General features: G+C 38.6%; 1 protein-coding gene across 3 annotated transcripts; it reads left to right on the top strand.

The window, feature by feature from the left end:
- Window positions 1–2046: 2046 nt before the first annotated feature.
- IFT56 (intraflagellar transport 56) lies at window positions 2047–54089 on the top strand. 3 transcript variants are annotated; one of them, XM_074826836.1, is made up of 18 exons: window positions 2047–2123; window positions 2243–2380; window positions 2774–2866; window positions 9062–9176; window positions 16839–16888; window positions 18525–18670; window positions 19959–20130; window positions 20539–20613; window positions 21820–21922; window positions 27467–27522; window positions 29303–29356; window positions 30387–30450; window positions 36972–37060; window positions 42606–42689; window positions 44876–44945; window positions 47740–47846; window positions 51400–51533; window positions 52886–54089. In XM_074826836.1, the coding sequence occupies exons 1-18, from the start codon at window positions 2121–2123 to the stop codon at window positions 52995–52997; spliced, it is 1665 nt and encodes a 554-aa protein (XP_074682937.1). In that variant the 5' UTR covers window positions 2047–2120; the 3' UTR covers window positions 52998–54089. The 3 variants fall into 3 exon arrangements, with proteins under 3 accessions (XP_074682937.1, XP_074682938.1, XP_074682935.1); XM_074826837.1 differs by lacking the exon at window positions 2774–2866; XM_074826834.1 differs by lacking the exons at window positions 2047–2123; window positions 2243–2380 and having other exon boundaries at window positions 2565–2866.
- Window positions 54090–55208: the final 1119 nt, after the last annotated feature.

Raw genomic sequence — 55208 nt, 5'->3', positions numbered from 1 at the left:
ATAGACAACTGATAAGAGGACATATATCTGTATCGTATTAATTAGTCTATATATACAATCGACAACATAATCACTTAAAATCAAATCTCTGAAAAGGCAAATAATTTCAGAATTCTTTATGGAATATTAATTTTCTCCTGACAGAAATAATACTTAATAGAGAAGAGCTATAAAAGGAGACCAAATCACTGGCATACATTCTTTATCACTTTGACCTACTAACTCAAACTTAATTTCTTGCAGAGAAATCCTCTGTGGAAGAGTGGCTTATTTGCCTTCCTTCTTTATGGCCTGTGGTATGAAAGCACATTCATAAGCAAGGGACACCGTCATGGTGCTGTTGTGTTCCTGTGGTCCCTGGTTGCAGAGTAACCTCTTGGGGACAGTTGCAAGCTGAGTGTATCATTCCTGGGTCAGGCCATGTTGAAGTGATTGGGAGAAGGTGAAGGTGGAACCCATGCTCTGAAGAAGCAGCATGCAGTTCTTTACTGCTGGACTGTATTACAGATGATTGCAGTGTGACATGATGTATTTATTCATACAAAAAAAGCCTCTCTGGTTTTCTGACAGAGTGCAAAAAAATTTTCTTCTCAAAGAAGGAAAAATGGTAGAAATACAGATACCTTATTAGTACTGTCCATGGACATGTATATTTTGGCTAGCTGAGTTGTCAGCAGTAGTGTAATGTATTGATCCTCTGCACTGGAATTGCTAATGGTGCAATTCAAGCAATATAAAAATGAAAGTTTGTAGAATTCCACTGCATGGTGTTCCTCTGTAACCCAGAGAGGTCTGTTTTATTCACAGCAAACTGCAATGTCAGAGATGCTACTGGAAACAAGCTGTGCTTGAAAGTTATCCAGAGTTTGCCAGAAAGATCAGCTACTGTATGCAGTTAAAATGTAAGCAACCCACATACCTAACATTTCTTATGATGCTCTCCATCTTTATAATTATAGAAATACAGATGGAATGGCTATGTTTACCAGAAAAGTGTAAACATCTGTGGGATTCCCTTCCATTGGGCTGTCACAGGAGGGTGATCAAGCCATCAAGATCAATGTGAGAAGCTCTCTGGTCAATGGATGAAGGTCTCTGGATCACCTCACAGGCTGAGGGGGGTTGTTCACTCCGAGCATATGAGACTCATTATGGCATGCCAGGGAAGAGCATTTTGGGATTGCACAAGACTTATTATGGGCTGTTTTGGCAAAGGACCAAAGGTGGGGGAAGGAAGAGATCAAGGGGGTTGGGGAAGGAACCAGTATGGTGTTGTCCAAAAAGAAGATTCATCGCCTGGTGTGCAATAGGTCAATAATCACACCCTCAGGAGAGACATTGCTTATTTATTTTAGGGTTGTGCAAGCCTAGGTGCTCCATGGCTTCCCGCAAACGATAGCCGGCTGAACATGAGCCAGCAGTGTGCCCAGGTGGCCAAGAAGGCCAATGGTATCCTGGCTTGTATCAGAAATAGCGTGGCCAGCAGGGACAGGGAAGTGATCTTACCCCTGTACTCGGCACTGGTGAGGCTGCACCTCGATTGCTGTGTTCAGTTTTGGGTCCCTCACTACAAAAAGGACATTGAATTACTTTCTTGACTTAAGCATAATATTGCCACACTGTTCTAAAAGTTTCACCTTCAACAATGGGACACGGGGCAATGGGATAAAAGGGGCTGGTGACGTGCAAGCCGGTTGCTCGTCTGTACGTTCCTCTGGCCGTGTCCCGCACTTGCCCAGGGCCGCGCCTCCTGCCCTCCTCTTAAAGCCCATTTCTAACTGTTTTCCGGGGTGAGGGGACTCACCCACGTTCTGGATGTGGGTGCGTGCACGGAGGTGTCGGCGCCAGCAGCTGGCACAGACCACAACCCACAGGGCCCTGTGTGTCCGGGGTGCCACAACTGGACAGACGGACTGGGGCACCGCCCGCCCGTTCCGCAGTCGCCACGGAGACCGACGCCCGCCGCAGCGGCGGAGGCGGAACCCCGGGGGGCGGCGCCTGTCGCCAGCCGGCGCCTATTCGCCGCCGCGCCCGGGCCCGCGCCGCTGCCTTCCGCCGTCCCGCGGTTACCCTGGCAACGGCGCCGTCGGCGGAGCGCGGAGCCCAGGCCCGGCGGCAGGATGGTGAGAGGCGGCGGGGTGGGGGGCTGTAGGGCGGGCGCGGTGCTTCCCCCCCAACTTCGGGCGGGGGTGGCCGCGCCGAGGCTCCGCTCTGACCCGGCTTCGCTCTGCTCCCTGCCCAGATGCTCTCCCGGGCCAAGCCGGCCGTGGGGGGTACCCCGCCGCCGGGAGACCGGCGGAAGAAGAAAGGGAAGAAGGTGCCGCAGCTGGAAGAGCTCCTGGCCCTGAGGGACTTCACCGGCGCCATCGCCTTGCTGGAGGTAACGGGTCGCGGCGGGGGCGGAGGCCCCGGCCCGAGGGCGCCGGCGGCACTCTGGCTGTCCCGGTCCCCCCGGGAGAGTGGTGCCATCACCGCCAGGGCTGTGCCCGACCCGGCTGGGGCGGGGGGGTGGGCTCTTCCCCTGCCTCGTGTCCCCCTCGCCTCCTTCCGCACCCGTTAGGCCCAGTTGCGGCAGCTTCTCCCCTCGCGTCGCAGAGCTGGGGTTGGCATGGGAGGGTTGCCTGCCGCTTCCCTCAGAAACGCGAGAGCAGCCCCCATCCCCAGCTGCCAAACCACCCCTAATATAAGATGGCCCCAGTATCGCTTTCATTATCTGAGGGGCTTTACAAATTGTGTGGCAGCTGATAAAATACGTACATCCTTCTCTACAAAGTTTAAACGGCACGTGGGTGAGCAGGAGGAGAATGCAGACCTTTGGATTGGATACTCTGCCTTTCATTTGGGTGACTACAAGAGAGCACTGGAGGTAAGGTGGGAAAATCCTGCTCCCCGAGGTTGGAAATCGGGATGTTGCGGTAAAGCGATGACAACAGGAGGACGAGGTTCTGTAATAGGGAACAGTTCTGCCAGCCAGTTAAAGTACGAATATATAGTAGTAAAGCAGATGCTGTGGAAAGCAGTTTGAATTGGGAAAAAAAGGTATTTGCCTATGAAAATAGACCTTTTAAAATGTTATCTATTGTCTGATTTAATACTAGGCTCAGTAACCTCATTTGCCCTTTTAAATGTCATCATTCATGTCCTAAATTTTCCATTCCCTTTTTGCAGCTAGCTTTCCACAGGTTTGTTTTTCAGGTTTAGTTATGTTTTTGTCTTCATTGTGTAGCTTGTCTGTAATACACACGCTTTTTAAATTCTTTCCTTAGAGGTTGATGTCTCTAGCTATTTAATGTACTTTGTTGTTCTTTATGTTTTCTTGTATTAGGTAACTCAATGAAATGAGACATTCTCCATAAGATTTGAGTCACTAAAAACCATGTTGATTATTCAAATACACATACATTTTTAATATTTGCACCATACAGTGCTGTTGTATCTCCTTCAGTGTATGAGTCCATATGCAATTCTTGTGTTCATTTCTGTCTCCAGTGAAACTCAAGTTATTGCCAGTATCCCTGGGATTCCTTTATCTTCTCCGTTGTGCTAGCATATTTCTCTGTAGAAGTCTTAACTTCTACAGAGTGTGCAAACCAGAACAGGGAGCGTTGTGGAGTGGTGTGGTGATACCCACAAGGCTGCGTTTAAGCTAGTAAAGATTTGAAAACAACTCAGTCTGCCTGAATATTGTTTGTCTCCTTGCTGTATTCCTACAGATGTGAACTGCTGGGTCCATACAATGCTGTATTGTACTGTCTAAGGCTTATTGGTTTTGGTCAATGTCAGCTGAGGGAGATCTCCATCACAATGCACTGTGAAACATAACTGTGAAGTATATCTGGTTTTGCAGTCTTTTAACTTGCTTTCCCTGAAAGAAATATTAAAACCAGATGATAATTTAAAGTATTCACAAAATAAAATAACCGTGGAGAAATGGATTATAGAACAACAATGATCTTTTCTCAGATAAAATTAGGTGTTTCAACTTAGTAAAAACTAAAATTAGGTTTAACTACAGTAATACATTGTCATGTGCACAAGATTCACATGTGAGGTGGAAATAGAATTTCTAAAGCTTCCGAGTAAATTCACAAGCCACTTTCCCCCTTAAAAAATTGAAGAGGAAACATCCATTGGAGATTAGAAATGCTCAGTGATTCAAATTGACAAATTGACAGTATAGAATGTAGAATAGTAATATAAGACATATTGGTAACTTAATATTCACGTTGAGAGTTGTGGAATTTAAAGTTTGTGAATGTGACAATCAGTTGCTGTAGTTAATTTATACCTAGAGAGTGGAAGTTTAAAAGATGAAAAATGTTTGTATACAAATGAAAAATAGCTTGCAATCTCTTTGAAATAAATTTTGCTATTTGGAACACCCAGTAGGTGCTTTTATAGACAGAGTAGATTTAAAATGTTTCCTTCAACGAAAAACTAACAGCTTTTATTTTATTTTATTTTTAGATTAGGTTTTGTATGTGGTGATTGATTCACCACTAGGTGATGCTGTTGATTCAGGCTTTTAAAAACTGCAACGTAGTCGTCTTTTTCCTGTTTTTCTGCCCGAGTAGGGACAATAAAAGGTTTGTGTGCATGGTTTGTGGTTGGTTTGTTTGTTTGTGTGTGTGTGTGTGTTAAGTGAGAGATCACAGGGCCTATCTTTCCAGATCTGAGACTGATTTTTGGCACAGTGATGAGTCCTGATAACTTTTTCATTTTATGGTGGCATGTGGGAAATGAGCCTGTGCATCTCAACCTAGTTTCTTTTGGTCCAGAACACCATAGCTGTAATTCCCAAGCCTGTAGTAATCAAGGGAAAGAGTGCTGACTGTGGAGGCTGAATTGCCTTTCAGTTATCAGCTTCAAGATTGAAGTGTAATGCTGTACCTTCTCTGCTATGTTACAGAGGCATTGTTGCTGTATTTCTAAGGACAAATTCCATGATCATCTATACCCTCTAGATCTTGGAGCACTCTGTGGGGAGTGCCAAGAGCACTGTAAATAAAATACTGTGGGTAGAAGATTTTGCAGAATTCTCCAGCATGACATTACACACAATCTAAATGATTCATGTTCCTAAGTGCCTGCAAAAGTGACAACGCAGAGTCTGTGTCACTGTGTTCCCGGTTCATGGTTCCATATACCTGAGGAAGGTCTTCAGAAGTTATGCTGCTTGATAATCCTTTTATTTGTAATTACACTTTCGTAGCAAGCCAGGCATGCTGGGTGTATGGCAACTTTTGGAGAGGCTTGGGAATTGGGGTGAGGTGGCCATCATCCACTACTGGGAGAAGTAGGGGAAAAATTAAAAACACACAGACCTCCAGGTCCAAGAATATCTTCATAGAGAATGACAGCAAAATATCTGGCACATTCACATGAGAGAATTCACATTCTCTTATAGGCACACCAACAGTCATGTATTCTCCAGGTAGAGTTCTAACCTCAGCTTTACTAGGGTCACACTTTCCCCTTCTTAGTAGGTAGATGCCTTTCTCAAAGGGTATGCCACCAACACTGGTCTGGTGGGATCATCTCTACTACTGTACACCAGTTTTCAAATGGTACTGCACTGGACTCAACTCTTACAGCAGTCATGGTAGCAGTCCCTCCCTGGGGACTCTCTAGCTTCCTTCACTGACAAATTGATTTTTACTAACACTGAGTGGTCAGTGTCCTCCTGGCATCATATGGCAGCCAGAACTTCACTAGTGGATGGCAGCATCTAATAAGTTTTCTGGAGTCTTCCACATCTACTATCCCTAATGGGGAAGAATCCACCGGTCTTTCTGCCGTGAATTGTTCATAGCACTGATCTTAAACCTTTCCTGAAAATTTTCCCAGTGTCACCCAAGAACCAGATTCAGAGCATCAGTCATGATCAGAGCATGATTCAGTTTCTGAGCTGCCTGATCTTATAAATTGAAGCAGCCAGGGCCTAAGAAAGGGAGGGTTATAAGACATATTTGAGTTATTGACAGTTTAAGAGACAAATTGGCAATGGCAGGTGCGCTGCTAGGTTGGGTTCAAGAACAGGTTTCGCATTTGCACTGTGCACCTCTGACTGGGCTTAGGCACAAAGGATGCTGGTATGGTACAGCTGCCAGACGTGATAATGCCATTTTGGCCCATCAGCTGCACCCATGAGAGCAAAGCATGATCCCCAGGCCAGAGCCTTCAATGCATTGTTTCTGTCAAAATCTCACAAATTACAGCCAGCAATTTCGACAGCCTCTTCTATCTGCTGCCTCCCTCCTAGCAGAGTATCAGGAGCCATTCCACCTCTTCACTGGGTGGGACCTCCTGCCTGCCCTGACTTTGATCAGGATGATTTCAGTGAAATAGTAAGTCATGAAAGGAACAGGGCTATACTAGGGTAATGTTTCATCCGTGAGCAGTATCTGGTCTTGCTTGAGTACTTCTGCAGGAAGTGTGAGAATACAGACACACTCAAGTTCCCAACAGCTGAGCCTAGAAAGTAAAAGATGGATTTTTGGCTTGGGGAAGTTCTCTAGGCTTCTTGTGGGGCAGCCTTATAGGTTGACCTGTTTATTGGCTCTTTAGGATCCGTGTTTACAGGCTTGGAGAATCCAGACAAGTAATAAGGGCACTGAGCAATGAATCTGGCAGCCTGCTTTTGAGGAAAAGTGCATGTGTCTTGTGATAGGAACAAGAGGTGGAGGAGGGTAAAATGGCAAGAAGTTGTTACGCTCCTGGTTGGCAAAAATATGCCACGGGTCAACTGTTGGGAAAGCTTTTGGAGTATTTAGTTAGTTTGGTTTTTTGGAGAGGAGGGGGGGAAGCTCTTGTGAAGTAGTCTTTGAGAAACTGAGGTGAAATGCCTTTTATTGAGGAAAGGGGCAACAGCGCATGGTCTGGGCTCGTGGCCCAGAAGTACAGGGTAAGGAGCACTAATAGTCCTCATTTTTATTTACTGTGTTTCCATAGATTCACATTGGTACTGCTAGAGCACTCTTTATTTATTGCTTGCTTTGAATGGCCAAGCCAGAACATGACTTGTGTTTATGCACTTTGTCTTTTCTAATTAATCTGCCTGAAGCCATAGCTGAAAGAGACCTTTGGGTGCATTTAATCTGAATGGATTTTGAAAGATTCCAGATGGTCCCAATAAACAGCAGTGGCCTGACTCTCAGAGCTCCATGACAGGCCTATGTCAAGATTGAACTGGCCTCAGTAGGAAAGGTTGGCCTCTATGTAAATGTTTTTATTTATTTATTTATTTAAAATCTTCTTGAAGGACAGCTAGTCCCTAAAGTACTAGCAAGACTGAGCTGGCTTTTAAGGGCATGCCTTACCAATATCTTCTCTGTTTGGGAGTGCAGTTTATTTTCACTTGGCAACAGAAAAAAAAAAATTCATTATGCTTGCAAACTGTAAACTTTATTGCTGTCAGTATGTTTCTGTTCTTGGGATTCACTGTCCTTTGGGCATGGCTTATTTTATCTAGTGCTGTATATACATCTGTGCCTTTCCCTCAAAGGTAAGAAGTCTTCCATCCGTGGTGGCACAATCTGGTAAACCCTCCCTAGGCAGAGGGAAATTCCAATTCATATGTTTGGAGGAAGAGTAGAGAGTCAGCAAGGGGTTGTGTTGCTGGAAGGGATGAGAGGCTTACGGTGATTGGGAGTATGTGGATGGCACTCTTTCAGAAGGTCTTGTGGGAACCTTGCATGACCCTGCCTGCTTTGCCTTATGCTGCCTGTTGCGCATGGCTGGATGGAGAGCAGGAGCACGAGCAGGAGGCACTTTCACTGGGGTCCTTCTTAGTAATTTAACAGAAACCTGAAAGAGGAAAAAAAATGGCATTGAGAGGTCTACCTGCGTCTGGTTTTAGTACCTATTGTTACACAGAGCAAAGATGTTTATCTTCAGGAATATCACTGTTCAGTAGCTGCAAAGTTTTTTTTCATTAAAAAAAGTAGAATGAAAGACTGCTCTGTTAATTTTTTACTATTTCAGAATTAAGAAGACATTAAGTAGTTTATGTGGCAGTATTAATGGATATGTAATGAACGTGGATGTGTAAGAAATATCAGAATATGGTATCTGGTGATTTTCTGTAGCTGTTGGCTGTAAATCTTAAAATGGGAAGTGGTGAAGTTAGGCACAGTTTAGTAATATTTACTATAATTATATCTTTATCTATTAGGAAGTCTTGAATTTGCCCAATACCGACTTCTAGGCTTGTATTTTAATGTAGTGGTCTCCAGACAATTTTGATCATTCACCCATATCAGTAAAAAAACTTTGGAGCATGCACTCCCAATAGACATAGATATGTATATGTATTTATAAATTATATACATGTACTACTGTACTAATATGTAATTATAAATCATACACAAAAATAAAATTTAAAAAGGATTAAAGATGAAAAAATCACTATTTTAAAAATATTTATTTTAGTTATTAATGGTATAAAAAAATTTTTCTTCTTGCACCTGATGGTATTGTCTTGCACAACTGCTGGAGTGCACACACCCCACTTTGGAGACCACTGTTTTAATCTGTATTAAGACATTACCTACAGGTTTATAAAAGCGTGTTTAACACTTGCTTCAGTAAGCATTCACAGGGAGATTTCACTGGTGTCTGTGGCTCCCAGGCTTTGACTGGAGAAGTCAGGAAAGCATTAGAGAAGACTGAGGAAAAGTTGGTTGTGTTAATGCCTTTAACTTTATATTTATAAAAGATTAATATGTTAATCATATACTTTTATAATATGTATATATATAATATAAATATTTTTAATATATTTATAACTTCAGTATTGACAGAATTCATGCCGCTACAGTGAAAATTTGTAGTGCTGCTTGTCCCTGTTGTCTGTTATATTGCTGTAAACAAAAAAGAGCTAGGGACGTATCTTAGGTTAAAATGTATTAGTTTAGTAAGAACTGCAATGAACTCGAGAGTAAGTCGTGTGATCTCAGTAATTTAATGATGCATTGTAAAATGGTGGAAGAAAGAATGATATTTAATTCAAGTCTGTGCTATTATGCATTTTTTAAAAAATCCGCCCTCTCTTCTATTACAGGAATATGAGGCCTTAACCAAACAACCAGCTTGCAATCCAGATGTTTGGGTGAACCTTGCCTGTACGTACTTCTTTCTGGGGATGTATATGCAAGCTGAACAAGCAGCCTTGAAAGGTGAGATGTATGTCTCTGATGGAAAGGACTACTTGTTGATTTGAACACTTAAGGTGATTTCCAGAGAAAGTATTCAATATATTTTTTCATAGGAATAAAGGATACTTTTGAACTAAGATTTTGGAGTTTGGGTTTTTGTTTTGGATTTTTTTTCATTTAACAGATGACTTGTAATGCAGTTTGCTTCCTGAAAATACCTTGGGCTGGTGGAGCAGCTGGAACTGAAAGAAGCATCTGCAAAATAACTTCTCTTATTAATTTCTAAATATAAAACCCAGCATATGCTGACCAGCAATAAAAAGTTACTTTTCTTTTGACTGATTCCATGTCTCTGAGCCAGTGCAGATAAAGCTAATTAGGCCAGTGACATTTTTGAAAAAAAAGCATCTGAGAGTTCAGCATTGTCCCTCATGTGTACAAGAACTCTGTTTACATAGTTTGAGTGACTTAGTAAGTGGTCTTCTTGCCTTATAAGTCAGATATTAGGCATGTGATTCTTCAAGATGTGGAATTCACTGCAGTCACACTGTTACAGTTCTACTTTAATTTGAACATGCATGGAATCATTTAAAGAAGAGGAATGGAAATTAGATTCTAAGGCAGTTTTTACTGCCTAAAAATGTTTCTGCAATTTAATTTTGTTACCCATCACTTTCTATTTATCTTAGTGATTTATATTGTTTCCCATAACCATAGTATCTCAGCGCTTTCTAAGTAGAATAGTGGTGGTGTTCTCAGTCAACTTCTGACTCTTGCCTTTTTAGGATAAAACTCTTATTGAAGTATGGGTTTTCTCCTTTCTTTCTTTAGTCTTCTAGTCTTGGGCTGAAAATAGGGTAGGGAGAAAATAATGGTGTACTTTCTGCTACTGTGGAGCAGTGCCTTCAAAATGGACAGTTTTGTAGTATTTTTTAGAAATAATTAGATTCTTGTATCCCTTTAAAATCCTCTGAAAGATCATGATGAGCTTGAATCCCACAACTGGAAATCTTTTGTTTCTAACTGTAAAAAGTTTCATGCAGAACTTTGTGATCTGTATTGTTGAAGAGGTGCATAAATTTCTAATATTCACAGATAATAATTTAATCTTTAATGTATCACAAATTTGAGCTTTGGAGATTACAGTCTAGGACTTGAACTGGAATCTAAAAATGATTGGGCAGTAGAGCCTGAGGTGTCACTTTGACCTGAACCATGGAGGAAGCAAGCAGCTGCATCCTGTACCAGTTGGAGTCATTGTCATCAGCTTCACATCATGCGAATTGCAGTAATCCATTCTAGAGATGACAGATACACAGCTGGCCATGCACCTTTATTAATGAGCTGGAAGTGAGGGAAGGTTAATTTTTCATGCCCCGTCAGATTAGTTCATAGTAGCATGGTGAGTGGCAGGGTAGGGGGTGTGGTTAGTGGTACTCAGGTGCTGGAGGAAAGGGCAGGAATATTAACAAAGGAGTGCGAGACATAGGGAGTGTAGTTGAGGGAGGGAACAGAGAATAACTGAGTGCTCCTGCTTGCAGTATCAGTTCCTGATTTTATGTAATTGTTTAAGGACAGCATTCCAGTTTTTGTAGTGGGGTGCTAAACGTTTTTTGTGAGTACTGTAATACTGATGATTTCTGGCTACTTAAGCGTGGTGGGAAGGCAGTAACAGCTGAAGATTTGTAACACTTCTCTCCACTGAAGACTTTCAAGTGTTGTATATTCCCCTTTCCACTCCCATCACTTATGTCTTTCTTACATTGAGATTGAACCATTTTATGTTCGCTCAAGACAGATCCTCTTTTAGGTATTTTTAACATTTTAGGATTGCATCAGTGATGGCTGTTCACAATATATTATTGACAGCTGAGGCCATTACATCTTGTGATCTCTTCCATGGTTTTGTAAAGATCCTGAAGAAGCAAAATATTTCATTGGATATAGACACAACAGGTGAAGTCTCTAGAAGAATACCATTTATCCAGTACTGCCTTGAATACTGCTGAAAAAAATGATAGATGGTGTTAGTGTTGGGCTGCTTACCATTGCTACTTTGGGATTATTTTGCCTGAATTCTTGCATACTGCTTGCTGTTTATTGTTGCAGTTATGCTAAGCCCCTGAAAGCAGCATAGTACTAAAACAAATGAGGGAGAAATAATTTATTTTCATCTGTAATTCTAAATTTCTACAGTGATGGAATCTCTGTGTGAAAGGGAACATAAATGTCAGCTAGCTTCCTGGAATAGATTTTCCACACAGACATGTAAATATCTAGAAATCAAACAGAAGTTCCTTCTTGCTATGTGCTGTTGCTGTTGCTTAAGAAAATTATTGTTAACTGTCTGAGGAGAAATATGCAGGATACTTAAAAATTAGGAAATTAGCATTAAAAGCCATGAGGTAATTATTGCATTTCATACAAGATACATAGTCCACAATCTCTTGTGGAGCGAGGTTTTATGTTTATTTTTTAATAGATGTGAAGTGTTCTCTTAGCTTGTTGTTACTTAATTAAAACTTCATGGTACATTCTCTCAGGAGAGAATAAATCTGTATATCAAAAGTCATATAAACCAGAATTACTGCAAAAATAACCTAAGTAGAGCAAAAAGGCAATAAAGAAAAATCCTTCTTTGAAGGTTTTTCATTACAGTTGTACTTTATCTCCTGTAGGCTTTCTTCCAAATTCCTTTCAGATATTTCTGGCATCTCCTTTTTCCCTGCTGTCCCCTTACATTACAGTTACTAATATTCCTGGATCTGAGGTGAAGGTAGAGTTACTTCAGGTCAGCTACTGTTGTTTCATAGTCATCCCGTAGTGAAGCTGCCAAGTGATGCTGCTTTGTTTACTTGTTTTGCATCTGTGTTCTCATCCATTGGCTGAACATATTTTCCGTGCTGTGTGCTAGCCTATCCAGTCTTGGGAGAATAAGGCTGAACATCTTCATCTTGATTTAATAAATTATAATAATACATTACTATTTTTTAATTATAAAAACAAGTAATCTTATGTTGCATTCCCAATTCCTGTGCCGTGCAAAGGACAAGGACCAGAAACTCGGCTGGGCACACTTGTGTGGTGATCCTGGCAACTGATCCTAGTGTTTAGAAGCCTGCGTAGTGCTCTCAGAAGCCGTTGGCTAGCACTGTATTAAGAAAAGCACAAGAACTAACAGTGTTCTTTTAAACCACAAAACATGCACATAAGTGGGGCTGCAGTTAAATCTGTTACGAAATCTGTAATGCAAACTGCATTACAAGTCATCTGTTAAATGAAAAAAGACTGTGGGTCTTTTTAGGATAAACAGAATTTTGCAATTAAATTTAAGATTCATGCACAGACAGGGTTGTGTTGCTGAACCAGTCGTTAAAGTTCTTTCCCCCCCCCCCCCCCCCCTTCTAATTTTTGATGGGCAAAGCTTTGTAGTTACTTTATGTCTTCAGAACTCCACATGTGTCAGATATGAATGTGGTTTAACTGAACAGAGATACTTCTCATTTCATAGCCTATACTGGAAGGAGCAGTATTGTACAAAAGCAGAACAGAGATGGGTTAGTAAGAACAATGACATTTTCCCAAACAAGTTTTGCTTATGCATGTACTAATGTTTGCCAGGTGTCAGATAGTTGTCACCAGTGAAAATGTGCTGTTACAAGTGGTCATGGAAAGGTTGCTGGGTTTTCTTTTTCTTTACGCTGCATGTTCACCTACAGGCAAAATTATCTGCTTTCTGCTTGTACTGTATTTATTGAGAACAGTAGTTCATTAGTTCAGTTTCATATTAGCTGTGGTTTTGAACCAGCAGAGTTTGATATATGGAACTTTCAAAGTGCACAAGTGAAAACATCAATTTATACATATTTAAACTTTAAAAACTACTAACCTTATTTTCTTGTTTTACTTTTTAAAGTATGGTGAAAGCTACAGAACAGGAAGAATTTTTTGCTTCAATGATATTTAACTTATTCTGCTTAGGCATGACTGAAAAGAAATGTTTATATATTGCAAGTAACTGAACATAGTTGAACTGCCTTTTAAGTATTTCAGTAATGGGACAATTTCAGTGAGTGTCCTCTGTAAATTTCATTCAAGGAAATTATGAACAGTTGAACTATTCAACTGTCTGCAAGCATGGACCTCACTGTTGGACCATGGTTTTTTCCAAACATTTTTCCCATACCCTTGCGTTTTTCCTCCACCAGTGAGACTGTGGTTCTGAGGCACAGAGAGCTTCATTCAGCTACTGTACTCAGGTGAGCAGGGTGTTGTTTCTCAGGGACAGGAGAATAAAGTTTCCTGGGGTCATATTTTCTGTGCTGTCAGGCTGGAGCCTTCTCAACACTGTTCCATTCCTACCAGCTCCTGCTGTGTATGTTAAAGATGTGTTCTACATCTGTTAATGTGTGAAGTGCTGCTATAGCCTATGCATTGTATCTGCTAGGTGGGATTTGTTAATGCGGGATGCATGACTAGCGTTGCCTTGCACTCTTACGAGAGGACACAGATGCCAGATTGTCCATGACTCTACTTCATCATCATCTTACTGCCTGTGGCAGCAATTTCTAGTGCCATTTCTAGTGAGCTTAATATTTTGTTTAATAATTAGTGAAGATAACTGTCTTCACTCTTACTTTGGCTGTTTATTATATTTTAGCAAATACTTCGCTAAGTGCCTGTTCAGTGTCAGCACTTAAAAATACACAGAACACTTCTAAGGTCAATGTCAACTATGACTTTAGTGCCTGGAACATCAGCCCTGATCATGACAAAAATTCTAGCTTAGGAATATTGGTGCGTTTCCTGTCTGGAAAGAGATATAGCTTATCCAGCTACGTCAGTGATGTCTTCAGCACAAGGCCAATACTAGACCTGGAGCAGGGTCCAGTTTGTTGCCATGCAGCATTGTCATCATGTTTGTTATGATCCCTAGATTACTTAATACTAATTAAAATAACAAAATGTACAGTCATCTTCTTGAAAAAGTAGGACGGGAAGAGAAGGATTGTGCTTCCTTATGGCATTAATAGATCAGTGACGATGAATTTTGGTAGCAGCAAAGAGTAATAAAAGAACCAGACTAACGTCCTTTAAAAATCACTGTCTCTGAGGCAGTTGTATCACTTCCTGCTCCAGTGATTGACAACAGCTTTATCCAATATTCATAATGAAATTCTTTCTGGAAAATAATCTGACCTTCATATATTTCCTTGTCTTCCTCAAAAAATATATTTTGCACTGGGAGAAAAGAAACTGCTGATATTGAATGTTTCCATGGTTCTGCTTACGGTACCAACAGGACTACATTTTTTTGGTGTCTACCTCTCTCCTCCTCTGGCTGATGCTAAGTAAAAGTGTCTTATTTTAAAGAATATCAAATGGTTAGTATCATATAATATCTTACGAAGCAGGACATTTTTTCTCCCTCCATATATCCGTGCACAACACAAAACTCAGGTTTCATCTTTTGCCTGTTTTTAGGCATAAAATAACGTGGACTAACCCTCCAGCTTTTGCCAAGAAGTAAATAATGATTTTGATGTCAGATCAGATGCCAGGTTTGCGAGGGCAGCATTGCAGTCATTGGTTGACCAGGGAAACAAGAATTCCTTGGTTTAGATTTTTGAGGCAGTACTGCTTGCAAGTCACAATTTTCACAGTGAAATTAATGCTAAAACCCACTCAAAAAAAAAAAAAAAAAAAAAAAGCAAAACCTACTCAAAAAAGGAACTTCAGTGTCTTTACCCGTAGTGCTGTGATTATACAATATGTTATTTTCAGTGTAAATCCCACAATCTGTCCTGCTTGTATTTTTGGAGTCTTTGATGACTGAATGTTTTGAATTGTGAAGGGTGGTTGTGGTTGGCTTAAGTTTCACACAAAAGCACATGTGGGGTCCATGTGCAACCTTTCTAAACTTTGATATTAAAACGTATCAGTTAATGCTGGGGCACATGTGGAGTTACTGCAGTATCATTGCTGACAACATTTTGAAGAACTTGCATTTAAATTAAAGTACTCCTAACTTTCCTAAGTCAATGGATGATACAATTTCTAGAATATGTTATCGTGTCAGCTATACTACTACTGCTGCTTATACAATATTGATTGTAGATCAGAAAAACTTTCTGTTCTTCCATAATTAGGCTAATGAGAATTCCCACATATATCCTAAATTGAAGACCATTTAGCTTCTTAACAACTTGATGCTCTGTTAGTAATACCTTTCAAGATGTTGTGGTTTTGTGAGAATGCTCTCATACTGCCTTTGCCTTTTGGGACTCCTCTGTTCTAGCAGCTCTTTAAAGATATATTCACTGTCCTCTTTTTCTAGGAACATGCTTAAATAACACAGCTTGGGAAGGAGGAAAGGGGAGAAATAATTGCTGTACCTATCAGAAGTAGGTGGGCAGCCTTACACTGCCAACCTGATGAGAATGGCCTGGGTTTTGGCATCGTCCACTGTGTTACAAAGTTTTCTTACTATGTGGAGAAAGAGTAAGAAGTCTGGAAATCTCTCCCTAAATTGCTTTTAAAAAAAATAAAAATTTAACTTATTACTAGAAAATTCCATCTGGGGCGGGGGGGGAGAGGGAAGAGGTTTTGGTGGTTTGAGCCCTCTTTCATGACTTAGGATGTCAGAAGAATTATAGCCTTGTATTACAGGCCATTGCTTTGCTAACTCTGCACTTTTGTGGCCTCATAAACACGTAAGTAATTCTATTTTGTAAAGATTCCATGTACATCCTTTCTGTGGAACATAGGTTGCCAGCTGGTTGGTCTGAGCAAGAATGAGAGTGCTCATTAACTGAGTAGGCTAAAGAAAATACAGGAAACAAGGGAAGGCTTTTTGAAAGTTTGCTTGCAAAAGAAATTAATAGCTCTGTTGGACAAGGACCTCAGTGAAGCACAAGGCTCTCTCTAGTGACTTAAAGCTCTACAGTTAACAATTTGTGTCATATGGAGTGAGTTAAATGGAATTCCTTAATCCTGCTAGAGCAAGAAATTTAATGAACTTTAGCGGCTCTAGAAAGGAGATGTCTCCATTAAATCTCTCACCATATCTTAGTTTGAATTTTACCTGCTCCGACTGAAGGATTTTTTCATGTGCCTTTTGTTCCTAAGGACAGAAGAAATATTAGAACTAAGTATAATATAATGTGCATACATAACAAAATGGTAGCAGCAATGGGTTTTGCAATACACTGGAAGTTGACAAGATTCCTAGAATTATAAATCACAACTTACTTCAAATATGACACATCATAGACGGAACCTTGACTGTGAGTTTATCTGTTGCTGCTTTTTGTTTTGTAAAAGATACAGTGCTGTGTGTCACAAAAACAGAGGATTATCCAGAAGGCTCAGCAGAGAAATGATGGCACCATTCATAAAAGTTTTAAAGCTTGTGAAAGACAAGGGCCAATGAAAAGTTATTTTCAACAGGGATTTCAAAATAAATGATCAGGGAATGAAGATAGGAAGCAGGAAGGCCTTTAAACTGCTCTAAAATGGGTAGAACCTGCCCCAGGGCATGTCCTGCAAAGGCTATGTCAGTACTGGGGCTAGTTAATGAAAGAATATGGGTGCATCCATGTCTATTGAGAAGAAGAGGTAAAAATAAAAAAGAAGCACCCTGAGTTGTTCTTTGCAGCAATATTTACTGAATTTTCCTTTCAGCACCTGAGAGTCGTCTCCAGAACCGTTTACTCTTTCACCTGGCACATAAGGTATGATGTCTTCTTTTCACTCACACTTTGTTTTCTTTTCAGTTTGGTAATGTGTAATTTATGCTGGCAACCTGTCAGATAATTAAAATGTCTGTGGTGGCAGGAGAACAAACGTTTTCCATAACCACCCCACTGTATTAAAATGTGGAGGAGAAAGTAAGTGTGAAAACATGATCTCAGAATAGGTGCCCTCAGCATGTATCTAAGGAAAGTCTTACCAACGCATTTCACATAAGTCATACAACAGGAACCTGATGGTATTTTTGATCATGAGGAACCTGGAATTCGAATAGAATCAGAAATGTATAAGCCACTATTTCTCATTTTCTTTCAAGTGCAAGTTTTCCTAACTTGCAGCTGTCTTACACTTGGCAATTTGACCAAAATGGTCTATGTGCTATTACTGATCCTCCTAAGTCATTCAGTATCCAAGAAGTAATATTGTTTATAGCATGAAATTGACTTTAATTTCAACAACAATTAAATGCTTATTTCACTTACCACACACAACTATCTTCCCTTAAATTTGGTTTTGTACCATCTTGTGTTATACTTAACAAGTATTGTGCTACTGAGAAGACCGAGTTGAAAGTATAAATCCTGAATGTTAGCTTTGATATCAGATTCTCTTTACTTAAACCTCTGTTAAATTTAAGAAAGAAATCTTAAAACAGTTTTGTAGTAGCACGGGCACTTACAGATGTCTGTGATAGAGAAGTTGAATAATTCCTAGTTGATCTAGTTAGTCTTTGGAAATTAGGGGGGTTACAATACTGTAAAGCCCATTGCCTTTAGTTCTGTTAAGCAACTCCTCTTGCGTTTGTACTGGAGTATCATTTTGTCACTGGCTCAAAGAGAAAGGAAAATGATTTGAAGAAAACTGAGCAGATAGTTGAAAAACAAATACATAAGATAGAATTTTTGTGTAAAAGAAATTCAGAATTACTGTTAAATCAGCAGAACCAGCAAAGGGAACCACTGGAATAAGTGATTTGAGTAGACTGATTAGGTGAATAGCCTCAGCTTTACTGTTACAAATATAACAGGTATGTTTAACTCTGTTCCTTGTTTTTATCCTTGTGTGTGTGTTATGTGCTATGCAGCAATGCTTTTAAAAATAAACCATTTAGTTGAAGAAACTGGAATTTTAAGGGGATAATGAAAGAGAATTTGTTAGTGCTGTAAAGAAATCTTCTGAAAATTAGTGCTGGTGTGTTGGCAAGTCTTGCATTTTTGTGCTATCCATGAGAAATAAGATTTGGATCTACAAACAGCAAAATTTCTGCTGGCTCGAGTAGTAACAGTCAAATCATGTGTTGCAAAACTCAGTTTGTGGAATAATTAATTTATCTCTTCCCCTCTTATCCATCAAGGCATGTGACATGTAATTATGTCTAAATCACACCTTAAAGGAAAACGTGTTCTTAGTTTTAGCCTCACATTTATCCAGTTTCAACTGGTCTGCCTCTTTAATGTTTGGCTTTCTCCACTGGTCAAATTATCTTTAAAGTAACAGAGGTTTTCCAGATGTTTAATGTGAATCACCTGCTGTTTGCCAGCAAGGACAAAACTAATCCAGCTAATTAAAACATTTTTCTCACTGAACTCTTCTGAAAATGTGTCACACTCTTTTTAGTTCAGTGATGAGAAGAAATTGATGAGCTCTCACCAGAATCTGCAAGACATTACAGAAGATCAGCTTAGCTTGGCATCTATCCACTACATGCGGTCCCACTACCAAGAAGCTATTGATATCTACAAACGCATTCTTCTTGATAATCGGTGGGCATCTCTATTCTAAACCTTATTGCAGTGTCTCTGATACTGTTGGTATTTTAATTCCTTTTAGTTGCTTGGTTTCTGAAAGTAGGAATTTTCCCCAATTACTATGTCCCTTGCCCACCACAAAATGTGCACAAGTTGCAGCCCCCTCAATTTTGTCCGCTGCAAAACATTATTGAAAAATACATGTTTAAAAAGAAGTCTGCACTCTGTTGCTTTCTTTTAGTGATACTTTCATATAATTCATTCTGAGATCTTTTTTTATTTTGTTACTTCTGAAATGATACATGGTTATGCACCTGCTTAGTCTTTTTCTTTTTTCCCCCTCTGATGGCCAGTCTGGTGACCCTTGCTTGTGGTTACTGACTTCTCCTTCATTTCTTAGCCTTTCTAAGTAGGGTTCAGTTCTTAGTTTTTATGTAGAGACTTCCTTGTATTCCTTTAAGTCTGAAGTTCTTTCCATTTCTATTTATCCTGCTATGACACTTGTTGATGGTTTCTCCTGTCATATTCTGCAAGTCCTTAGTTCAGAATTTAACAAGGAATAAATTGAATTCTTAAGTGGCTGGAAGTATTGTTTAATGAAATAGAAACTGCTGTCCCAGAATACATAGCAATCTTTTGGCAGTATCTCCTTTTGAATGCTTCAGAGAAGTCCATCATAATGTATGTAAGTATGTCATGTAATGCTTGGGGAAAAGATTTTAACTTCCAAGTCCTGTAGAAGCAATCACTCAAAGCTATATGAGTAACCTTTGTAACAATTATCCTTTTACTTACTGTTTCCACAAATGCCTGTCTTATTTCTGTGTCTAGTTCTTCTGGCTTGATAGCTTGTAATAGCAAGGAATTTTTTTTTTAATAATTGTACTTGGTATAAGATAATAAGATCCATTAAAATATTTTCAAAGGTTTATGTGCATATTAAATGTCTTTATGTGTATTGCATACAAAATCCTATTCTGCCAGGCCAAATACAGTGCTCATGTTCTGTGCATTTCCTTAGTGTGAAGTTGCTACCATTTCCCAGATTTGCAAACAAAAAGTTTTGTAGGTAATTCTTTAAAGCTGCGGTACCTGCCATTGAAAAAACTAATGCAAATCTGCATCTCTGCAATCTTAGCTAACAGACTAGAGCTCTAAAAGCTCTAACTGTTTCTCAGAAACCCCAATTTTGATGTGCTTGTAAAACATGTATAGACATGTGAAAGCTTTATCACTGATTTTAATGTTCTGTAGTATGACTATCTGGTGGGATTTAAATGTTCTCTTTAACTCTTTCCTGCAGGGAATACCTGGCTTTGAATGTATATGTGGCCCTATGCTATTACAAACTGGATTACTATGATGTATCACAAGAAGTGCTAGCTGTTTATCTTCAGCAAGTTCCTGACAGCACCATTGCTCTTAACCTTAAGGCTTGTAACCATTTCCGACTTTACAATGGGAAGGCTGCTGAGGTATCTATTGGACAGCCCTTCGATTCACCTTTATTTTAGTTCAAGATTCTGTACGGGTTTCTTTTCCTTGTTACCTGTCTTAATTAGTAATGTTGATAATGGCCTTTATCTTGTCATTGTGTCTTTCTCTTAGCAATGTCACCTATTTCAGTTTCCCTGGTATTAAGCCATCTGGCTACAAGTGTGCACAGTGGTCCTACAGTTTTCCCACTCCACTTTTGAGCTTTTGTCTATATGTATTATCCAATTGCTAAAATTATCACATAGAAGTGGGAAGGCAAAAATCTTCCAGTGACCCAACACTGCTGGAGGTGTCTTTCTGTCAGCTTTGGGGCTCATATGAAGCTCCATTTAGGCTCGTGTGCTTTTTGGTTTCGTGTTAAAATTTTGGAATGTATTTAATTCCAGACAGAGCTCAAGAACTTGACGGACAGTGCCTCATCGTCTTTTGAGTTTGGCAAGGAGCTCATTAAGCACAATCTGGTGAGTAATGTATTTTTTTTGCATCTAATATGAACTGCACTCATTTGTAGCTCTTTTCTTGATGATTCATAAAATGAAATATTTTGGGAATTGCAGACCCGATTGAATCTTTGCTGCCATAGAAGTCCCATTTCAGAAATCCTACCTGTATAATCAATGTGCCGTTGACTGTATTTTTTTTCCCTGGAATTTTTCCCTGTCATTTTGAGACTGTGTCAAGAAAATAATAATGCTGTTGCTTTTACACCCAACCCAAAGGCGTATTAAAATAATTTATGTCCTGTAAGAATACCTTTGCAAGATATTTTGTGGAGCCCAGCCAATAAGGACTCTGTAGAAACAAGTTAGAATGCATGACCCTGAACTCTTATTTAGTGCAACAATATGAGCAGAATTAAGATAACTTGGGAAAATGGTCTTCATCCAAAATGTACTTAACAAGGAGCTTGTAGGGAAAAAGATGCTCATAAAGGCCAAAATACTTGTGTGTTCTGCAGTAAGAGAGTCACTAATCGCCTGTTAATTTTCCCTGCAGTATTACTACTTTGCTGCACAACTGGTAACAGTAGATTGCTCTTACTTAATGATGTGCAGTTACTTCCTTTGTTGTTTTTCAAGAGCAGTTACAACAAGCTAACACTTTGTTTCCCCAAGAGTTAAAACTGCTTTCAAACTGGACTTTTTTAGGTTAACATCTATTTTGAACTTGGTCTTTTTGCCAGTGGTTTGTTGAATTAGTATGTTAGGTTTTGTCGGAGTAACTGTCATGTGAAACTGAAGTATAAAGACTTGACTGCTCCTGATCATTTTCGGATCTTGTGGCATTCTAAATAAATGTAGAGTTGTTAGCCTAATTTTTGCATATGAGTACCTCATAAGCAAATTGTAATTCAGTATGTGTTCCCCTTACTCTTGTCTCAGACCATATTATTCTTTAAAATCTTTGATATATAATGTATCACTGCTTTGAGCTGCTAAAAGCTGAAATAAATTAATCTTTACTGATGGATTAAATACTTTATATTCTTCAGAATAAAGACTGTCACGTGTTGTAATTCTATAGTTATTAAAGCAGGGATTATGCTAATGCCAGTACCACTGACCTTTTCCTACTGTTAATTAGGAATTTAAGGATTAATTTCCTTGAATTAAGAGATCCTAGACAAGATTTTGATACAGTTATCAATATGCTGCTTTCCTCTCTAGGTGGTGTTCCGAGGAGGAGAAGGGGCTTTGCAGGTCCTGCCTCCTCTGGTTGATGTTATTCCTGAGGCAAGACTGAATCTTGTGATTTACTACCTCCGGCAAGGTAAATACACCTTCCTCTGGCTCTTTCATACTGTTACCCAAAAAGCGGATTCGTGCCCGGCGTGCAATAACCCAATCTTAACACGCTCAGGAGAGATACTGTATTTATTCAGGCCTGGCTGCTTTATGGACTTTTCTGCAAATCAAGCTCACCAACTGCAGGTTTTCATGCTCCTTTTGTACACAAAAATCAGAAGTTAGTACTTCTCTATAACACTCCTGTCACTAAACTTATTGACACCAATTTGATGTAGATAAGCAGACGCTTCTTTATTAACGGCCGGGTGCGCAGGGGAGTCGTCTCACCAACAACACACACCTAACTCGTGTAGCATGCTGATTATAGAGGATACAGTAACACATAATAAACAAGTTCTCATACATAAACATGATAATTCCTGTAACTCATTTTCTTAATCCCACCCCTTTCCGGTCCTGCGCACTTTGTCTTTAAATTGAGTTGAAGGGCTGCTTTTACGACCACCATGGACCACTGACTCAAAAGAAAGACCCTTCAGTGTCCTTGTCTCAAGGACTTTGGCTCACATTACAGTTTTAACATGCTTCAAGGTCCCTTCACAATGTATCCCTTAGAACATCCTGGTCGACAGGGCAATAAATCATCCTTACCAAACAGCCTAACAATAGTACCTGGTCAGGAATCTTATTCCTTGGATAGAAATCTGGTTAATGATTATTACCAGCCTAGGAGGCCTTAGCTTGGGGCTTTACGAAGGACTTTGTAGCAGCATGACTGGTTGTATGGTTATTGTAAACATGACACTTCACCCTTATTTAAACTAAATACAATATTTCTACGGCTACTTAAAATACAACTATCTTTTTCTAACTATCGTAAAGCGGATACTCCTGTAAAATTCCATTTAATTGATTAGGCCTAATTATTCCTTATTTAAACTAAATCACCAAAAATCATTATAATCAGCTCTGATTAATAACAAATCAGTAACACACCTATTAGATACTGATTAGTTAGTGATTATCATACAATTATAATACGGCTTACCTAATGCTTCTAATACTATGTATGCTCAGGGGAAGGGTCTTAACCTGGGCAGGGGTCTTTCTGACCTAGGGGTGTGGTTTTTAGTATTATAATGAAAGCAGTTCACTTTAAGGACACTCAAAAGTTAGTTTCATTGCCAAGCTAAGTAAGCAAATAGTCACTTTGCCAAGTTGTCAAATACTTCATCCTCAAAACAATCCCAGACATTGTCTTTATGATCCAGGATGTTCCACCTATTTTCTGAGATCTGGAGATCAAAGCTTGTACTTCTTGCTTGACCTAGCAATTGTTGCCATATGGTAACTATAGCTACTAGCATAATCATTAAGCATTGGCTACTAGCAAATGTGAAGTGTACTATATCAATACCTTCAGGGATGACATTCATTCACCTGATCTCAACTGACTATTCAATGAAATGGTTTCTTTTCTTTGCAGTAAAATGTAATTTATTTAATTTTGTGTTCCTCTGGAAAATAGTGATGTAAGAGTTTGCATGGCTTGCAGACAAGGGCTTTAATTGTGTACAGTCAAATGAATCTACTTCAGCAGAGTGTTAGAGGTTCTTGGGTTGTGGGAGATGACTTTGGGGATGGTGGTGTTTATATGTTTATAGTGAGAGGACCTCTCTCCTGCCTGAGTATGTGAGAATGGTAGTCATATGTCCTGTGAAGGCAAGGAGGACTATTTCTGTAAATACAGCACAGACAGAATGTGAGCCACAGTGACTGTGACAAGGCTACAGTTTGGGAACAAGACATTTCATTCCAAATCTACTTTACAGCTCTTAAAGAATGCAGGTAGGTAGCCAGAATCAGTTGGGAAGGATTTTCTACTTTTTTCTCTCCTTAGTTGACCAACTCCTTTGAATTTTATCTGAGTTTAGTTTCAAAGCCGTTCCTATTCTCCCATTGTGTTCCTTTATTCAACAGTGAGTTGACTGTCTGAGTGATGAGTAGGTGTTAACTGCAGTCATCTAATATAAGGTGATGCAATGATTGCTTTTCCATCCACTGCTTTCTTGTAAGCCTTATATTTTGTCACTTTTTAAAGGTGACAAAATACATTTAGATGACCAGAGAATCTGAAAGCAGAAAAATGTCTTTTCTTACTTTTTAAATAAAGTCCATGCCTGCGATTTTTTTCCAAAATGTTGAAAAAAGGAGATATATTCTGCTGACAGAAGGAAGTCACACGAACTTTATATTCTTTGCATCTCAGTGAGTTCATCAGAGAATCTGAGCACCCGTAAACATAGTACATTGAAAAAGCTCTGTGAGCTTTTTATAGTGTGATTGACTTGGAGTTCAGATACTGATTCTGAGTAACATCTTTATGATTTGTAATGAACAAGACTGGTGAGATTTAATCTTTGTAGTTCGAATAAGTTCTCTTTGGTGCTCGGTTGTATCCAGGACTGCTTCTTTTGTCTGCATGTACAATTGAAACACTGCCCCATCATTTCAGTTCAACTCAGACTGTGACAAATTTTGGAATATCTCACTACTGATGACCATTAGTGGTTATAGAAATTCTTATTGTGTCTGATACCATGCAATAAAATCTCATTAATCTGATTTTGCTAATCTGCAAACATCAGTCTTCACAAAATATGGCAATTCTATCCCTATTTTATATTATTTGATACTAGAGAATGACAGTAAGGTTATTTACATTTCATATGAGATTACTTACATTTCGTCATGGTTGTAAAATAGGTATACATTCTCAAGGGTCACAATTGTATATTATTAAATGTATATTATTGCCTGCCTTATATTGCATAAATTTTTAGAGTTTTAGGTAAATAACAGAATCACATTATTAGTGAGAAGGGACCTCTAGAGATCTCTTAACACAACATTTTATTCAATTTATTAACATTTATTAATTGATTTTACTATTTTTATTTATTAACATCTTATTTTATTCATTTGATTAACATTTATTAGTTTTATTAACATTTTATTCAAGGTAGGTCCAATTAGATCAGGTTGCTTAGAGCCCTCTCCTGGTGAGCATCTAGTCAGACCTTCCTCTGTTCCACCTTATGTCCACTGCCTTTTATCTCACCCTATGGAATCTGTCTCCATCTTCTCCGTACCCTCCCATTAGTTAGTTGTAGACAATGGTAAGATCTCCCTTGAGCCTTCTGCTCTGAAAGGTAAGCAAATACAGTTCTCTCAATCTCTTCTCAGCTCCCTACCTGCCTTGGGAGCCCTCAGGTGGGGCTCGCTTCAGTCTTTCAATGTCTGTTTTGATCGAAGGATCCCCACGCTGGACGCAAGACTCCAGGTGAAATCTCACAAGTGCCAAATAGAGAAGATGCCCTTGCCCTGATGGCTACATTCCTGCTAATATGATCCAGTGTGCAGTTGGCATCCTTTGCTGCAAGGGTGCACTGTCTGTCAGGACCCCCAGGTTGCCTTTTAGCCAGTCAGCCCCCCACCATCTTGTTGCTTAGGATTGTTTCAAACCAGGCAAGATGCAGGACTTGCATTTTGCCTCCACTGAATTTCATGAGATTTCTTTCAGCCCATTTTTTTTTAGCCTGTTGAGCTTCTTAATAGCTGGGAGCTTTCTCCCCAGTCTTTTATCATCTGCAAACTTGCAGACAGTACTCCCTATCCTATCATCTGGGTCGTTAATACAAGACCTTCAACAGTATCAGTCCTTGGAGGATTCAACTAGTAATGAACCACCAGTTGGATTTTGTACAACTGATCACTCTCCTTTGGTCATACCATCCCCTTATCATCTTACTTAGCCAATCCTATGTCTCAAGTTTGGCTATGGCAAAGGTGTAAGAGACCATGTCAAAGATCTTGCTAAAGTCAAGGTATACAGCATCCACTACTATCCCCTTATCCATATAACCAGTCGTACATTGGGTCACTCAGTACATTTTGACATTGGTAGATCTATGCCTGCTGTTCTCAGCCACCTTTCTGTCCAGTATTATTGTTGCCAATATCATTATAGGGAATACCGGTACTATTACCAATTGCCTTGACAACGAATATTGTTAATTTATGTTTCAAATTAAGTTCTGCTTACACAGAAGCAAAGTACATCTCCTGCATAATTTAAAAATCAGTCTTGTTTACTCATTTGATGTCAACTTTGCAGTAATTTTTATTAGTTAGGCTCTGTTCTTCATGGTGATATACAAATGAGTTGCATACTGATAAAGGAGGCTGAGGGGAATTAGGATTAAAACCTCTTTCCTGGTTAGGCTAAATTTCCATTTTAAAGTCTTGCTAGTGTAGCAGCACCAGTTAAGAATGTGAGAAATCATTACTTCTAATGATTACAGCTTTCTCCAAAATTTACAAGGTCTCCAGTAAACATAGGCTTGTGTTAAGACAGGCTCTGAACTGGAGTGGCTGAAGCACAAATATGCATCCCATTTTTTTCAACTCTAGGTTAGTAACTTTTAGCAGGGTTTGGGGCCAGGTATCCAGTCATAGTCTGCTCCAGTGAGATTTGCTAGAGGCTTGTGTTGGAGTCTGAAGAGCATAGTTCTGTGTTGATGGTCTACAGTGATGAAAAAAAGAGCTGCTGTCATTTTTGTGGTGGTGATCAGACCCAGTAAAAAATAACAAAAAAACTTTCTTTTTTTTTCTTTTTTTTTTTTTTTTAAATAAGTGATGACTTTTGGCTAGTCTAGTACCTTATGCTGACTTACTATGTGACTGGTCAAGGGAATGGGTGGGAAAGTGGAGGGGTTAGCAGGAGCCTGGCAGCTCCAATGCATATTGCCTTAAGTCACCGTGGAGTACTGTCCCCGCAGTATGGTATGTACTAGCAAAAAAAAAAGTTTTGTTTGATAAGGCTTGTTCTTGTGAGCAGCTGGTATAATGCTGTGTTAACAAACTTTTGCCAGTAAAAGGGGCATCTTCACTAGGCTGGTGTATGAAGCCAACCATAGTGCCAACGTCTTTTTTTGACTTAGGTAAAGTTTAGGATCTTTTCATATTACTTATTTCTTGGGTGGGAAGGAAGTTGTTTATTGAATTCAAACTTTACATTTAATCTTCTATACTAGTAGTGGTTTTTGCTTGTTAGAATTGGGATCAGGTAAGAGCTGCTGGACAGATCTTGAAATATTGATAAGGAAAAGATGAAGTTTCCCTTCAGAATCATGCTACCCTATCCTCTTTGAGGGGTAAATAAGTATAAGAAGAGAAAAAGACGGGAAGATGATGGATTTATTATGTTGACCTTGTACTGTTGAGAAGGCAGCCACTGGATTATGAACAAGGGGGCCAAGTCATCTCTACTAGGAAAATTGTAGTAATAAAGAAGCTATTACTCACTCCATGTTTGTTATTTGAGTTCTAGAAAACCATCACCATTGTGATATAAATTCACAATGATTTATAGTTACCTTTCTCCTCCTGTCTAAATGCTTTATCTCTTAGTCTATGGCTATTGGGAAATGTTGTAGAGGATGAGTGACTTGTTCTAATACAGTGTGCTATGGGTTGTTATGCATTCTAACGTCTGGTATTTCAGATGATGTGCAGGAGGCTTATAACCTGATTAAAGACCTGGAACCTACAGCTCCACAGGTAATTGGAAACTGATGTAATGGTACATAAAAGCAGAGGTTATAAACTAATGTGAAATATGCCACATACAAAACTGGTATCCTGAGGACAGCTTGTCCCATTCCCACTCTTAAAACTCTTGTGTTTTCTATCCTTTTATCAACAATAGACTCAATGTGCATGCATAAAGTATTAATATGTACATATATGTGTACTTAGCATGTTTATTACTGTACCACCTGGGGTCAACTCAGAATGCAGCTCTGTTGTATGCAGACTTGATTCTGGGGAGCTGACCATTAGTGTGTAGACAAAAGCCCTCTTCTAACAACTGCTTGTCACTTCTGCCCTGGTGATGGTTACCATCCATCAGATCTGCTAGTTCACATGCTCATGTGGTTTGTACTGAAGCCATTTGAATAAAAATGAGCTAGATTAGATTAATCAGTTTAAATAATAGGTCTTTTCTAATCCCATCTCATTTTGGCTGCAATGAGTGAAAACTGCAGTGTCCCTTGGCTGCTACTGTGATTTTCTTTTGTGGCTGTTCCAACATCTCTAGTCTCTGATTTATTCCTCTTTGCAGTTTATTTTCCAAAGGTCACATAGCTGGGCATGAAAGGGACCTTTCATGAGACTGTGTGAGGATTAGATGGAGAGAGGGAAAAAGAAAACCTCAAGAACATAGATCTTATGATTCTGTGCTGAGGAGTGTCTTCTGCTGTTGTTTTTCACTTCTTGTGTTTTTCAGTATAACAAGACTTAATTGAACAGTTTCCTGCAGCTATTGATACTTTAGCCTCCGTTTTCCCCATATACATGCCTAATATAAATAACAGTATAATTTTTTATCACATTTTGAAATTAGAATCTTTGTGCTTTTTTTCCATTCTTCTCACTCACTCTTGGAAGGAACTCCCCACTAAGACTCACAAAGCTGCTTGTATATCCTCCTTCAGTTATTCTCCAATTTCTTTGTCATGATGTCTATAGGATAATAATTTGGCATCTATAAGAGACTTCATGTGCTAAAATGATTACTTAGCATGCTGGCTAGTACACTCAGATTATTTCCTTACACTCCATTGTTGATCTGTGTAGATGTCTCTTTTTCTGTGTTAACATTTGTAACAGGACTGCCCAGGTTTATTAGGAGTACCTACTAAAACAGGTTTATAGTCACAACTCTTAATTATAAGATTTGAATAAGACAAATGAGTCTGCTACATGCTGAGAAAATCTTTCTCAGAGAAGAATTATAGTTGTGTCTCATAGGAGAGATTACAGGGTACTCTACTGCTGTTCCTAATTTCAGTAGAGTAAGATGACCACAGAGCGCAAACCTCTTGACATTTTTGCCTAGATGAGAAACGCTATGCATTTTGGAGCAAAGATGTTTGTGGTTATGGTTAACTGATGTGCATACTTAAAGTGGGATCTGTCCATTAATATAACAACATTGCACTTGATTATTGGTCTCATGGTGGTGAAGAGGGCAAGATAGTGGGTTACGGTGTTCCTTCTAGTGCATCGTCTTCGAGTGCAAGACTTATCAGAAAACACACTACCCCTTTGCAACACACATATTTATCAGAAGTGACTAGCTAGCAAGTAGAATGGATTTTTGGGGGTAACTTTGTACTACTTGCTGAAGCACTATCATAATATCATAGTAACCAGCTACCTATTAAACTGAGTTGGGATAGAGTTGAATTTAGGAAGAAAATAATGTACTCGTAGGCTCTTCGGTGTCTCCTGAAATCTTCACCTTGTCTTCTCTGATCCTTTTTGTTTTTTTCAGGAGTACATCCTCAAAGGAGTGGTAAATGCAGCGCTTGGACAAGAAATGGGCTCGGTGAGTGAAGCCTGTGAGGTTCTCCAGGTTCTCCAACAGTAGAATATGAACAGATCTGTAGGAATGGAGTGAAAGAAGCAGTCATTTCTCATTTAGATTGCATGATATCCGAGTCTCTTAATCTTCTTCTGTACAGTACTCAGTCCAGAATGAGTGAAATGCAAGTCTCTGTTGCTAGTCCTGACAATAAATCAAGCTGAATTGGGCTTCTCTGTCCTGTTTCCAAAAAACCTGTTTGCTTTTGTACTGGGTCTGGCTGAGCCAGAATTGGTTTTTCCCCTGTAGCAGCCCTCATGGTGCTGTGTTTTATGTTGGGAGCTGGCAGGGTGTTGATAGCACACTGGTGTTGTGGCTGCTGCTGAGTAGTGCTTACACAGCACCAAGGCTCTTTCCGACATTTTCCTCCGCAGTGGGACGGGGTGGGCAAGATCTTGGGAGGGGACACAACCAGGACAGCTGACCCGAACTGACCAAAGGGATATTCCATACCATATGACGTCTGCTCAGTATAAAGCTGGGAGAGAGGAGGAAGGGGGTGGGAGTCATCCTTGGTCCTCTGAGGCAACCACTACGGGTATTGGAGCCCTGCTTCCTGAGAAGGCCCGACATCGCCTGTTCATGGGAAGTAGAGAATAAATCTGTTTTCTTTTTTTGCTTCCACACGCGGACCTTTGCTTCGCTTTGCTTATATTAAAACTGCTTTTGTTTTACCCACAAGGGTTGGGTTTTTTTTTTCCTATCTTATTTTCTTTCCCCTCCTTGCTCTGTTGAGGAAAAAAAGGGGAAGCGGGGGGAAGTGATAGAGCGACTTCGTGGGTACCTAGCATTTAGCCAAGGTCAAACCACCACAGCTTTCTACAGTGTTCTTGTGTATCTAGGCACATAGTGGCACATTTACCTTTTCTGTTTTTAATTCAGCCCTGGTTTGTCTGTTAGTTGCTCCCCATCTGTTCCTCAGAGCGTATCTTCACTGTGTAGTGTAGCATCAACTCTGGAACTCATGTTGGATTTTTTTTTTTTCCTCTCCCAGAGAGATCATCTGAAAATTGCTCAGCAGTTCTTCCAGTTGGTGGGTGAATCAGCCAGCGAATGTGGTATGTTTGAAATGTTCTTTCTCCATTATGTAATGCTTCTTTACAATATCCAAATATATACCATCATATCTTTGTCTCGCTGCTGACTGTTAGCATGACTCTTGCTAGGCATTTCGTTGCTATAGTATGAGTAACAGAAAATGTAGTTTATAGTCTAAAACAAATTTGCAAGTTTAAATTAGAAAGCTCAATTGATTCCAAACCTTACTATATGAATTTGGCTGGAAAAGAGGCGATACTGCAAACTGCTAGTCTTCACTGATAGATGCTGTGGCAGCTTGCCTTTAGCTAATAATCTCCATTATAGAAACAAAAGACAACAGCCTAATTAGATGAAATGTGTGGCTGAAACCTCACAGGTACAAATCTAGGACTGCTAATGAAAGCTTATTGAGTGTGTACAGTCCTAGCACGGAGTCTGCCCTGGAACTGAGGGTGTTAACAATGTAGAGAGGAGTTTGGCTACAGAGAGAAATGGAGGCTCTGGGACTAACTCATTGATTGAATCAAAAAAACCCAACATGATAAAACCCAACAAAAAAATCAATATATTTTCAATATTTGCTTTTACTTATTCAATAATAGACCGAAACAAGTCTTTGTCTTCCCTTCCTCTTGTCAAAGTAAAACGAAAAATCCCAAATCAAAAAAGCCAGTAGCTGGAACACAGAGATTCAGCCGAAATGGGGCTTCCCAGTTTTCTTTGTAGCATTGTCACTAGGACTATTTTTTTCAGGTGGGTAACCTATGCATGTTTACAGTGAAGACAGTTCATGGTCCTCAGAGACAGAATGCTGTCTCCTGTGTCCACTGTGACTAAAGAGAAGGAGCTTAAGAGACAGAGCAGCAGCACTGATGAAACTTTCAGAAATACTGTTGAGCCATTCTGTTGCCCTTGCAAACCTCATGCTGTTGGGATGAAGTTGGGATCCCAGCTAACAGAAAGAAGCAATGTGAAGAACTGTAGTAGTGGAGGACTCGGTTAGTGGGCATATAGCTAACTGGGTTTGTGATGTAAAGTGAAGTCACAGGGTGACTGGTGGTAGACTTCTAATGCCCATAACAGTCATGCAGGTGTGATGAGTGACCATAGCACACATGGGTAAAAATAATACAGAGATAGTCAGAGAAAAGTTATCCTGAAAAGATGTGTAGTGAAGATAGAGCCCAAAACCAAAATTTAAATTGTTAGGAAGCTAGAAGACTTAATTTTACTGTGAAATATTTTTAAACCCATATGCAAAACAAGATAGAGAGGCTGAGACTTGAGGTATGGATGAGGGGAAAAAAAAAAAAAAAGAGGAGGGTGAACAGAAATGTAGTCCAATTAGGAAGGTGGGTTAATTGAAAAAAATGAGCCTATGGGAAGGATTGGTTCCAACTAAAGGTAAATGGAAACATTAGTACTGCAAGCATGTTACATTCTTGGTACTTCCATGTAAGACTGCTTTGTCATCTTTTTAAAAACTTGTGGGAGAAAGCTGATATACAGAAGAGCACACAGTTCAAGGTAACTCCTTTAAAGGTAAAATACTGTGAGGGTTTTTTTGTATCCTCAAATGAAGGACAGGTGGAGGTCAACAAACTGTAGATAAGGAATAGAAGTGGTAAACAGAGTTCAGTTTAGATAGGACATAACAAAAAGCAAACACATGAAGACCAAATATGTAAGTGTTTTTATACAAATATTAGATGTTTTACAAGAAGATGAATAAAGTGGAACACCTGGTTTTAGAAGAGGAAGCTATAAACGTAAAATAATTTTTTAAATGTGATAGGAGGATGGTAACGTGTAGGATATTGTTCATATTTAATTTACAATGGGATATTACTAAATAGGTGGTGCCAGTGGAGAAATGGTTCTAAACATTATAGAAACCTTCTCTCAAAATAAATATCTTTTCTTTATCAGTGAGTAACATAAAATTGTTTTAAATTACATGCTTAGATAGGAGACTCATCGTATTGAGGCTAAATTATTCACCAGCCAGCCTGGATGGGAACAGTGACTGGCATATTAAAGAGGTTAGAGATTTTATATAGAAAGATAATGAAATAATAGTTGGAGAATTCTATTCTGCCCCTATTGACCTAGTAAATGCAATGACATGACATGATATAGAGAATGAATTTTTAAATGCTAAGTTTTCATCTTTCTTAGAACATACAAGTGAACAGTTGACTCTAGACCAATAGAGAGATTACACAGAACCTCATTTGAAAATTTATTATGAAAATCCAGTTTTGTTACAGTGATCTGAGTGTGATCCAAGTATAATCAAATTCAAAATCCATGTGTTAGCAAATACCTCAAAAAAAATTTCCACAGAACTCATTTCAAGAAGGGAAGCTACACAATAACCTTTCTCATTTCTAACAGAAAATTTTCAGTGAAGTAGCAGTGAAAAGGATAAAATGCACCTGATTTGAACACTTGAAAGAACCTTTTGTTTCTTTAAAGAAAGGGCTCGTATTCATAATTAATGAGCTATAGGAGACAAATAATGGCATGACTAGGTTTGCCAATGATACAAAATTACCCATAGTAGGAAAAATGAAAGCTTCCACAATGATGAAAGCTGTGGAAGAATATATGAGGCTGAGTAATAATATGCAAATTAAATTTAGCTTTGATAAATGCAAAGTAGTACATGGGGGGGGCGGAAACCCTTAAAATATATTTGCAAAATTACCAGAAAAGTTGGAGGCAATCTTAGGAATTGATGAGGAAAGAACAAAATAAAAATAATTACTGTGTCATTGTATACAGATCTAGTTCCCTTTCTTGAATACTGTCTGGAGTTCTGGTTCTTATATTTTAAAAAAATGATAGAACAAGATAGGGAACGATAAAGACAGCATGGATGATCAGAGAAAGGGTATAGTTTCTTGAACAAGGAGAGATTGAATGAAGGAGGATACATGGCCTGGAAAATGATGACTGAGTTTGGTTATGTTCCAACACATACAGAACATCATAAATGACAAGGAGAAGAGGAATAGAGAAGAATTACTTACTGTACCGTACAAAAAACAAGGATCATTGACATAAATCATCATGCAAGACAACTAAAGCAAACAGCACAAATTACTTTTTCACATAACACAACTTATTTGATACAGAATCTTGCAAGAACCAGAAGGTATAAAGAAATCTGTAGAAGAAAAGCCCATTGGCTGTTTAACACAAATTTTTCAGTGATGAAAGTCCTCAGTGCAGATTGTTGGAAGCTGTGAGAAACATCAAAGGAAGTGGCATTACATACTACAGCATGTCTTACATGTGAAATCAGAGAATATTATTTCTATAGCTGTGTATTCTTACTCAGCAAGCTTCTGAACCAGATGGGCTTTGCATCCAATATGATAATTTTTATGTTCTTATGTAACTTAGCATATTAGCCACAATGTTGTATATTTGTGGTCATTTTTGATCTGCTGCCTTTGGTTTGCTGGATCTAGAACGAAGAACAGAATTCTTGCTGTTTGTATACTTGGGCTTTTGCTAAGTAGCCAGCTGTGCTATTCAAGCATGTAAGTCATGCTTCAACACTTCCCACTGGGCCAATCCATGCAAGGAGCTAGTACCACTAGATTGTCTGTTTAAGATCTTTATCAAGTTACTTAGCTGCTTTGCAGATTTGTAGTACAAAAGTAGGTTGTGTTTGCTAGAGTGAGAAAATCATATGCTGTGTTTTTGCTCACAACTGGGCCTACAAGGCTCCTGATTTTAATGTGGATTATCAAAAATGAATGGATTAAAATGAAGATGTAGAATATTTTTTCAAAACAAGATCCTGTCTTTCTGACTTGCTTGTTAACTGTAGAAATCCCATGACTGCATTAAGAAAAAAGCAGCAACAGGCAGTTTAGGGAGAATAGTGTCATATATTTGTAAAGTAATTTGGAGTCATCAATTAAGCCCTTTGCTATTTTTAATTAGATCTCTGACTTGGAGGTTCAAGGAACATAAAGCAAACAGAATTAATGTGAAAGTCCTTTCCAATATATGTACACATTTCATCTCATGTCCCTACTTTAAGAGGAGTAGGGACACCCAAAACAACAACAACAAAAAAACCCAGGAAGCACTTACAGTGTAGGAGTCAATATTCACCCTCTAGCAGCAATAAATAACAGTCAGAACAGCAGCTTGGTTTACAGGGTTTTTTTAAGCTTAATACAAACTCTTAATCCCAATGACATGAAATGGAACCAGCATTACAAAGGAGGATATAACTAGATTTTTATAGTTAATTCTCATGCTCTTCTCCCAGGATCTCAGCTGAATGGAAAATTAAACAGATCAGATTTCTGAGATAAGTTAAGGAGGAAATGGGGCAAGGGGAACATTAGTAAAAGTAAATGAACATTAACATTTCCATTAAATGCAGTATTTCAAGTGTTTAACATAAGTCTTACAAACTACCCTAAAACCTCTGCATCCACAATGGAGAAAAGCACCCCTTTCATTTTCAGTGGTCCTCTTTTAGGATCAAATCAGGCATATCTGATGTTGAGTGGGAGGAATGAAACGTTTCTTCTGGCCTTTGTGCAGTCTTTTCTTTGAAGTATTCTTAGGTCACCCTAAGTAATTTTTCAAAATGAGAACTTTTTCCTCTTCCTGCATGAGTCACATGGGATGAATTAGAACTATAAAACTCTAGTTTTCTTGTCACTAGTAGTATTCATTGCTGAGTTGTATGAGATTTACAGATGTTTTGCTTGTTTGGGTTTTTAATGAAATCTTTCACTAAAAGTGTATGGAGAATGGTATGCTGGGATAACAAAATTTTCTGCCAAAATGCAAACTTAAGAATAAATACTGGAACCTAGAAACTCTCCAATCATATATGGGAAAATAAAAGCGTGGTTCTAATATTTTGTTACTGTGATTCATTTTTACTGAAAATGTATTCTCAGTTTTAAGTCTTATTTGCATTTTTAAAATTTTGTTTAAAATAAATTGCTGTGAGTTTATGAACTTCAAAAATTGAATGTGAGAGAAAAGGAGCACTTCTGAGGTACCTGCATTCTCATTACAATAAAAAAAAGAGTGGAGGAAAACTGTTTTTGTTGTTGCCCTGTCAGGTCATGATATCTGTCATGATAAGTATGCCTGAATGTAAAAAGGGACAGATAAATATACAGGCCAGTTTCTGTTCAGAAGGGAACACTTAATGAATAACCAAATAATTTTCTTAAGTTGGAGGACTGAATGATGTGGTTCAGACATAGATAAGGATGGATTGTTTCTATATGGAAATGACAGGACACCCAAGCTGAGTATCTCCTAGTGCTAAAAGATAAAAAATGAGAATATTCTGCTTTCCTTTGAAATATATTTTGAGATCTTATATAGTACTTTCCGGGAATAATTACTACCCTACCTTATTTAAAGGAGAAGGTACAATTTTCCAGTGGAATGCTATATTTTGTGCAGTGGTATGGAATCAAAATATTGGTCTTCAGATACATGAAATTTCTGTATACAGAAAATATATTTTCATTTTCTAGTGTGGTTGGATTGATGGTAACTAACCTACAGGAGCAGATTACTTCAGGGCTGTTGATAGCCTTAGGACATTATCTCTTGTCACTTTACCAAACTGCACAGAGCAGCATTCTCTCTAAAGATCATTTGACGTAGTGAAATAGTAGTGATTTGGCATCACTTGCATTTATGCCTTCCTGGCTGCTACTTGGGTTCATCCATCTCTCACCAATCTCTGCTGGCTGGGTCTAACAAAAATTAGTCTTAGTAAACTTACCTTGGAGTCTCTAAAAAAGCTTTGAAATAGTTTTTCAGTAACACAGCTTGCAATTTCAGAGTAGATGACAGCATAGTATGATGGCAGCAAAAGTTTATGATGACGTAGATAGCAGAGAAGTTTACTGACACTCATTTGAACTGATATGCCTAACATATTTATGACTTTACTGCTTGTGAGCAATGTGGTAATCCCAAAGGCATGGAAACTAATTTTCATATTGTATTTTATAATTGAGTATTTTTCCTGTGCATGCATTAATTTTATTTTAATAACAATATTTTCAGTGTATCAAGTTTACTCTCTTACTGGAAGTAAAATTAAATATGTAGAGCTTCTTTGTCCAAGATAACTGAAAAGCATACTTCTAAAGAAAAAAGGCTAATGAGGATAAAATAACAAACTCAGGCTTTGTATCAAGTGTTGTTTCCCAAGAATAAGAATAATTCATGGTAAAATTATGCTACATAAATTGTGTCATGGTAAAGGCCTGTTACTTAAAGAATTTGTCGCTGTAGAATTTGCTTTTGAATACAGTCTTGCAATAGTTATTGTATGGTGTAAAGAAAGTTGACAAGATGATCTAATAGTTTTTCTAACCTCTAGTATGGTCCTTTGCCTGAAAAGGCAAGTTACACTATTTTTAGAAGTTAGCTTCATAGTCGCCAGCAATCTTGGCAGTGATTTCCGTTACCATGTGATTTTCTAAATGATAATTTCTACAATCTGCATTTATCTTTCGAATTTTAGATACCATTCCAGGGAGACAATGCATGTCCTCCTGCTTCTTTCTTCTTAGACAGTTTGGTAATGTCCTGATTTACCTCAACTCAATCAAGGTTAGTATTTATTTACTATTGGTAGTACTCTAATGCATGGAATCACTACTTACAGAATTAGACTATACCATGTGAGACACTATGTAAACATAAAAAGATTGAGAAACACAACAGTAAGAACAAAACACAGGAACAAGAGTAGGACATAAGTGGTCATTACAGCAGATAGATCTAAATGTAAAGAAGCGGTTTATAAGATAGCATTGTGCAGCATGGTGGGCATGATGGTCTCATCACACAATTTAACCAGTATCAGGCTTTCTGGTGGCATCACAGAAGATGAAGAAAATTAAAGGAAAACAATGAAAAAAATTGTGGATATTTATGGGGTGGGCAATATGGAGGAAAAAACCCAAATGTTTTCTTAAGATTTATGAAATTATGGAGATTATTGTCACTGGTTAATACTTGGGGACAACATTTTCGTGAACAAGAGTGTGTAAGGAAGAGAGGACATGAAGGACTCCAGAAGTATTAATGCTTATATTTTACAGGGAAAGCAGTCGCTGAAGAGCTAAGATAGGGCAGTATTACCAAAGCAGTAAACTGAGAATATTATTTTAGCAGAAATAATCTAAGTGGTACCCTGCAGGCAATGTTGCATTTTTCAAAGTAAGAGAAGGAGTTTGCAGTTATCATAATGCAGTATTATCAGAACACCAGAATTCAATGGATAGAATGGGTATAACTTACAAATATCCAGTTATAAATCAGATGTGAGGAAAAAGAGAGAGGCTGGAGTGTGATTATAGAGTTAAGTGATTGCAGTCTTGTTCCAGTGATTTGAAACTAGAGTTGTAAGAACTCTGTATTTGGTAGGCAGAGGAACAAGAATCTAAAAAGAAATTGTTAGGGAGATACACAAAATGAGCATAATTACAATGTTCTAAGGAGGATGAGAGCTAAAGAAAAACGTGGTTGTAATGGTGCCAAAAGCAGCTGATGGGTGAAAAATGATGAAAGTGTAATGTTTCTAAACTTTGTCTGGGAAGCGGTCATTGAGGAAACCCCAAGTGTCTGTAACCACTGGAATGGCTCCACTATAGTGGAATGAAGAGACACTCCACCACCACACACCCCCCCAGTTTGGAGTGTGTGTGTAACTGAAGAAAAGGATAGCTGGAAACTAACAGTGAGATTTGTTTTGCCTAACCTGAGCCATCTAAAAGTCAGAGTTCTCGTTATGTTCATCTGGTCTCAGTCTATAGCTAACGGGGGCAGATGGTAATTTCCAGGGGAGAATTCATCCTATGTATTTCTTACACTTATCCTGGAATGGAATAAGTCACCCGGTCGATCTCGGTCCAGCCAGGATCAGGGTGACACACTGAATAATGACAAACTCACACCAGTTTATTGAAGGGGGGACATTGCCAAGAGCAAATGCTGCTGCACTGTGTGCAAGCTCCCAATTTATTACCACCTGTTTACATAGGTTCGTTTTTACTTTTACATCCTACTGACCTTCAGGTTTTGCCTGTTTACTGCTCACGTGCTCACCACACTCTGCAGGTGGTGTTTTTTACTGTTGTTTTTCACACAACACGGTGTTCCATAATGTTGCCTCAGTTATCCACAAACGTTCTTCTAACCTCAAGGTCAGTTTACATTTTGCTAACCACCAATTCTTAATTCCCACATCACCCCATAGAAATGCCCGGTTCTTTCCATTTCCTTTAAACAACTAGTTCTAACCTGAAAAGGTTCAAGTTAAATGCAGTTACTCACCACCTCCAAGGTATATAGGAAAGCTTAGAAATGAGAGAGGAGTAGCATCTGGGGAGGCAAGTGGAGTTGTCATTAATATTGGAAAGTAAGACTAGTGTTTGTAAAGGAAAGAGCCAGAAATGAAGATACTAAACAGAAATTAAGGGGGTGAAAGTGGGCGTTAGAGTGCTCAGAGGATAGGTCAGAGCCATGAGACAAGAGCAGTGCCACAGGGAGGGGTTTAGGTGAGATGGTTCTTGCATCTGAGGGTATAAAGGGAAGTGTTGTAGGAGGGGTTGGAAAGAAGATCTGAAGGGAAAAGAAAGAGCACAGAATACTCAGTGTTATTTTGTAAGATGTTAGTAAGAGCCCATGCAGAGGGAAATATAGGTGAGGAATAGATCTAATGTTTAATAACTCTCAGGAGGGAAGCAGAAATAGTGACAGGTATTTGCAAGCCTTCAATCCTGCTATGTTTATCAACTAGAAGAATGAGCATTCTTACCTTGTCAGATATGGGAGAAACTATTTTATTATGTGTGCATAGGAGAGGGAAAGGGTTATCTGACTGCTTGTTTGGGTATTGTGTTTTGTTTTAAAAACTTAGATGTTTTGCTGAAAGTATGTAGAAATACTGTCACAGATTATAACACATGCATGTGGATCTCAGCTTGCAAGCTGGACTTGTCCACATATACAATCCTTTGGCATCAGTAACCATATATCTCTTTTGATTTGACCCATATTTAGGCAAATATAATAATTTTTTTTTAAATATTCCCTCGGTTTTCACACAGTTGTAATGTGAATGCATTTATAAAAGTGAAACAAAATATTAAGCTAAGTAAAGAAAATTCGATATAAAAAAAGATTGATGCCTTTCATTGCACAGTGGTATACTCTTATTTGAAATACTAGTCACTACCCCCTCAAATGCGGAAAGAAAGGTGATTCAGAGAATAATTAGAAATTCAAATATTGTCTTAAGAGATTTAGGAGATAGATATTTTTTGCTATAGATAGAAGTTAAGAAAATAAAATTACACAAAATGAGAATTAGAGTAACAAGGTAGATCTGAAACCTCCATTTGTATTAGGAGAGGCTGAAAACAAGATACAGCTCTCTGGAATGGCAGCAAATTCACAATGTCTTTTCTAAGAAAATATATTTTGTCTCTCTCAAAACTCAGTTTGTGGAACTCATTGTCATAGTTCAGAGTAGGGTTGAGGTTGCACGTTTGGAAGGTTTTATAGATTTTTATCTAGCAAGTTGCAAAATGATCAAGCTTAAGTAAAATATGTATTTGTTAAATTGAAGGGAATCATAAATGCTGGTAACTTGAGACATAATGCAGTTGATAAATAGCAAGGACTAAGGAAGTAGTTGATCATTCTCATAATTTTTTAGCTGAGACTGGCCACCGATCAGATTTACTTAGGTCATCCCCCTTCTCTTCAGGTCATAGGGATGCAAATAATTCTTCGTGTACCATGTTACAGGCAAGGTTTAGGTGGCTTTACAGTCACCTTTGTGTTTCATTCACAGGAATAAACTTCATTAAAATCTCTGCAGCTCTTTAAGTGGAGCTGTGTACTCTGTGAAGATTGTTTGCACGATATTCTCTCAGGAAACACCACCTTCATCCATGATTGATTAAAACTGCTTTAGGCATGAGAATGTCTCAAAGGACACCTTATTATAAGTGTATTGCCAGCTGCCCTGAGGGTGACGTTATAACACTGAGGATCATCTGAGAAGACAAGCTAATTCAGGATCAGCTGAGTTCTGGCCACAATGAATGCTTCATTGTTCAACTGAGTATCTGAGCATCTCATTGAAATGGACATCACTCAGAGCACAGTTTTATGAAAAAATTGAAGGCTACTGAAAAGACCACAGAAGAGTGAAGTGCAGTACGTATAATGTGGTTTAAAAAAAGAAAGAAAAGAAAGAAAAACAAAACCAAAACATTTAGCTGCTGTGAACGTGTTGCACTATCAGCGGCACTAGTTCATTTCTACTGGTTTTGTTTTTGCAGCAGGTCTGGTATGTAGCACTAATACAACCAGGATAAAATGACACAGTTTTTGAGTTTGGTTGCTGACAAGTTTATTTTCCGTTTTAATTCAAAAATACAATGTGGGCTATTTGAACAGAAGAAACTATTAATGCAGTAAAACTAAGCATCTTGCTCACCAGCTTTGTTTAACCTGGGACTTCTGCTGATTCACACGAAACTATCACTGAGGAAGAATACAGTAAAGTGTTGTAATTCTCATACGGTGAAACCAGTTAGTTCACCCTAAGGGTACTGAAATGTTTTCACAAACTGAGCTTAAGATTCACCCGATTGGTTCATCCTCATGCTTTCACATGGCTTGCTAAATTTGCCAGCTTTTGGACCCTAACATAGACTATTTGGGTGAAACCTAGACATCTGGCAAATGGTGGCAATCCCCCACCTCTCCTCTCAAGGCACTAGCTTGATGTATGTGGGTGGACTGGATTAGTACCCTTTGTTGACTGCCTGTGACAGGGAAGGGAAGAGGTTCATCAAGTGTCCCTGCATCATGAAAGAAGATAGAGAGCACTGGGAAAGCGTTTTTCCCCTTGCTTACTGTATCTTTTGTACAGTCCCAACTATGCTTTTTATCTCTTCCTCAATCTTTAATGAGGTTACAAAACAAAAGTTTGATCTTCCTACACATGTTCTGTTTCTTTTATAGATTATATAAGGAAAAACGTTTCTTTCACACACCTTGCTGTTACGCACCCAGAAAGGCTTTTCTTAGAGTAACTGTAGTGGATGAACCACCTAGCTTGTTTCCCATGCTCTTTCATAAGCAGGGAACCCTCTCCTCAGCAGGGATCCTCAATCCCATCCACACTTGTAGCTGTAGTATTGTGTTCCACCTTACCTCTGCCAGGTCTACTGGTGCTGCAGTGTAGGACAGTGCTGAATGTTGAACACACTCAGCTGACTTGTGGTCATCTGAGTTATACTTTAATCTGGGCATCTGACCATGATCAAATCTAAGCTATATGGGTCAAACCCAAACATCAGGCTAACCAGTACCTAGAGTTATATTTCCTGCTTTGGCCCATGCAGCTTTCCAGAAAAGATACAGCTAAATCAACCTGATCTGTCATTAACCAGGTGTGTCCAGTCTAATATTATGAGAGAGAAACACTTAGTGTTGCACTTCAGATAGAGAGAGAGAAGGGTGCCTGTAAGCAAGGCTTAAGCTTAAGAAAGTCCTATTACAGGGTGTGCTGCCTGGCTGAACCCCAGTACTGTGGTTCCATCTTCATCATGTGATCCAATGTGTCAGACTAGCATCTGTCACATAACCAGATCCACAGGATCTCTTGTTGAACCTTGAGAAGTCTTGGAAAAACAAACTGTTCATCTGCTTAAGCCATTAGGGAGTCAACTGCCTATTTACCATCCTAGTGGTGAAATAAGTGCTTGGGAGGTGAGAGACCATGGCAGCACAGCATGTCTTCACATGCCCAAAGTGAAAATTATACCCACAAAAGCTGCCACTGCAATTTTGAGCTTGGAGCATTCTCCAGATCTCTCATGGTTAATACTGTGGAATGTTCCAGCTGTGTTTGTAGTCACAAATGTAGGATGGAAAGCCGGTCAGTAATTTTCTACCCACTGTTTATAAATGCCGTATATTCATAATGTGGGTTTTTCTTTTTCCTTTCTATTGTCTTGATATAGTTTGACTCAGATTGAGGCAGGGGGAGATACTTTTGATGTTGTTATACCATGAGAGGAGGGGGTTTTTGTTGTATTTATTTGGGGTTTGTGTGTGTCTCATTTTCCAGAGCTACTTCTACAACGATGACACTTTTAACTTCAACTATGCCCAAGCCAAAGCTGCCATGGGCAATTTTAGTGAGGCTGAAGAGGTATGTATTTATTTTCTTTAAAAAACAACAATGGAAACATTTCCCACACAGTGCCCTCTTTCCTTCATTTTCTCCTTACACATCTTCATGTTGGTTGAAAATAAGCAGATTGTGTGGAACATCATCTTCCCCTTAGAGGAACTGAAACTCTCAGTTAACACTATTCAGAAAAGATTATCTTGCTAATCTTGTAATGTGAGGTATATGGGGAGTCTGCTGCTTGTGGGGCATCACAAGAGTGCTTGCAGCTATCTCTAATTGATCAAAGAATGCCCTCTTAATCAGATTTCCTATGCTTTGTCTGGGATCCCAGGCTGATTTATTGTTCAGACTGACTAGGGCATGCTGAGTAAAAGACACTGAATAGTTAAGAGCTTCTAGGTGTCCCTAGAAATCTGTGGTTAAAAAAAAAATAAATAAAATCTCTTACTCTGGGAGATGTGGGAGGAAAAGAGGAAGTGCTCGCTATCTTATTCAGCAGCATCCAGATGCAGCTGGAAGATATTAACTTCTACATGCAGCATTTTTTGTGTCTATGTGCAGTTGAAACTTAATTACAACTAAAATATGCAAAAGCAAATAGCAGTTATGAAGATGGAAGCAACATTTTCCACAAGACCACAAAGAAGGCAAGCCAGAAAAAAAAAAAAAACAACCGCATAGTCTAAAGTGAATCATATAGGTTTGGTTGTTTGGGGTTTTCTTTCCCTCTGTTTCTAACTTTTTAACTCTTAAGGTTTCTTGACAACAGAGCCCCTTGGGTTTTTTGGTTTGGGATTTTAGAGGGTTTTTTTGTTTGATTGGTTTGGTTTTTGGTTTGGTTTGGTTTTAGGTTTGTTTTCTTTTTTTCCCCAGCACCCTTAATTTCTGTGAGCTGAAATTGCATCTCTCTTTAAGAAAAATGTCCAAGACAAAATGGATATATGTTTCAATTAACCTGCTTTAGTTTAGTTAGCTTAATAAAAATGCAGGTATCTTTAAAAACTATGCTAGCAGGCTGTGCTGATTCCCGAGGCATAAAAATGATAATGCTGTAAGTAAGCTTTAACTGCAGCCAGGCAGAAACACAAAGGTGTAAACTGCTGTTAATCCACATTTTTCCTCTTATGTTCTTACAAATTATTCTAGATAAACTTATGTTATGTAGCTGATGCATTTAAATAACAGAATTATGTAATTAAATTGATTAGTCTGGCCTAAAGTCTGATCTTCGATTGTGATGACAATTTCATATAAAGATCACACTTCCCTGGTGTCTCATAAACTTGTAAAATATCTCCACATATAGCACTTATTAAGTTATTTAAAAGCTTATCTCCCTGGACATAGTGAAATAAAAGCTATGATAAAGTGCTACTTACAGTGATAATGCTGCTTTCTTTTTATTTTTCCCCTCTTACCCCTTCCACTCCCCCCCCCCCAGTTGAGGGATTGACAATGTTTAACCAATAAAAATGTCAGTAATTTGTGGAACTCGCTGTTCCAGTACATGCATCTGCTCCTATAAACATATTTTGAGTTTTGCCAGTAGCATCCTAGTATAGTTACAAATATACCTGCAGAGAGGCACAAATGGCTTTTTTCTGTGAGCAAAGCCAGAGTACGTTTTAAAATGTATAACTTCCCCCCCATGCATCCCTTTAGATGTAGAATGTAATAAACCTGTATTTGTACAGTAAGTTACAAAAGATGAATGTTTTGCCTCAGAACCTTACTGAAACCAAAATGGTTAGAAATGGCTTATTGCTGACCTGGAATGATCTCTAACATGTATGGGGAGGAAAGGCTCCTATATATGTGAAACTTCTGGTATTTCAAGAAGATGCTAATGTAATTGCTTGCATTGCTTTCTAAACAAACACATTCAAATAGCTTTTCCCACAGGCCCAGTGTTCCTTTGTGCTGCTTGTGTTGCATGGCCACCCACTGGCACTTGTTCAGAGCAGGCCGCACCCTCTGCACAGCTTGGCGTTTTGAAGCTGCAGAAGTCCCTTGATAAGCATGGCACTGTTTGAATCCTCCACCTACCCAACACAGAGAAATGCCCCTACACCTGCTTGCAATACCCTAATTTTTCTTGCTCATGTGTCTTAAGCCTTAGCTGCATGTTGAAACGAGGCAGGTCTGCCTTCAGTTTGTTTAAAAGTACATGCATGTATAATCTTTCTTTTTCCTTCTTCCTGCAGGTGTTCCTTTTGATCCAGAGCGAGAAGATAAAGAATGATTTTGTTTACCTTAGCTGGCTAGCTCGCTGCTGTGAGTCACTTAACTCTCAACGTTGCAGAATACAGATCCTCCTCTATTGCATCAGTCTTGGCAATCCACTTTCCTAATTGAATTTAATGTTGTAGGTGGATTCAGGACTGTGAAAGTGAAAAGCTGATTGCACTAGTTATAGCGTGGGTGGTTATTGCACCTTTCATACATCTGGCTTTAGTAAGCAATTACTCCTTCAGTGCAATGCTGTTATAGTTCCATCAATGCAGCTTTGTCCTAACCAGTGAACCTTTTTCTTTTCAATTGTCTACTCAGTTTCTTGGGTGAAGATTTTCTGTCTTAAAAGACTTGAGTTACAACTCTAAAATGTTCAGAATAAAACATAAAATAGAAGCATCCATACTGGGTCAGGCCCAAAGGTCTGTCTAAGAGTAGCCAATGTCAGATCTTTAAGGAAGAGAAGAATCAGGCACGCATACACGGTATTTTTCCTCTTACCACGTTACTCTTCGTGTTGTCTAAATTCCTGTGCCTGAGGGATGTCCTTTAAAATCTCCAGCATGTTTTTTCTTCCAAAACTGTATTGTTCTTTCCTTGAACCCAGAAAACTTTTGCTATGTTTAATATCCTAGAGCAAATTTTATTTAGTTTTTCTGAACCAGTTTTTAAAACATTGCAGAGTACACCTCATTACAGATATAGCTACAGTGCCACAGGCAAAATAGTATAGAGGTGGGCTTTTCCAGTGACTCAAGTGTGAGACTCCCTAGGCTAATTTGTTTTCCTTACAGTGCCCCAATACAAAAATGTTGTCTTATCAAACAATTTTCAGCAGTTGTACTTGGAATGTAAATATGTATGTTTTGGGACATTGTACCATATCGCAGATGTGGTTAACATCTCTAACGTGATCTTTACAGACAGGCACATCACATCTATGGATGCCTATCTATGACTCTATTTTAGAATGTGCCAGTTTATTTCCTTTTTCATTAAGCTGCAGTACGTGGTTGTGTTTGAGTGTTTTATATGTGAATGTTTAATGTGATTTTTTTTTTTTTTGATGGGAGAGCTCCCATTGCAAAGGGAGTTCATGGTTGTTCAGTAGACAGTGTTCATCTCTTTGATTCTGTGCTATACTAGTTCTTTGACATACATCTGGGGATGCAGAACTCTTTGAAGGTGCTACTTATTATACAAGTAGAATTAACACATATTATCAATTAAAAATTTTGTAGCTCTTTCATAGGAGTTGCTATTTATTCTTGAGTGTGCCTTTTGCCATTCTGAATTCCTGCTGAAGTTTCAGTAGAGCTGCTGTATTCTTTTGTGTCTGTCTTAAAATTTTGATTTTTCCTTCCCAAAACAGCTGCTAGAATTCTTTGCAGAAACAACTGTTCAGTGATGAATATAGTTATCTTTTTGTGTCAAGTATGTAAATTACTATTAGATCCTCTGGATAAAAGCTGCTGTAGAAATTACAAAGCATTATAATACATTCATGTCAGAGTATGATTAGGTATTGAGTTGTAAACAACTCAATGCTGAAATATTTCCAAATGGCAAAAAGTACCAGAGATGCATCTTTTTGGGATCCTAGACAGTATTTTTTTGTTTAATGTTATTGTACTATTTATATCAAATTCTTCTTAGAGAAGGTAAAAAACCATTGAATTAGCACAGTATTCCATTTCTGTAGATAGGTGGGTTGTTATTTGGAAATTAAGACCTGGCTGTTTGCCACTGTGTATGGTATCTGGAGCAGATGAAATAAAAGCCTGATTTGATGTCTTGCAGCTTCCTAAACGAGAAGTGTCTATAAATCCTGTGATTTGGTGTTACATGTTTATTGTTGATGATTGCCACCCATTCTACCTGCAACACATGTATTGGCACAGTGGGCACAGATATAATAAGCTAAAGAGTCCCTCTTTTGAAAGAGCACGAGAGTGGTCCATGTGTGAACAGCCAGCTACTCTCTGAGTAGCTGGTAAGACTTGAAAAAGAAAGGAATACTTAATTTCATTTTCTTTTCTCCCAGTACTTGAATGAGTCTGGAATTACCAATATCAACCTCAGATTCAACAGAATGGGTTCTTATTTCCAGAAAATGAAGTTACAGAACAATTTGTGTTCAGACATCCTTCTAGAATTTCCACTAGCTGAGACGGAAGATTCAGATTCTTTTATTTCTAATTGTGTATAGTTAAAGGCCAGTGAAAAATTCTAGTCATATAGGCAAATTTAAAACCGGCACAAAGTCTCAGGAATTTGGAAACAGTTTTCTAGTAGATGCATAATAATTTTTTTTATGCTTGGAGGGGCTTTGCCCCCTCCTCCCCCGCTTTTGGTTTGTTATGAATCATGGGAATTGAATGTTTAGATTGAGGTGGGCACCAGGTATTAAAAACCTCAGTTAGGTGCCAATTAAAATTTTTCTGTGTGTAAGAACACATAATCCTAAATCTCACCATCTAAATGGATTGCCACAGTTCATTGTCCTGCATAAAATAACTTCTCTTGTGCTTTCCATTCTGTTCCTTAATCACGTCTGAAATCATGAGAGTTGTGCTTACTGCTGTATCTGTGAAATATAAATTGAGATGTAAATGCCATAATTATTCCTCTTGACGTTGGTATTCTCTGATAAATTTGCTGTTATCACTAGTAAGGCAGAAGATAAGGACAAGTTTCCTTTCCCAACCTCATGCTCACAGGGTGAGACATGCATTTACATTAAGCAAAGAAATTTAGGAACATTTATTCCACCTGCCATTGAGTATTGTGCATGGCGTATTCTTTTTGCAAACCCAGCTTTTTGTTGTTATTGCAGATATTATGAATAAGAAACCACAGCTGGCCTGGAAGCTCTATCTGAAGATGGAAACCTCAGGGGAGTCCTTTAACCTATTGCAGCTCATTGCAAATGATTGCTACAAAGTGAGTCTTCTCTTTAGAGCTTGGTGTATAGCATGTTAATTCAGTGATTGTACCAACAGCCATTTTTTTGATACTTTCAATCATTGTCATTACTAGTGAACTTTCTTTTATAACCATGGGATGTCTAATAATGTAGATGAGTTGGCAAGGATTAGTCAGTATTTTAACCTACAGGCCTTCTTGGTAGACAACCCACTGATTAAAATGTTGGTAAATTACTGCATGCTTGAGCCATCGATAACGATAACAGTCTCTTCTCCTAGTAGGGATTCATTGTTGGTAGAAATTACAAGAAACTTTTAAGAAAAAAAAATCTAGCATAGATTCAGCAAGGAACCTCATGCTACCTTTTTTTTTCTAGGACAACGTTATTTTTTCCTTAAAGCTTGTAATGGCAATGGGAGATTCTCCCTTGTTAATCATAAGGAAATGGAAAGAGAATTCCCACAACTACTATTCTATCTGCCCAAGCAGGGCAGAGAGACATGGGGGGTGTCTAGTCATTAGGAATAAAACTATTCAGAAAAAACAGTGAGCTTAACTGCCTACAGTGGGATCCCTGCTAACACATAATAGTTCTTCTTTTGAACCTCTTCTAGAGGGGACTTTTAAAGAGATGAGGTTAGACTAAGCTGTCTAACATCTGTAAAAGTCGAGCTAGACAAGACAATGTCCACTTTAGTAGGGATGCTCTGGACAAGTTAGAACAAGTTAAAATATGTTCTACCTCACTTGTACTAAGCTTCTAGATTGTGTTTACTAGTTCTGATGCTCTGTGCTAATGCACTGCTGGCACACCTCCAAATTCTAGTTTATACAAAGCTATGTTAATAATGAAGAGATTTTGGGAAGCTGATTACAATTCTGCCTAAATTCCTAACATCCAGTTATTCAGATGGTGTCTATACACAGTGAGACTTAGCTCCGGTTCAAGTCTTTTTGCTGTTTAGAAAAGCATGGAAAAAAACCATGAAAGCTTGATCCACAGGATGGATGTAGAGGCATATAAAGAAAACTTGTTTGACAGGATTGTAAATGGTGCTATAGGAGAAAGAAAAATTGGTTGTCCTGTGCAGAGTACTACTGTGCAAGATTTCAGTAGACAATAATAGGATGCTGCATCCAGCATCCTCTCTGCCCTCTACAAGGATGATTGCCCTGGCCTGGGACCTAGAGGAGGAGCAGCTCAGTGATAGGAGAAAATTACGTTCTTTGGAAAAGTGTCATGATGAGACACAGGCCATCCAGTTTTCAGAATGTATTGACTAGAGCCAGAAGGTGGACTGAAGTTATTTTAGATTAAATTAAATATAAAGACAGATTGTAATTTTGTGATTGTGCAAATATAGTAGTTCGTTTTTTTTAAGAAGGCTGATGTGAGAAGAGCAGAACACAGATAATAGGTGTAAAGCTCATGAAGCTGGTTCGGTGGAGCCTAGTGCAAGTGAATACACAAGAGCTAGCAGCTATTAGCATAGGCTTATTACAGTGACCAAACTTGCCATCATAGAGGAAAGCTAGTAAACTGAGTCCTATTGGAAAACCTCCCAATGATTCTCAGTTCAGACAAGCTCTCCAAAGAGCAGCAATATCCACATACTACTTGTAATATTCTTTTTTGCTTTTTTCCTTCATCTGACAAAGTAATGTGTTCTCAAAATCCTAACACATAACTGAAAGTCAGAAAATCTGCCTTGTGATCTCAAAAGCATTCTTCTAAAACTGAGCAAATTATCTCTTGCACATCTTTCAAGTATTCAATCCACCATGTCACCCTAAAAGTCTTGTTGCTCAAGCAGGTGTTTATGCCTCTTCTGTTTCCTGTACCTGCAATTTGTGTAAGCAAGTTGACAATCAGACCTTATGTAAAATCTCTCTCTAGACCATTTTAAGTCTCACTTGAATCAGTTGATTACTTTGCCTAAGTTGTTCTCAAAATCTTATTGTACTCTACAGGAGAATCAGCTCCACACTTTGGATTTATTTAGAGGTCTTAAAAACTGTTCTTACAGGACTAAATTTTTCAGCCTAATTATGTCTCCATATGGCCATGAATGACTGCTCCAGAGACCAAGGAATTTAATGATTACTATAGTATTATAATTTGTCTTTCTACACTACCAACTGTTTGTACCTCTTCCACTAAATGGCAAGGCCCATGTTGTTTGAGTTTATGTAGCATTTTCCAGTTTTTTTCTGAAACATATTATATTGGAGGTCCACAGACAGCACCATAGCTGTAACTTAAGAAGGCGGTTGCACTAGGCTTCATTCAACAGAATGCTGAATGAACATGGATGGAGCAAGGTCAACAGAGTCCTGAGACTAGGTGTGCTTGGATGCCTCATTGGTATGCTGATAGAAGCTATTCAGCGAGGAAGTTAGGATGCAGGACTTCTGGCTAATATCTTGCTGCTTTTCATGCAATAGCCCATCTTATCCATATAGGGAACAGCACATGACTTGGGGTGAAGCATTTCCTGCTTCATGGAACTAGATCAGATGCCAGTTTGGAGAGATCAGTATTCAATTTTTTCTTTTTAGCTGACACATCTGATGCTGTTTGTACTATCTTTATTCCCATCCATTTAAGTGCTTGCCAGCCACCTGTGGTTAAAATCACCATTTATGTGAAGAAAGGGGAATTATTACTCATTCTGTAGTGCCTGTGTTTCTCTGACTAAGGTTTCCAAATGTAACTCCCACAGCCTGTCCTTTTTTCTCAGCAGATGCAGGCTTCCAGCCACCAAAGGATGGGAGGTTGTGCTCAGTCTACCTTCTGTGCTCTCTCAAGGGAAGATGCTAGCCACAAACATATTGCTGTTCAGGCTTGCCCAAATGAAGAACACTCACAGTCATAGATAAGGTCCACACGAGTTATGCTGCCTTCAAAAGCCACAGTTACTGTGGTCACTCCTTTCACACTGACTTGCCAACCAGCTTGCTTCTTGTTCCCATTTACAAGTAAAGAACCTAAAGCAGAAAAGATAGGCTACACAGTGGATTTTCCTATGCTCAGGAAAATTTTGGTCACAGAATCTTATTTCATACTGTACTGTAACAGTGAAGAAAAAAGTTTAGCTCTAAGTTAAACCCAAAAGACATCCAAATATGTCTCTGTGACCATCTCTACATGAGGAAAAGTGGTTCTGTTTTCAAATGTTTGGACTAGTTTGAAGTTGATATTCTATCAAGGACTTTGGTATAGTTGGTACAACACTAGATAGGGCACCTCGTAAAAAGAATTTCTGTAAGCTAATGTTACCTGTATATGATCAAAACAACAGTGCTGATCGTTGCCTACTGATAAAGTTCACAGTGCCGTTTGCCTATAATGTGTTCAAAGACATAGAGCAGTAATGTTCTAATACCACCTGTTTCCCTGTGTAGAATTGAAATGTGCCTGTTCTGTGTCACTTGCTGCCGGCAGAAAAACAGGAAAACACACATTGCTTCTACGACTCGCTGATTTCAGAAAACTGAGCTCAAAATTTTTAATCTCCTTTTGAAAGGTGTCCATATAGTCAGGAATAATGTTTCACTTTCTGTGCAGATGCATCAATTTTACTATTCAGCCAAAGCGTTTGATGTTCTGGAGAAACTAGACAGTAATCCTGAATACTGGGAAGGCAAGAGAGGTGCTTGTGTGGGTGTCTTTCAAATGATCTTAGCTGGCCGAGAAGCAAAGTGAGTATTTTGTGTTGTATCTGAATTTATTTTGCTCTTTTCCTATTTCCAGTTAGCTGTAAGCCAGAATCATAATCTTAGCTTCAGGACTACATGTCCTCTTCCAATTTTTACTGACCTTTCAGAGAATAGACACTCTGCCCAGTGGTTCCATATGCAGTATTCAATTTGAAGTGTATCTTCCACACCAACAATTATAGAATATATGGTGGAGAATAACTTACCAGTGAATGCTATGAACTGTAGGAAACCAAACTACATTAGTCATTATACTAAGAAGAGCTAAGTTATAAATGTAGTATGTTCATGAACTGAAGGAAAAGAACCTCATTTCATGTTGATAGCGTAAGAATGGAAAACTGTCCCATGACATTTTAAGGTTCATAGAACTAAGGAAACATTTACTCAGTGCTGTAGGAAGGACATGATTTCTCTAAACAATGAGTAGATGCAACTGTATTTTCACTAAAATTTGCTTTCTGAAGACACTGTCCATGTCAGACAAATATACTTACTTGATGAAAGCTTGAAGGAAATTATCTACGTTACTGCTAATTTTGCTTTTCACCCATTTCACTGGATGGGAGAATGAGAGTGAGTAGTGAAGTTGTATTTAAGAACTGTCCCCTCGGGAATATTCTGCTGTGATGCCAGATGGCCACTGTCCTCTGGCCAAAGTTCCTGTTTCGTGCATGACTGGTAGGTGTGTATCTTGGCTTCTACACCTTCCTTGCATTCCCTTCTCTGCTGGAATAATCTCATTAACTACTGCACCCTTCAAGTGTCCTTTTAGCAATTACTGTAATAAATGCAGTAAAATACACATAGCTTGCCTGTTTTTCAATGTGCATACAAGTTCTTGCTGTAAAGTAGCTGGCAAACCGCAGCTTCATATTGGTTTATCCTATTGGTAATGTTCATTTTGATGCTATTTGTATTTATATGTAAGGCGCTTTGGCAGCATTAAGCTAGATGTTGCCGTTCTGAAGACTAGCAAGTAGCATTAAAGACAAAAAAAAAAAGTGCTTTGTTCTGGGAAACTATTTTACAAGAGTAAGGATTTATTTATAAACACACTCATGCATGCACACTAAACTCCAAACTAATTACATTTTGCTGATTTTTTTTTTTACTTAATTTCTCTCCTTGTTGCAGTTGTATACATGACCTTTTTTCTGTGTGTGTCCCCTGGGATCTCATCCACTGTGCATTTCTACCTATTCCTGCTCTGCAGATGGGTGGACCTCTCTGTCTAGGAATGATGTTTTTCAAAATAGTTTGGATGTGGGTAGTTGGTTATTGTATCAGTTAAGTCTTACTCTCATTTAAATCTTTGCTTTTCACCTTTGTAGAGAGACTCTACGGGAAGTACTGCATCTTCTGAAGAGCACTGGTAATTCTCAAGTAGAATACATTGTCCGCATCATGAAAAAGTGGGCCAAGGAGAACAGAGTCCCCGTTTAAGTTAGTGTCACAGAATGGACCGGGTTGGTTACTACTCTGTGTGTGGCTGTAAGATGTGAGTCTTGGTTTTTCCTGTGCATTCTGGGTATCTCCTTCTGTGCAGGACTTTAGACAATCAAACAGGTTGATCCAGCTGAGCAAGAGTGTAGTGCAGTGAGATTGCAAACCATACAGCAAGTAGGGGGTTTTTTTGTTAAAGCTTTACTGGTACCTCTTCTGTTGCACCACTCTCCATTCCTCATTCAGTGTTTCAGTTTTTTAGTAGTAAATACACCTGTCCACAAATCAAAATGTTCCTCAGATGTTCCCCAGATTTCTCACATGAGTTACTGGACTGCTTTGGGGGGTTTTTTTCAGCAAGCCTTCTGGCCTCTGGAGAAGAATCATTTGTTAAATGACTGAGACAAATCTACTTCAGCAAGTGATGGAATGTGGCACGTAGAGAGGATGACGGTGACAACCAAAAGCCATTACTAGGGTATCAGATAATACATAAAGACTTCTATGTATTACCTGTCTGGGGTAAAATACAAACCATATTCTGAACACTGTCCTTTTCTGGATAAACCTCAATACTAATACCTTCACTTCCTTTTTTTTGGCGATAAGGATTGTTTTCTCTCTTAATATCTTTTTCAGAGCATGGAGATTTGACTGACTATTGTTCAATCTTGCTTTGAGGTTTGACATTCAAAACATTTATTTATGTTAATATACTTCATGTGAGTAATCCATTTAGTTTAGCAATCTGATGGATAAAAGAACTGGATGTTTTGAATCATTTTCTTCAGCATTTACCACCCTCATTAGCAATATGTTTATTATACTTCTGGATTTATTATACTCTCCTGTTTTTTAAGGAGAACAGTTCAGGGAATACATAATTCTAAAAGAAGGCAACAGTTATAACATAGGAATATATTATTCATTTTGTAGTGAAAAACATTTGTATCTTATTTGTAAAAGGAAAATCTACATTTTGTAAATTTGTAAAATACTTACAAAGGATTTTTTTATCTTTTGGGGAGGAAACTCCGAATACCATGTTCTCTACTGTCCATGCTTTCATTAAAGCTCCTAATTGAATCTCCAGTTGAATGTCTTGTTGGTCTGTGTTGCTTCATACTGCGGAAGTTGAAATAGTATATTCATTTTGCTGAAGAGGAGGCAGATTTGTGACTGGTCATTAAATGCATGTTCAGTAATCAGTCAAAGGCAAGCCAATGGCCTTGGTCCTGATTTTATGGTAGTTTGCTGAAAATAAGGAGGCTGGGTGTGTATGGAACATATACACCTTTCTGCCATATAACATGTCAGTGTTTTTACTGCTTTAAGCAAAAACTGTGGGTATCATTATTCAGGTACCTAGAAGTACCTTGATAGTTGTGGCTACTTGCATTTACATTTAGAAAACTGATCCATCATACTAGCAACAATAACAGCCTTTCAGCAGGGGCAACTTTACACTCATTCAAAAGAGGCATGAAAGGAGCAGTATTTTCACTGAAAGCAGTTACAAAACACGTTTCACTTGTAAAAGGTATTTTTCTTTTCCCTCCCAGTTTAATTAACTTGGAAAGAGATCAGGAATACAATTATGAGTCTTGGTACAAAGCTTCAAAAAACCATGTTGGTGGCTTTGTAGCAGATGTTGAATGCATCTAATTACTCCCTTTATTGAAGTTTAACCTGCAGGATAGCTGAAGAGCATCCAAATCCATTGCAGCCCATTTTGCATGTTGGTTGAATCTTCTGACATAAGTGTGATGGCATTGCAGCATAAGGGCTTGGGGGACTAATTTTAAATTCTTTGTCCATGACCAGCGAAGAAGTTTTTTAAAACCTCACCTTTATTCACTGTAGTCACAAAGTCATATTTGATATGCTAAATAATGTGTGTTTTAGCACAGTGCATTTTATTGACTGGTAATAAAGCTTTTGTCATTTAAGACATAAAGAACAGGGGACTGCAGGGCTTTGCCTTGAGCAGTGATGAAATAAAAAATATATTACATATTGTCCTAGCATTTAGGGTCTTGGTAATGGAACAGATATGTAGGTACTATTAAAATGCAGAACAGGAAAAATGCTGAAATATTGGTGTTTATTTTACCTTAGAGATACATTCTAAGAACATCTTCTGTTGTTTAATCTGAGATCATATTCAAAGAACGGAGGTGTGAATAGGAGTAGCCTTAGCTGTTACAGAAA

The sequence above is a fragment of the Strix aluco genome, chromosome 5 (assembly GCF_031877795.1).
Source record: "Strix aluco isolate bStrAlu1 chromosome 5, bStrAlu1.hap1, whole genome shotgun sequence".
Lineage (NCBI taxonomy): Eukaryota > Metazoa > Chordata > Aves > Strigiformes > Strigidae > Strix > Strix aluco.
This window is presented reverse-complemented; position numbering and strand designations above follow the sequence as displayed.

Excerpts from the sequence above, each read along its gene's own strand:
- IFT56 (XM_074826834.1), top strand. The coding sequence starts at position 2,609 with ATGGGAGGGTTGCCTGCCGCTTCCCTCAGAAACGCGAGAGCAGCCCCC. Across the intron at positions 21,923-27,466 it reads GATTTACTACCTCCGGCAAG|ATGATGTGCAGGAGGCTTAT; the intron begins GTAAATACACCT and ends CTGGTATTTCAG. Across the intron at positions 42,690-44,875 it reads ATTTTAGTGAGGCTGAAGAG|GTGTTCCTTTTGATCCAGAG; the intron begins GTATGTATTTAT and ends TTCTTCCTGCAG.